General features: G+C 44.6%; 2 protein-coding genes across 5 annotated transcripts; both read left to right on the top strand.

Moving 5' to 3' along the window:
• The first annotated feature begins 42,347 nt into the window (after positions 1-42,347).
• Positions 42,348-62,267, top strand: LOC125537627 (P-loop containing nucleoside triphosphate hydrolases superfamily protein). Of its 4 annotated transcripts, XM_048700954.2 has the most exons (27): positions 42,359-42,595; positions 42,677-42,792; positions 42,920-43,055; positions 44,881-44,979; positions 45,067-45,135; positions 45,218-45,352; positions 45,452-45,520; positions 46,740-46,795; positions 46,944-47,103; positions 48,216-48,380; positions 49,808-49,892; positions 49,966-50,169; positions 50,333-50,424; positions 50,507-50,549; positions 51,712-51,869; positions 55,163-55,273; positions 55,609-55,677; positions 55,781-55,924; positions 56,022-56,096; positions 56,179-56,355; positions 56,447-56,532; positions 57,604-57,658; positions 60,031-60,156; positions 60,241-60,354; positions 61,577-61,696; positions 61,830-61,929; positions 62,008-62,267. In XM_048700954.2, exons 1-26 carry the CDS (start codon positions 42,440-42,442, stop codon positions 61,893-61,895), a joined length of 2,886 nt encoding a protein of 961 aa, XP_048556911.1. In that variant the 5' UTR covers positions 42,359-42,439; the 3' UTR covers positions 61,896-61,929; positions 62,008-62,267. The 4 variants fall into 4 exon arrangements, 3 of the variants coding, with proteins under 3 accessions (XP_048556910.1, XP_048556911.1, XP_087400164.1); XM_048700953.2 differs by lacking the exon at positions 62,008-62,267 and having other exon boundaries at positions 42,348-42,595; positions 61,577-61,713; positions 61,830-61,927; XM_087544038.1 differs by lacking the exons at positions 42,359-42,595; positions 42,677-42,792; positions 42,920-43,055 and adding an exon at positions 43,121-43,269.
• A 178-nt stretch (positions 62,268-62,445) lies between these two features.
• On the top strand, positions 62,446-64,014 carry LOC125537628 (fasciclin-like arabinogalactan protein 14). Its single transcript, XM_048700956.2, has one exon. The coding sequence runs from the start codon at positions 62,774-62,776 to the stop codon at positions 63,647-63,649; it is 876 nt and encodes a 291-aa protein (XP_048556913.2). The 5' UTR covers positions 62,446-62,773; the 3' UTR covers positions 63,650-64,014.
• Positions 64,015-72,089: the final 8,075 nt, after the last annotated feature.

Below are 72,089 nucleotides of genomic sequence, written 5' to 3'. Positions count from 1 at the left end.
TAACTGGGTGACTATAAAGGTATACTACGGGTATCTTTGAAAGTGTCTATTGGGTTGACACGGATCAAGACTGGGATTTGTCACTCCGTATAACGGAGAGGTATCTCTGGGCCCACTCGGTAATGCATCATCATAATGAGCTCAAAGTGACCAAGTGTCTGGTCACGGGATCATGCATTACGGTACGAGTAAAGTGACTTGCCGGTAACGAGATTGAACGAGGTATTGGGATACCGACGATCGAATCTCGGGCAAGTAACGTACCGATTGACAAAGGGAATTGTATACGGGGTTGCTTGAATCCTCGACATCGTGGTTCATTCGATGAGATCATCGAGGAGCATGTGGGAGCCAACATGGGTATCCAGATCCCGATGTTGGTTATTGACCGGAGAGCCATCTCGGTCATGTCTACATGTCTCCCGAACCCGTAGGGTCTATACACTTAAGGTTCGGTGACGCTAGGGTTGTAGAGATATGGATATGCAGTAACCCGAAAGTTGTTCGGAGTCCCGGATGAGATCCCGGACGTCACGAGGAGTTCTGGAATGGTCCGGAGGTGAAGAATTATATATAGGAAGTACTGTTTCGGCCATCGGGAGAGTTTCGGGGGTCACCGGTATTGTACCGGGACCACCGGAAGGGTCCCGGGGGTCCATCGGGTGGGGCCACCCATCCCGGAGGGCCCCATGGTCTGAAGTGGGGAGGGGAACCAGCCCATAGTGGGCTGGTGCGCCCCCCTTGGCCCACCCCCTGCGCCTAGGGTTGGAAACCCTAGGGTGGGGGGCGCCCCCACTTGCCTTGGGGGCTACTCCACCCTTGGCCGCCGCCCCCCTAGGAGATCCCATCTCCTAGGGCCGGCGCCCCCCCTAGGGGAGCCTATATAAAGGGGGAGGGAGGGGCAGCTGCACCCTTGAGTCTTGGCGCCTCCCTCTCCCCTGCTACACCTCTCCCTCTCGCAGTAGAACGGCGAAGCCCTGCTGCGGTGACCCCTGCATCCACCACCACGCCGTCATGCTGCTGGATCTTCATCAACCTCTCCTCCCCCCTTGCTGGATCAAGAAGGAGGAGACGTCACGCTGACCGTATGTGTGTTGAACGCGGAGGTGCCGTCCGTTCGGCGCTAGGATCTCCGGTGATTTGGATCACGTCGAGTACGACTTCCTCATCCCCGTTCTTTGAACGCTTCCGCAAAGGTATGTAGATGCAATTCGATCACTCGTTGCTGGATGAACTCATAGATGGATCTTGGTGAAAATGTAGGAAAATTTTTGTTTTCTGCAACGTTCCCCAACAGTGGCATCATGAGCTAGGTCTATGCGTAGTTCTCTTTGCACAAGTAGAACACAATTTGTTGTGGGCGTGGATGTTGTCAACTTTCTTGCCGCTACTAGTCTTATTTTGCTTCAGCAGTATTGTGGGATGAAGCGGCCCGGACCAACCTTACACGTATGCTTACATGAGACCGGTTCCACCGACTGACATGCACTAGTTGCATAAGGTGGCTGGCGGGTGTCTGTCTCTCCCACTTTAGTTGGAGCGGATTCGATGAAAAGGGTCCTTATGAAGGGTAAATAGAAGTTGACAAATCACGTTGTGGCTTTCACGTAGGTAAGAAAACGTTCTTGCTAGAACCCTATTGCAGCCACGTAAAACTTGCAACAACAATTAGAGGACGTCTAACTTGTTTTTGCAGCAAGTGTTTTGTGATGTGATATGGCCAAAGTTGTGATGAATGATGAATGATATATATGTGATGTATGAGATGTTCATGCTATTGTAATAGGAATCACGACTTGCATGTTGATGAGTATGACAACCGGCAGGAGCCATAGGAGTTGTCTTTATTTTTTTGTATGACATGTGTGTCATTGAGAAACGCCATGTAAATTACTTTACTTTATTGCTAAACGTCTTAGCCATAGTAGTAGAAGTAATAGTTGGCGAGCAACTTCATGGAGACACGATGATGGAGATCATGATGATGGAAATCATGGTGTCATGCCGGTGACGAGATGATCATGGAGCCCCAAGATGGATGATCAAAGGAGCTATGTGATATTAGCCATATCATGTCACTATTATTATTTGATTGCATGTGATGTTTATCATGTTTTTGCATCTTGTTTACTTAGAACGAGGGTAGTAAATAAGATAATCCCTCATAATAATTTCAAGAAAGTGTTTCCCCTAACTGTGCACCATTGCGACAGTTCGTTGTTTCGAAGCACCATGTGATGATCGGGTGTGTTAGATTCCAACGTTCACATACAACGGGTGTAAGACAGATTTACACATGCAAACACTTAGGTTGACTTGACGAGCCTAGCATGTACAGACATGGCCTCGGAACACAGAAGACCGAAAGGTCGAGCATGAGTCGTATAGAAGATACGATCAACATGAAGATGTTCACCGATGTTGGCTAGTCCGTCTCACGTGATGATCGGACACGGCCTAGTTAACTCGGATCATGTTATACTTAGATGACTGGAGGGATGTCTATCTGAGTGGGAGTTCATTGAATAATTTGATTTAGATGAACTTAATTATCATGAACTTAGTCTAAAATCTTTACAACATGTATTGTAGATCAAATGGCCAACGTTGTCCTCAACTTCAACGCGTTCCTAGAGAAAACCAAGCTGAAAGACGATGGCAGCAACTATACGAACTGGGTCCGGAACCTGAGGATCATCCTCATAGCTGCCAAGAAAGATTATGTCCTACAAGCACCGCTAGGTGACGCGCCTGTTCTCCCTGCAGAACAAGACGTTATGAACGCTTGGCAGACACGTACCGATGATTACTCCCTCGTTCAGTGCGGCATGCTTTACATCTTAGAACCGGGGCTCCAAAAGCGTTTTGAGAGACACGGAGCATATGAGATGTTCGAAGAGCTGAAAATGGTTTTTCAAGCTCATGCCCGGGTCGAGAGATATGAAGTCTCCGAGAAGTTCTTCAGCTGTAAGATGGAGGAAAACAGTTCTGTCAGTGAGCACATACTCACTATGTCTGGGTTACATAACCGCTTGACTCAGCTAGGAGTTAATCTCCCGGATGACACGGTCATTGACAGAATCCTTCAGTCGCTTCCACCGAGCTACAAGAGCTTTGTGATGAACTTCAATATGCAGGGGATGGAAAAGACCATTCCTGAAGTATTTGCAATGCTGAAATCAGCAGAGGTAGAAGTCAAAAAGGAACATCAAGTGTTGATGGTGAATAAAACCACTAAGTTCAAGAAAGGCAAGGGTAAGAAGAACTTCAAGAAGGACGACAAGGGAGTTGCCGCGCCCGGCAAGCAAGCTGCCGGGAAGAAGCCAAAGAATGGACCCAAGCCTGAGACTGAGTGTTTTTATTGCAAGGAAAGTGGTCACTGGAAGCGGAACTGCCCCAAATACTTAGCGGACAAGAAGGCCGGCAAAACGAAAGGTATATGTGATATACATGTAATTGATGTGTACCTTACCAGTACTCGTAGTAGCTCCTGGGTATTTGATACCGGTGCAGTTGCTCACATTTGTAACTCAAAGCAGGAGCTGCGGAATAAGCGGAGACTGGCGAAGGACGAGGTGACGATGCGCGTCGGGAATGGTTCCAAGGTCGATGTGATCGCTGTCGGCACGCTACCTCTACATTTACCTACGGGATTAGTTTTGAACCTCAATAATTGTTATTTAGTGCCAAGTTTGAGCATGAACATTGTATCAGGATCTCGTTTAATACGAGATGGCTACTCATTTAAATCCGAGAATAATGGTTGTTCTATTTATATGAGAGATATGTTTTATGGTCATGCTCCGATGGTGAATGGTTTATTCTTAATGAATCTCGAGCGTAATGCTACACATATTCATAGTGTGAGTACCAAAAGATGTAAGGTTGATAATGATAGTCCCACATACTTGTGGCACTGCCGCCTTGGTCACATAGGTGCCAAACGCATGAAGAAGCTCCATGCAGATGGACTTTTAGAGTCTCTTGATTACGAATCATTTGACACATGCGAACCATGCCTCATGGGTAAAATGACCAAGACTCCGTTCTCAGCAACAATGGAGCGAGCAACCAACTTATTGGAAATCATACATACTGATGTGTGCGGTCCAATGAGTGTTGAGGCTCGCGGTGGTTATCGTTATGTTCTCACCCTCACTGATGACTTGAGTAGATATGGGTATGTCTACTTAATGAAACACAAGTCTGAGACCTTTGAAAGGTTCAAGGAATTTCAGAGTGAGGTTGAAAATCAACGTGACAGGAAAATCAAGTTCCTGCGATCAGATCGTGGAGGAGAATACTTGAGTCACGAATTTGGCACACACTTAAGAAAATGTGGAATAGTTTCACAACTCACGCCGCCTGGAACACCTCAGCGTAATGGTGTGTCTGAACGTCGTAATCGCACTCTATTAGATATGGTGTGATCTATGATGTCTCTTACCGATTTACCACTATATTTTTGGGGCTATGCTTTAGAGACTGCCGCATTCACTTTAAATAGGGCTCCATCGAAATCCGTTGAGACGACACCGTATGAATTATGGTTTGGGAAGAAACCTAAGCTGTCGTTTCTAGAAGTTTGGGGATGCGATGCTTATGTCAAGAAACTTCAACCTGAAAAGCTCGAACCCAAGTCGGAAAAATGTGTCTTCATAGGATACCCTAAAGAAACTATTGGGTATACCTTCTACCTCAGATCCGAAGGCAAGATCTTTGTTGCCAAGAATGGATCCTTTCTAGAGAAGGAGTTTCTCTCGAAAGAAGTAAGTGGGAGGAAAGTAGAACTTGATGAAGTATTACCTCTTGAACCGGAAAGTGGCGCAACTCAGGAAAATGTTCCTGTGGTGCCTGCACCAATTAGAGAGGAAGTTAATGATGATGATCAAGATACTTCTGATCAAGCTCCTACTGAAATTCGAAGGTCCACAAGGACACGTTCCGCACCAGAATGGTATGGCAACCCTGTCTTGGAAATCATGTTGTTAGACAACGGTGAACCTTCGAACTATGAAGAAGCGATGGCGGGCCCGGATTCCTTCAAATGGCTGGAAGCCATGAAATCCGAGATAGGATCCATGTATGAAAACGAAGTATGGACTTTGACTGACTTGCCCGTTGAGCGGCGAGCCATAGAAAATAAATGGATCTTTAAGAAGAAGACAGACGCAGATGGTAATGTGACCATCTATAAAGCTCGGCTTGTCGCTAAGGGTTATCGACAAGTTCAAGGGGTTGACTACGATGAGACTTTCTCACCGGTAGCGAAGCTGAAGTCCGTCTAAATCATGTTAGCAATTGCCGCATTCTATGATTATGAGATATGGCAAATGGACTGTAACACCCCGGATGTAACTTTCCCAATTTGTACTCCAACTCTTGCCGTTTCCGGCGTTAAGTTATATTTATTTCTCGGGTTCGGGTCTTTGTCTCCGTGTGTTGTTTTCATTGTCATGCATCTCATATCATGTCATCATGTGCATTGCATTTGCATACATGTTCGTCTCATGCATTCGAGTATTTTTCCCGTTGTCCATTTTGCATTCCGGCACTTCGTTCTCCTCCAGTGGTCATTTCTAGCTTTCTTTCGTGTGTGGGGATTAAACATTTCCGGATTGGACCGAGACTTGCCAAGCGGCCTTGGTTTACTACCGGTAGACCGCCTGTCATGTTTCGTATCATTTGGACTTCGTTTGATACTCCAACGGTTAACCGAGGGACCGAAAAGGCCTCGTGTGTGTTGCAGCCCAACACCCCTCCCATTTGGCCGAAAACCCACCAAACTCTGCTCCATCATCTAGAGCGTTCAATCACGATCGCGTGGCCGAAAACCGCACCTCATTTGGACTCTCCTAGCTCCACTTATGCCTATAAATAGCTCCCCCGTTTTCGGATCTCGGATCTCTCCCCGTCCAACCCTAGTCTAAAAAAACAGATCCCCGCACCGACGGACGTGTCCGCGCCAGGCCGGACAACGTCCGCCACTCGCCTCCACCAACCCGCCGCCGCCACGTGGCGCCGCCGCCGCGGGCCGGGAGGCCCGGATCCGGCCCCCGCGGCCCGGAGTCGCCGCCGCCAGCCTCGCCTACCCCGCCGCCTTGCCGCCCGCCGCGCCGCCCCGCCGTCCGCCGGAGCTCCATGCCGGAGTCGGGTGCCGCGCCGCCTGCCACCTCGACGGCCGAGCCAGCCCCGACGCCCCTCGCCGCGGACGCCGCCGCCGCCGCCCTCCACCGGCCTACCTCGATGCCGGCCAAGCCCCGGCCTCCTCTTCTTCCTCTCCGGCAAGTCTCCGGCGGTGAACAGTAGAATCCGGCGAGCCTCGGGAACCGTGCAAATCTGGATCTGAAAATATCCCGGTTGACTTTCTCCTCCGAACCCTAATTTTTTTATGCCTACTTTGACCTGTCGTATCTCCGCATCCGTAGCTCTGTTTTGGGCATATAATATATCAAAATGTTCGTCTCGACGAGTACATCATTTCATTTCATTGTGTCATTTTCATTTGAGCTCATCTTGATGCCCAAAATGCTGTTAGAAGGAGGCTTCGTGAGTTGATTGTCAGATCTGCTAGTTCATCTTAGACTTTTGTCATTTTTGTCATGATTATTGTGTGCATGATATGCCTGTGAGTCCTTCATATGTTTTGTTAAGTATTTTGTCTTCTTTCCAGAGGTGCAACCCATGCATTTTTAGGATGTGTGTGGTGACTTGTGCAAGCTTGCAAAGTGAGGCACCCGGGAAATCTGTTTTCAGAGACTTAGTTGTTTTCACTAAGTCTGGGATTATTTAGTTCATGATGCCATATGTTCAGCTTGTTTCCTAGTGATCCGTGCCTCTTTTGAGGATGATCAGTAAAGGAGTTTTGTTAATCATGTTATGCTCTATCCATCCATATCTTTGTTTGCAATTATGGAGCACCCTAGCTTGAGTCAATCTAGCTCTACTTTTGCTTCGTGGTGAATCTGGGCAGATCGTCAACTCGTTTGCGATTTTGCCGATGTTATTGTAGTTGATCCGTGCATGCTATGCCTTTGTTCTTGCCATGTCTAGCTAGAATTTTGTGCCTTCTTAATGGATGTATGATTGCCTTGCCATTACTTGCACCGTAGTGAGTGCATCGAGCTCGTTTACATGCCTTCGTGAGCTAAATCTCAGCATGTCTCAGCATGTCTTGCCATGCCAATGCTACGATGCCTACCTTTTGCTTGTCAGCCTCCCAATTGCCATGTCAAACCTCTAACCCACCATGTCCTAGCAAACCGTTGATTGGCTGTGTTACCGCTTTGCTCAGCCCCCCTTATAGCGTTGCTAGTTGCAGGTGAAGATTGGAGGCCGTTCCTTGTTGGAACATCATTTATTTACTTGTTGGGATATCATTATATTGCTATGTTATCTTAATGCATCTATATACTTGGTAAAGGGTGGAAGGCTCGGCCTCTTGCCTAGTGTTTTGTTCCACTCTTGCCGCCCTAGTTTCCGTCATATCGGTGTTATGTTCCCGGATTTTGCGTTCCTTACGCGGTTGGGTTATAATGGGAACCCCTTGATATTTCGCCTTGATTAAAGCTTTTCCAGCAATGCCCAACATTGGTTTTACCATTCGCCACCTAGCCCCTTTTCTTTCCCTTGGGTTCTGCAGACTCAAGGGTCATCTTATTTTACCCCCCCCCCCCGGGCCAGTGCTCCTCTGAGTGTTGGTCCCACCGAGCGATGTCCGAGGCTACCAGGGGCAACTCTGGGCTGGCTTACCCGACGTCTGGCTCATCTGAGTGTGCCCTGAGAAAGAGATATGTGCAGCTCCTATCGGGATTTGTCGGCACATTCGGGCGGTGTTGCTGGTCTTGTTTTAACCTGTCAAATTGTCTTGTTGTACCGGGTTGCCGAGTCTGATCGGTGTGTCTCGGGTGGAGGTCTATTCCTTCGTTGACCGTGAGAGCTTGTCATGGGCTAAGTTGGGACTCCCCTGCAGGGATTGAACTTTCGAAAGCCGTGCCCGCGGTTATGGGCAGATGGGAATTTGTTAATGTCCGGTTGTAGATAACTTGAACCTTAATTAATTAAAATGAATCAACTGAGTGTGTTACCGTGATAGCCCCTTCTCGGCGGAGTCCGGGAAGTGGACACGGTGTTGGAGTAATGCTTGCGCAGGTTGTTCCTCTAGCTTCTCGCTCGTGCTTTGCTTCCTCTTCTCGCTCTCTTTTGCGTATAAGTTAGCCACCATAAATGCTAGTCGCTTGCTGCAGCTCCACATACATTTGCCTTATCCTTCCTATAAGCTTAAATAGTCTTGATCGCGAGGGTGTGAGATTGCTGAGTCCCTGTGGCTCACAGATACTATAACTCCAGATGCAGGTCCAGGTGATTCTGCTCCAGGTGACGAGTACGAGCTCAAGTGGGAGTTCGACGAGGACTCTCAGCGTTACTACGTGTCTTTTCCTGATGATCAGTAGTGGTGCCTAGTTGGGGTTCGATTCAGGGCCTTGTCGCATGTTGGGTTTTCTTCTATTTTGGCGCCGTAGTCGGGCCATGAGTGTTTGTATGATGGATGTTATTTATGTACTTTGATGTGACGTGGCGAGTGTAAGCCAACTGTGTATCTCCCCCTTTTATTATATATTACATGGGATGTTGTAATGATTGCCTGACTTGCGACATTGCTTTCAATGCGGTTATGTCTCTAAGTCGTGCCTCGACACGTGGGAGCTATAGCCGCATCGAGGGCGTGACAAGTTGGTTATCAGAGCCTTCCCCGACCTTAGGAGCCCCATTGCTTGATCGTTTTTAGCAGCCGAGTTGTGTCTAGAAAAAATGTTTTGAATCACTTAGGAATTATATATCGGAGAGCTTAGGAATTCTTTTTACTTCCCAGTCTCCTCATCGCTCTGGTAAGGCATCCTGACGTAGAGTTTTAACTCTTCTCTTCTCAAATTTCACTAAAAAAAATTTAGGATCACGCGAGTATCTTGGAATCGTTCTGATGGCTTATGATGAGAACATTGTCTTGGTGCCTCCTGTCAGGGGTTTAGTGGAAGTGTCCCGGGGAGTTGAGCTCTGAGGTGTTGTCATCATAATTTTATCGTTGCAATTCTGGAATACTTGAGATATGTTCACCGACATCGAAAATCTCTTTTATGTAGTTCGTTGGTGAGATAACCTCGACGCCACCCAGTACTGGGGCGGGAGTTCGGGAGTATCGCCATAACTTGTATAACGGATGCTTTTCGAAGGTTGAGGTAGATGGTTTCCGAAGTTTTCTTGGTTATGTGTTGAAGGATGGATACAGCTGGATGTAGGATTTGCTAGTTTGGGTGAGATATTATGCTTCCCCTGTATCCCCAACACCTGATTGCATAACCGGAAAGGTTCGGGAGTTTCATAGGTGGGAATTCTAGTAGCTCTGGTTCTTCTTCCACGGATATTGGTTTGAGATTGGGATTTCTTACCGATTTTTCGTTCTTGATCCGTACCTTGTTGATTTATTTCTCTACCTTAATTCTACGTGGCTTCTCAATTTATGGATATGTGACCATTTGAAGAGGAATGCATTCGTTCATTTTGTTCGGATGTGAAGACTATATGTTGCAATTTTCATTCCATTGGATTCAGCTTCAATATTTATCTGTCAATGTGCTAATGGTGGTCAACCTCTTCAGGATGGCTCCTCCAACGCGCACGACTCCGAATCCTGATCCGCCACCGCCTCCACCTCCTCCAGAGGCATGGCAAGCTGCGATGGCCGCAACCAATGCAAACACTCAGCTGATCATGCAAATTCTTCAAGAGCGCAATCAGGGCATTCAAAGGAATCAAGGCAGCAATCAGAGTCACTTTGCTACACTCAACCAGTTCCTTGCTAACGGGCCATAGACTTTTAGCAATTGTGTTGAGGCAACCGATGCTGACGATTGGCTTGTGGATCTGTGTAAGCATTTCGAGTGTAGTAACGTCAGGCCTGAGGACTTTGTCAAGTTCGCTTCCTTCCAACTCAAAGATCAAGCTGCAGAATGGTTCCAGCAGTACAAGGACTCCAGAGGTGGACGTGTTATCACTTGGGATGATTTCCGTCGAGATTTCCGAGCTCATCATATTCCGCAGAGTGTGGTTGAAAGCAAGCGTGAGGAATTCCGCAATCTGAAGCAAGGCTCTTTTTCTGTCTATGACTACAACAAGTTGTTCCAGAAGCTTGCCCGCTTTGCCAAGCAGGACGTGCCTGATGAGAAGAGCATGATATATCAGTTCAGGGGTGGTCTCAGAGAAGAAATTCAGCTCGCTCTTGTGCTCTTTGAGCCCTTGAGATACGTTGAGTTCTACAACATGGCACTGAAGCAAGAGGCTGCTCAGTTGAGGCGTGATGCTTCTAGGAAGCGAGTCAGAGATGTTACTCCTTCCTCTACTCAAGTGGCCAAGCAGTAGAAGTTTTGGCTTCCTCCTCCTCCGTTCCGTCAGCCGTATCAGCAGAAGAGCAAAGGTGGCAGTGGTTCTTCCCACCCACCCAACCCTGGCTTTCAAAACAAAACTTCGTCTCAACCTCCAAGATCGAGTGCTCCGTATCACCGTACGCTTTCAGAGGTCACGTGCAACAAGTGCCAACAGAAGGGTCACTATGCCAACAAGTGTTTCAACCAGAGGCGTCTTCCTCCTCCTCCTCCTGTCAGATCGGCAAGTACAGTTGTGGTCAAGCATAACCCCAAGTCCACCAAGGTCAATTTGATGAATGCAGCTCAGGCAGAGGACTCGTCAGATGTGATCATGGGTAACCTTCCTGTTAATGATATTCCTGCTAAAGTTCTTTTTGACACGGGTGCATCGCATTATTTCATCTCGAGGCCATTTGTTTCTAAGCATGAGTTGCCTTTGCAAGATTTGCCTAGACAGTTATCTGTTGTTTCTCCGGGTAAATTCATGAATGCAAGCGCTATTGCCCCAGATGTTTCTATCACATTGGGCGATTACAAGTTTCTCTCTTCTCCGGTGGTTCTTGGTAACTCGGATATTGATCTTATTCTCGGAATGGACTGGCTTTCTAAGCACAAGGCTCAGCTTGATTGTGCAGCCAGACGATTCAATTGACTCATTCGTCTGAGGATGTAATTGTCTTTGCCGCTCGAGATGATACTATCCGTCTGTTTTCTCTCAATGAGAAGGGTGAATTGGACGCTATTTCGCAAATTCCAGTCATTTGCGAATATCAAGACGTCTTTCTAGAAGAGCTCCCAGGAATGCCTCCGCACCGGCCAGTTGAATTCGTTATTGAACTTGAGCCTGGCACGGAACCTGTGTGCAAACGTCCTTACAAGCTCGGACCTGAAGAGTTGAAGGAGCTGAAGAAGCAACTTGATGAGCAAGAAAGAATGGGTCTCATCCGGCCTAGTTCTTCTCCGTGGGGTTGTGGTGTTCTTTTTGTGAAGAAGAAGGATGGAATGGACCGACTTTGTGTTGATTACCGTCCGGTGAACAAGAAGACCATCAAGAACAAATACCCACTTCCCAACATCAATGAGCTGTTCGAACAACTCAAAGGTGCCCAAGTATTCTCCAAGCTTGATCTCCGTATGGGTTATCACCAGATTCGCATTCATGAAGAAGATAGTCCCAGGACATCATTCAGAACAAGCTTTAGTTCATATGAATACACTGTCATGTCTTTTGGCCTCGCCAATGCTCCTCCGACGTTCTCTCGCATGATGAATTTCATCTTCAATGCCTACACCAATGACTTCGTTTTGGTCTATCTCGATGACATTCTGGTTTTCTCGAAGAACAAGGAAGATCATGCCAAGCATTTGCGTTTGGTTCTCGATAAGCTCAGGGAACATCAGTTCTACGCCAAGTTCTCCAAGTGTGAATTTTGGCTTGATGAGGTTCTTTATCTTGGTCATATCATCTCTGCCAAGGGCATTGCCGTGAATCCTGAGAAGGTGTCTGCAATTGTGAATTGGGAACCTCCTCAGAATGTGAAGCAACTCCGCAGTTTTCTCGGTCTCGCAAGCTATTGCCGAAGATTCGTTGAAAACTTTTCTAAGATCGCGAAGCCTCTCTCAAATCTTCTTCAGAAGCACGTCAAGTACATTTGGTCTCCGGAGTGTGATATTGCTTTCAACACTTTGAAAGAGAAATTGATCACTGCTCCAGTTCTGACTCCGCCTGATGAATCCAAGCCGTATGAGGTCTTTTGTGATGCCTCTCTCCAAGGTCTTGGCACAGTATTGATGCAAGAGAAGAAAGTTGTTGCTTATACATCTCGCCAGTTGAAGCCTAATGAGAAGAACTACCCCACTCATGATCTCGAGTTGGCGGCAGTTGTGCATGCTCTTTTGACTTGGAGACATCTTCTATTGGGAAGAAAATTGGACATTTTCACTGATCACAAGAGTCTCAAGTACATTTTCACTCAGCCTAATCTCAACCTCAGGCAAACTCGATGGGTCGAAATGATTCAAGAGTATAATCCGAGTATTGAGTATACTCCAGGCAAGGCCAATGTGATTGCTGACGCTTTGAGCAGAAAGGCCTACTGCAACAGTCTGATTCTCAAGCCTTATCAACCCGAGCTTTGTGAAGCTTTCCGCAAACTTAATCTGCAAGTTGTTCCTCAAGGTTTCCTCGCCAACCTTCAAGTCTCTCCTACCTTAGAAGACCAGATTCGCCAAGCCCAGCTTCTTGATGCTATGGTGAAAAAGGTGAAGATTGGGTTTGCCAAGAGTCAGTCCAAGTACAAGTGCTACCGCCTTGATGACAAGGACACTCTCTTCTTCGAGGATCGTATTGTTGTGCCCAAAGGTGACCTCCGTAAAGTGATCATGAACGGGGCTCACAATTCTCTCCTCTCCATCCACCCTGGGAGCACGAAGATGTATTAGGACCTTAAGCAAGCTTATTGGTGGACTCGAATGAAGCGCGAGATCGCTCAATTCGTGAATGAATGTGATGTCTGCAGAAGAGTGAAGGCAGAACACCAAAGGCCAGCTAGTCTCCTCCAACCTCTTGCCATTCCAGAATGGAAGTTTGACCACATTGAGATGGACTTCGTGACTGGGTTTCCAAAGTCCAAGCGTGGCAATGATGCTATATTTGTTGTCATTGATAAACTCACCAAAGTGGCTCACTTTCTGCCTATCAAAGAGTCGATCACTGCAGCTCAATTGGCGGAACTCTATACCTCTCGCATTGTCTCTCTGCACGGTATTCCTCAAGTGATATCTTCAGACCGTGGCAGCATCTTTACCTTGAAGTTTTGGGATTCTTTCCAGAAGGCCATGGGCACTAACATCCGCTTCAGCACAGCTTTCCATCCTCAAACAAGCGGTCAAGTCGAGCGTGTCAACCAGATTCTTGAAGATATGCTCAGGGCTTGTGTGATCTCCTTCGGCATGAAGTGGGAGGATTGTCTTCCTTATGCTGAATTCTCCTACAACAATAGTTTTCAAGCAAGTTTGGGCAAGGCCCCTTTTGAAATTCTGTATGGCAGGAAGTGCCGTACCCCTCTCAACTGGTCTGAAACCGGTGAATGTTAGCTTTTGGGTAATGACTTAATCACAGAAGCAGAAGAAATGTGCAAAGTCATTCGTGATAACCTCAAAGCAGCCCAATCCCGCCAGAAGAGCTACTATGATAGTAAGCACCGTGATTTGGCTTTCGAGATCGGAGATCATGTTTACCTCCGTGTCTCTCCTATGAAAGGTACTCGTCGCTTCGGTATCAAAGGGAAGCTTGCCCCTAGATACGTGGGACCTTTCAAGATTGTCAGCAAGAGAGGCGACCTCGCCTATCAACTCGAGCTTCCTTCAAACTTTGCAAATGTTCATGATGTGTTCCACGTCTCTCAGTTTCGAAAGTGCTTCAAGACTCCTGACCGCACCGTCAACTTCGAGGACATTGAGCTCCAAGAAGATCTCTCTTATCGTGAGCACCCAGTTGCTATTCTTGAAGAGACTGAACGCAAGACTCGCAGCAAGTCAATCAAATTTCTCAAAGTCAAGTGGTCACATCATTCCGACCGTGAAGCTACCTGGGAACGTGAGGATCACCTCCGTTCTGAGTACCCGGAGTTCTTTCAGTCCTAGATCTCGGGACGAGATCTTTTCGTAGTGGTGGAGTGTTGTAACACCCCGGATGTAACTTTCCCAATTTGTACTCCAACTCTTGCCGTTTCCGGCGTTAAGTTATATTTATTTCTCGGGTTCGGGTCTTTGTCTCCGTGTGTTGTTTTCGTTGTCATGCATCCCATATCATGTCATCATGTGCATTGCATTTGCATACATGTTCGTCTCATGCATTCGAGCATTTTTCCCGTTGTCCATTTTGCATTTCGGCACTTCGTTCTCCTCCGGTGGTCATTTCTACCTTTCTTTCATGTGTGGGGATTAAACATTTCCGGATTGGACCGAGACTTGCCAAGCGGCATTGGTTTACTACCGGTAGACCGCCTGTCAAGTTTCGTATCATTTGGACTTCGTTTGATACTCCAACGGTTAACCGAGGGACCGAAAAGGCCTCGTGTGTGTTGCAGCCCAACACCCCTCCAATTTGGCCCAAAACCCACCAAACTCTGCTCCATCATCTAGATCGTTCGATCACGATCGCGTGGCCGAAAACCGCACCTCATTTGGACTCTCCTAGCTCCACTTATGCCTATAAATAGCCCCCCCGTTTTCGGATCTCGGATCTCTCCCCGTCCAACCCTAGTCTAAAAAAAACAGATCCCCGCACCGATGGACGTGTCCGCGCCAGGCCGGACAACGTCCGCCGCTCGCCTCCACCAACCCGCCGCCGCGGGCCGGGAGGCCCGGATCCGGCCCCCGCGGCCCGGAGTCGCCGCCGCCAGCCTCGCCTACCCCGCCACCTTGCCGCCCGCCGCGCCGCCCCGCCGTCCGCCGGAGCTCCACGCCGGAGTCGGGCGCCGCGCCGCCTGCCACCTCGACGGCCGAGCCGGCCCCGCCGCCCCTCGTCGCGGACGCCGCCCTCCACCGGCCTACCTCGACGCCGGCCAAGCCCCGGCCTCCTCTTCTTCCTCTCTGGCAAGTCTCCGGCGGTGAACAGTAGAATCCGGCGAGCCTCGGGAACCGTGCAAATCTGGATCTGAAAATATCCCGGTTGACTTTCTCCTTCGAACCCTAATTTTTTTATGCCTACTTTGACCTGCCGTATCTCCGCATCCGTAGCTCTGTTTTGGGCATATAATATATCAAAATGTTCGTCTCGACGAGTACATCATTTCATTTCATTGCATCATTTTCATTTGAGCTCATCTTGATGCCCAAAATGCTGTTAGAAGGAGGCTTCGTGAGTTAATTGTCAGATCTGCTAGTTCATCTTAGACTTTTGTCATTTTTGTCATGATTATTGTGTGCATGATATGCCTGTGAGTCCTTCATATGTTTTGTTAAGGATTTTGTCTTCTTTTCAGAGGTGCAACCCATGCATTTTTAGGATGTGTGTGGTGACTTGTGCAAGCTTGCAAAGTGAGGCACCCGGGAAATCTGTTTTCAGAGACTTAGTTGTTTTCACAAAGTCTGGGATTATTTAGTTCATGATGCCATATGTTCAGCTTGTTTCCTAGTGATCCGTGCCTCTTTTGAGGATAATCAGTAAAGGAGTTTTGTTAATCATGTTATGATCTATCCATCCATATCTTTGTTTGCAATTATGGAGCACCCTAGCTTGAGTCAATCTAGCTCTACTTTTGCTTCGTGGTGAATCTAGGCAGATCGTCAACTCGTTTGCGATTTTGCCGATGTTATTGTAGTTGATCCGCGCATGCTATGCCTTTGTTCTTGCCATGTCTAGCTAGAATTTTGTGCCTTCTTAATGGATGTATGATTTCCTTTCCATTACTTGCATCGTAGTGAGTGCATCAAGCTCGTTTACATGCCTTCGTGAGCTAAATCTCAGCATGTCTCAGTTTTCACCAAGTCTGAAAACTGATTATGTTTTTGCTATGTTCGTGTGCCCGTTTGTATATTTTGTGATCCCTTTTGGCCCCAGGTCACTTTGGGTCTTTTGTTAAGCTTGTTGAGTAGCTCCATTCCGTGTTCTTCTTTGTCATAATCAGGTCATGTGTCATGTTGTTTTACTGCTCCGAAGAGGGCTTCGTGATCTGAAATTTCAGACAAGTGTTAATTTCACTAAGTCTGGAATCTGTTTTGCATTTGCGTTTTTGCCATGCTTGTTTGAACCTCATAATGGATGAATTGGCCATAGCTCAGTGCTAGTATTTTGTTAAGCATCTTGTGTGCATCCCTGCCATGCATTTTGTTGTCATGTTTGGTGGCTGTAGCATGTTCATTGCATTGCATTTAGATGCCTACTTGCTGTAAATCGCAGTCCGGTGTTATACCTTAAAACGCTTGCCATTTCCAAACCGTAACTCCGATTCCAATGATCTTTATATCGTTTTCAAGCGATTTCATCCCCTCTATCCAGTGGCACACTTGGTTTTCCAAGTTGGGGCCAGGTTCATGCATTTCCTGTCATATCTTGCATTTTGCATCCCGCATCGCATCCCGCATAGCATATCATCATTTCATCTTATTGCTTGGTCTTGCACGTGGTTGATTGTATCCTTGTTGCTTGTTTGTCTTGTTTGGGTAGAGCTGGGAGACGAGTTCGCTACCGAGGAGCCCGTTGAGTTTGCTTGTGAGGATTCAGTCAAATCTGACAACTGTGCAGGCAAGATGATCATACCCTCGAAATCACTACTATCTTTGCTATGCTAGTTTGCTCGCTCTTGCCATGCCAATGCTACGATGCCTACCTTTTGCTTGTCAGCCTCCCAATTGCCATGTCAAACCTCTAACCCACCATGTCCTATCAAACCGTTGATTGGCTATGTTACCGCTTTGCTCAGCCCCCCTTATAGCGTTGCTAGTTGCAGGTGAAGATTGGAGGTCGTTCCTTGTTGGAACATCATTTATTTACTTGTTGGGATATCATTATATTGCTATGTTATCTTAATGCATCTATATACTTGGTAAAGGGTGGAAGGCTCGGCCTCTTGCCTAGTGTTTTGTTCCACTCTTGCCGCCCTAGTTTCCGTCATATCGGTGTTATGTTCCCGGATTTTGCGTTCCTTACGCGGTTGGGTTATAATGGGAACCCCTTGATATTTCGCCTTGATTAAAGCTTTTCCAGCAATGAACAACATTGGTTTTACCATTCGCCACCTAGCCCCTTTTCTTTCCCTTGGGTTCTGCAGACTCAAGGGTCATCTTATTTTACCCCCCCCCCCCGGGCCAGTGCTCCTCTGAGTGTTGGTCCCACCGAGCGATGTCCGAGGCTACCAGGGGCAACTCTGGGCTGGCTTACCCGACGTCTGGCTCATCTGAGTGTGCCCTGAGAAAGAGATATGTGCAGCTCCTATCGGGATTTGTCGGCACATTCGGACGGTGTTGCTGGTCTTGTTTTAACCTGTCGAATTGTCTTGTTGTACCGGGTTGCCGAGTCTGATCGGTGTGTCTCGGGTGGAGGTCTATTCCTTCGTTGACCGTGAGAGCTTGTCATGGGCTAAGTTGGGACTCCCCTACAGGGATTGAACTTTCGAAAGCCGTGCCCGCGGTTATGGGCAGATGGGAATTTGTTAATGTCCGGTTGTAGATAACTTGAACCTTAATTAATTAAAATGAATCAACTGAGTGTGTTACCGTGATGGCCGCTTCTCGGCGGAGTCCGGGAAGTGGACACGGTGTTGGAGTAATGCTTGCGTAGGTTGTTCCTCTAGCTTCTCGCTCATGCTTTGCTTCCTCTTCTCGCTCTCTTTTGTGTATAAGTTAGCCACCATAAATGCTAGTCGCTTGTTGCAGCTCCACATACATTTGCCTTATCCTTCCTATAAGCTTAAATAGTCTTGATCGCGAGGGTGCGAGATTGCTGAGTCCCTGTGGCTCACAGATACTATAACTCCAGATGCAGGTCCAGGTGATTCCGCTCCAGGTGACGAGTACGAGCTCAAGTGGGAGTTCGACGAGGACTCTCAGCGTTACTACGTGTCTTTTCCTGATGATCAGTAGTGGTGCCTAGTTGGGGTTCGATTCAGGGCCTTGTCGCATGTTGGGTTTTCTTCTATTTTGGCGCCGTAGTCGGGCCATGAGTGTTTGTATGATGGATGTTATTTATGTACTTTGATGTGACGTGGCGAGTGTAAGCCAACTATGTTTCTCCCCCTTTTATTATATATTACATGGGATGTTGTAATGATTGCCTGACTTGCGACATTGCTTGCAATGCGGTTATGTCTCTAAGTCGTGCCTCGACACGTGGGAGCTATAGCCGCATCGAGGGCATGACATGGACGTCAAAACGGCATTCCTTAATGGTTTCCTTAAGGAAGAATTGTATATGATGCAGCCGGAAGGTTTTGTCGATCCTAAGAATGCTGACAAGGTGTGCAAGCTCCAACGCTCGATTTATGGGCTGGTGCAAGCATCTCGGAGTTGGAACATTCGCTTTGATGAGATGATCAAAGCATTTGGGTTTATGCAGACTTATGGAGAAGCCTGCGTTTACAAGAAAGTGAGTGGGAGCTCTGTAGCATTTCTCATATTATATGTAGATGACATACTTTTGATGGGAAATGATATAGAGCTTTTGGACAACATTAAGGCCTACTTGAATAAGAGTTTTTCAATGAAGGACCTTGGAGAAGCTGCTTATATATTAGGCATCAAGATCTATAGAGATAGATCAAGACACCTCATAGGTCTTTCACAAAGCACATACCTTGATAAGATATTGAAGAAGTTCAATATGGATCAGTCTAAGAAGGGGTTCTTGCCTGTGTTGCAAGGTGTGAAATTGAGCTCAGCTCAATGTCCGACCACGGCAGAAGATATAGAAGAGATGAGTGTCATCCCCTATGCCTCAGCCATAGGTTCTATTATGTATGCCATGCTGTGTACCAGACCTGATGTAAACCTTGCCGTAAGTTTGGTAGGTAGGTACCAAAGTAATCCCGGCAAGGAACACTGGACAGCGGTCAAGAATATCCTGAAGTACCTGAAAAGGACTAAGGAAATGTTTCTCCTTTATGGAGGTGACGAAGAGCTCGTCGTAAAGGGTTACGTCGACGCTAGCTTCGACACAGATCTGGATGACTCTAAGTCACAAACCGGATACGTGTATATTTTGAATGGTGGGGCAGTAAGCTAGTGCAGTTGCAAGCAGAGTGTCGTGGCGGGATCTACATGTGAAGCGGAGTACATGGCAGCCTCGGAGGCAGCGCATGAAGCAATTTGGGTGAAGGAGTTCATCACCGACCTAGGAGTCATACCCAATGCGTCGGGGCCGATCAAACTCTTCTGTGACAACACTGGAGCTATTGCACTTGCCAAGGAGCCCAGGTTTCACAAGAAGACAAGGCACATCAAGCGTCGCTTCAACTCCATTCGTGAAAATGTTCAAGATGGAGACATAGATATTTGTAAAGTACATACGGACCTGAAAGTAGCAGATCCGTTGACTAAACCTCTCCCTAGAGCAAAACATGATCAACACCAGAATTCCATGGGTGTTCGATTCATCACAATGTAACTAGATTATTGACTCTAGTGCAAGTGGGAGACTGTTGGAAATATGCCCTAGAGGCAATAATAAAAGGATTATTATTATATTTCCTTGTTCATGATAATTGTCTTTTATTCATGCTATAATTGTGTTATCCGAAAATCGTAATACATGTGTGAATACATAGACACCAACATGTCCCTAGTAAGCCTCTAGTTGACTAGCTCGTTGATCAATAGATAGTCATGGTTTCCTGACTATGGACATTGGATGTCATTGATAACGAGATCACATCATTAGGAGAATGAAGTGATGGACAAGACCCAATCCTAAACTTAGCACAAGATCGTATAGTTCGTTTGCTGGAGTTTTTCCAATGTCAAGTATCTTTTCCTTAGACCATGAGATCGTGTAACTCCCGGATGCCGTAGGAGTGCTTTGGGTGTACCAAACATCACAACGTAACTGGGTGACTATAAAGGTATACTACGGGTATCTCTGAAAGTGTCTTTTGGGTTGACACGGATCAAGACTGGGATTTGTCACTCCGTATAACGGAGAGGTATCTCTGGGCCCACTCGATAATGCATCATCATAATGAGCTCAAAGTGACCAAGTGTCTAGTCACGGGATCATGCATTACGGTACGAGTAAAGTGACTTGCCGGTAACGAGATTGAACGAGGTATTGGGATACCGACGATCGAATCTCGGGCAAGTAACGTACCGATTGACAAAGGGAATTGTATACGGGGTTGCTTGAATCCTCGACATCGTGGTTCATCCGATGAGATCATCGAGGAGCATGTGGGAGCCAACATGGGTATCCAGATCCCGCTGTTGGTTATTGACCGGAGAGCCATCTCGGTCATGTCTACATGTCTCCCGAACCCGTAGGGTCTACACACTTAAGGTTCGGTGACGCTAGGGTTGTAGAGATATGAATATGTAGTAACCCGAAAGTTGTTCGGAGTCCCGGATGAGATCCCGGACGTCACGAGGAGTTTCGGAATGGTCCGGAGGTGAAGAATTATATATAGGAAGTGCTGTTTCGGCCATCGGGAGAGTTTCGAGGGTCACCGGTATTGTACCTCGACCACCGGAAGGGTCCCGGGGGTCCACCGGGTGGGGAAACCCATCCCGGAGGGCCCCATGGGCTGAAGTCGGGAGGGGAACCAGCCCATAGTGGGCTGGTGCGCCCCCCTTGGCCCACCCCCTGCGCCTAGGGTTGGAAACCCTAGGGTGGGGGGGCGCCCCCACTTGCCTTGGGGGCTACTCCACCCTTGACCGCCGCCCCCCTAGGAGATCCCATCTCCTAGGGCCGGCGCCCCCCCTAGGGGAGCCTATATAAAGGGGGGAGGGAGGGGCAGCCGCACCCTTGAGTCTTGGCGCCTCCCTCTCCCCTGCTACACCTCTCCCTCTCGCAGTAGAACGGCGAAGCCCTGCTGCGGTGACCCCTGCATCCACCACCACATCGTCGTGCTGCTGGATCTTCATCAACCTCTTCTCCCCCCTTGCTGGATCAAGGAGGAGACGTCACGCTGACCGTACGTGTGTTGAACGCGGAGGTGCCGTCCGTTCAGCGCTAGGATCTCCGGTGATTTGGATCACGTCGAGTACGACTTCCTCATCCCCGTTCTTTGAACGCTTCCGCGCGTGATCTGCAAAGGTATGTAGATGCAATCCGATCACTCGTTGCTAGATGAACTCATAGATGGATCTTGGTGAAACCGTAGGAAATTTTTTGTTTTCTGCAACGTTCCCCAACACCTTCAAGTCTCTCCTACCTTGGAAGATCAGATTCGCCAAGCCCAGCTTCTTGATGCTATGGTGAAAAAGGTGAAGATTGGGATTGCCAAGAGTCAACCCAAGTACAAGTTTTACCGCCTTGATGACAAGGATACTCTCTTCTTCGAGGATCGTATTGTTGTGCCCAAAGGTGACCTTCGTAAAGTGATCATGAACGAGGCTCACAATTCTCTCCTCTCCATCCACCCCGAGAGCACGAAGATGTATCAGGACCTCAAGCAGGCTTATTGGTGGACTCGAATGAAGCGCGAGATTGCTCAGTTCGTGAATGAATGTGATGTCTGCAGAAGAGTGAAGGCAGAACACCAAAGGCCAGCGGGTCTCCTCCAACCTCTTGCCATTCCAGAATGGAAGTTTGACCACATTGAGATGGACTTCATGACTGGATTTCCAAAGTCCAAACGTGGCAATGATGCTATATTCGTTGTCATCGACAAACTCACTAAAGTGGCTCACTTTCTGCCTATCAAAGAGTCAATCACTGCAGCTCAATTGGTGGAACTCTATACCTATCGTATCGTCTCTCTGCACGGTATTCCACAAGTGATCTCTTTAGACCATGGCAGCATCTTTACCTCCAAGTTTTGGGATTCTTTTCAGAAGGCCATGGGAACCAACATCCGCTTCACCATAGCTTTCCATCCTCAAACTAGCGGTCAAGTCGAGCGTGTCAATCAGATTCTTGAAGATATGCTCAGGGCTTGTGTGATCTCCTTCAGCATGAAGTGGGAGGATTTTCTTTCTTATGCTGAATTCTCCTACAACAACAGTTTTCAAGCAAGTTCGGGCAAGGCCCCATTTGAAATTCTGTATGGCAGGAAGTGACGTACCCCTCTCAACTGGTCTAAAACCGGTGAACGTCAGCTTTTGGGTAATGACTTAATCACAAAGGCAGAGGAAATGTGCAAAGTCATTCGAGATAACCTCAAAGCAGCCCAATCACGCCAGAAGAGCTACTATGATAGTAAGCACCGTGATTTGGCTTTCGAGATCGTAGATCATGTTTACCTCCACGTCTCTCCAATGAAAGCTACTCGTCGCTTCGGTATCAAAGGGAAGCTTGCCCCTAGATACGTGGGACCTTTCAAGATCGTCAGCAAGAGAGGCGATCTCGCCTATCAACTCGAGCTTCCTTCAAACTTTGCATATGTTCATGACGTGTTCCATGTCTCTCAGCTCCGAAAGTGCTTCAAGACTCCTGACCGCACCATCAACTTCGAGGACATTGAGCTCCAAGAAGATCTCTCTTATCGTGAGCACCCCGTTGCTATTCTTGAAGAGACTGAACGCAAGACTCGCAACAAGTCAATCAAATTCCTCAAAGTCAAGTGGTCACACCATTTCGACCGTGAAGCTACCTGGGAACGCGAGGATCACCTCCCTTCTGAGTACCCGGCATTCTTTCAGTCCTAGATCTTGGGACGAGATCCTTTCGTAGTGGTGGAGTGTTGTAACACCCCGGATATGATTTACCCAATATGTAATCCAACTCTTGCCGTTTCCGGCGTTAAGTTATTTTATTTTCTCGGGTTTGGGTCTTTGCCTCCATGTGTTGTTATCGTTGTCATGCATCTCATATCATGTCATCATGTGCATTGCATTTGCATATGTGTTCGTCTCATGCATTCGAGCATTTTCCCCATTGTCCGTTTTGCATTCCGGCGCTTTGTTCTCCTCCGGTGGTCATTTCTACCTTTCTTTTGTGTGTGGGGATTGAACATTTCCGGATTGGACCGAGACTTGCCAAGCGGCCTTGGTTTACTACCGGTAGACCGCCTGTCAAGTTTCGTACCATTTGGACTTCGTTTGATGCTCCAACGGTTAACCGAGGGACCGAAAAGGCCTCGTGTGTGTTGCAGCCCAACACCCCTCCAAGTTGTCCCAAAACCCACCAAAACCCTCTCCATCATCTAGAGCATTCGATCACGATCGCGTGGCTGAAAACCGCACCTCATTTGGACTCTCCTAGCTCCCTCTACCTCTATATATAGACCACCCTCTCAAAATTCGCGGTTCCACTCTCTCCCTAACCCTAGATCCATCCTCTGTCGCTGCCGGACACGTCCGACCCCCTTCGGACAAACCGCCGCCGCCAACCGGGGCGCTCCACGTGGCGTGGGCGCCCCACATCGCCGCCGACTCCGCGCGGGCCCGCTCGGCCCGTGGCCGGCCCCAGCGGCCCGGGATCCGTCGCCGCCGCCCGGGGCTTCGTCTCCCTCGCCCCGCCGCCTGGAACACCGCGCCTTCGCCGCTCGGCCTCACCGCCGGGGAGCTCCACCGCGGCGGCTCCTCTCCGCCTCCGCCACCTCGCCGGCCACCGCGCGCCCGACCGCCGCTGACCTCGTCGCCGGCGCCTCCCCGTGGTCCCGAGGCCCCCTCCGGCGAGCCCCGCTCCGGATCCGGTCGCCTCCCTCCTCTTCGGCAGCAATTCCGGCGAGATCCGCCGCCTCGGTTCGCGTGCACCCGGCTGCTACGGTAAACCCTAGATCTGAGGGTTGACTTCTCTCCTAACTCCCGTAATTTTTAGCATTTTTCCACATGTCGTAACTTTGCATACGTGGCTCCGTTTTGGGCATATAGCATATCAAAATGTTCGTCTCAGAGAGCACATCATTTCATCTCATTGCATCATTTTCATTTGAGTTCATCTTAATGCCTGAAATGCTGTTAGAAGAATGCTATTTGAGATAAGTGTCAGATCTGCTGCTCCAATTAGATATTTGTCATTTTTGCCATGATTATTGTGTGCATGATATGCCCATGAGCTCTTCATGAGTTTTGTTATATGTTTTGCCATCTTTCCAGAGGTGCAACCCATGTATTTTTGTGATGTGTGTGGTGACTAGCACAAGCTTGTAAAGTGGAGCATTCGTTAATGCTGATTTCAGGAACTTGGCATTTCCACCAAGTCCTTGGACTGTTTATCTCATTATGCCATATGTTCATGTTGTTTCCTAGTGATCCGTGCCTTTTTTGAGGATGATCAGTAAGGATGTTTTGTTAATCTTGTAGTTCTCTATCCATCCATGTCTTTGTTTGCAACTATGGAGCACACTAGCTTGAGTCAATCGAGCTCTACTTTTACTATTTTGTGAATCTGGGCAGATTGTCTACATATTAGCAATTTTGCCGAGGATGTTGTAGTTGATCCGTGCATGCTATGTTATAGTTCTTGCCATGTCTAGCTTGCATAATATGTATTCTTGATGGTTGTATGCTTAGATTGTCATGACATGCTCTGTAGTGAGTGCATCGAGCTCGTAAACATGCCTACTTGATATCTGTTTCAGCATGCTCCAGTTTTCACTAAGTCTGTGATCTGATTATGTTTTTGCCATGTTCACATGCTTGCAAATGTATTTTCTGATCCCTTTTGGCTCAAGGTCACTAAGGGACTTTTGTTAAGCTCTTTGAGTAGCTCCATGCCATGCTTTATTTTGCCATGTTCAGGTCCTGTAGCATATTGTTTTCATGCTCCAAAGAGTGCTATCTGATCTGAAATTCCAGACTAGTGTTAATTTCACTAAGTCTGAGATCTGTTTGCCAAATGCATTTTTGCCATGCTTGTTTGAACCTGTTAATGGATGAATTGGCCGTAGCTCAGTGCTAGTCTTTTGTTAAGCATTATGAATGGATCCTTGCCATGTATTTTGTTGCCATGATTGGATGCTGTAGCATGTTCATCTTGTTGCATTTAGATGGCTACTTGCTGTAAATCGCAGAACGTGGCCATATTTGAATTGCTTGCCATTTCCAAACCGTAACTCCGATTCTGATGATCTTTATATCGTTTTCAAGTGATTTCATCTCATCTTTCCAGTGGCACACTTGTATTTCCAAGTTGAGGCCAGGTTCATTCATCCCTTGTCAAATCTTGCATATGCATCACATATTGCATCCCGCATAGCATACTATCCTTGCATCATGTTGTTTGAGTTTGCACGTGGTTGATTGTGTCCTTGTTGCTTGTTTGTCTTGTTTGGGTAGAGCCGGGAGACGAGTTCGCTAACGAGGAGCCCGTTGAGTTTGCTTTCGAGGATCCAGTCAACTCTGACAACTTTGCAGGCAAGATGATCATACCCTCGAAATCACTACTATCTTTGCTATGCTAGATGCTCGCTCTTTTGCTATGCCTATGCTACGATACCTACGACTTGCTTATCATGCCTCCCAAATTGCCATGTTAAGCCTCTAACCCACCATGTCCTAGCAAACCGTTGATTGGCTATGTTCCCGCTTTGCTCAGCCCCTCTTATAGCGTTGCTAGTTGCAGGTGAAGATTGGAGACCGTTCCTTGTTGGAACATTATTTACTTGTTGGGATATGATTATATTGCCATGTTATCGTAATGCATCTATATACTTGGTAAAGGGTGGAAGGCTCGGCCTCTCGCCTAGTGTTTTGTTCCACTCTTGCCGCCCTAGTTTCCGTCATATCGGTGTTATGTTCCCGGATTTTGCGTTCCTTACGCGGTTGGGTTATAATGGGAACCCCTTGATAGTTCGCCTTGATTAAAGCTTTTCCAGCAATGCCCAACTTTGGTTTTACCATTTGCCACCTAGCCTCTTTTTCCCTTGGGTTTCCGGAGCCCGAGTGTCATCTTATTTTAACCCCCCCCCCCCCCCCCCGGGCCAGTGCTCCTCTGAGTGTTGGTCCAACCTAGAGCCCCTTGCAGCGCCACCTCGGGGAAACTCGAGGGCTGGTTTTAGTTGTATGGATTGCTTATCCGATTGTGCCCTGAGAACGAGATATGTGCAGCTCCTATCGGGATTTGTCGGCACATTCGGGCGGTGTTGCTGGATTTGTTTTAACTGGTCGAAGTGTCTTGAAGAACCGGGATACCGAGTCTGATCGGAACGTCTCGGGAGGAGGTCTATTCCTTCGTTGACCGTGAGAGCTTTTCATGGGCTAAGTTGGGACTCCCCTGCAGGGATTTGAACTTTCGAAAGTTGTGCCCGCGGTTATGGGAAGATGGGAATTTGTTAATGTCCGGTTGTAGATAACTTGAACCTTAACTTAATTAAAATGAATCAACAGTGTGAGTTACCGTGATGGTTTCTTCTCGGCGGAGTCCGGGAAGTGAACACGGTGTTGGAGTAATGCTTGCCGCAGGATGCCCTCTAGTTACTCGCTCACGCTTTGCCTCCTCTTCTCGCTCTCTTTTGCGAACAGGATAGCCACCATATATGCTAGTCGCTTGCTGCAGCTCCACATATTTGCCTTGCCTTACCTATTAAGCTTAAATAGTCTTGATCGCGAGGGTGCGAGATTGCTGAGTCCCTGTGGCTCACAGATTACTTCCAAACCAGATGCAGGGCCTGATGATTCCGCTCCAGATGACGCGCTTGAGCTCAAGTGGGAGTTCGACGAGGACTCACATCGATACTACGTGTCTTTCCCTGATGATCAGTAGTGCTGCCCAGTTGGGGTGATCGGGACCGTGTCGCATGTTGGGTTGTTCTTTTATTTTGGCGCTGTAGTCGGGCCATGAGTGTTTGAATGTTGTAATGTTATTTATGTACTTTGAATGACGTGGCGAGTGTAAGCCAACTATGTATCTCCCCTTTTATTATCTATATTATAAGGGATGTTGTGAAGATTGCCTAACTTGCGACATTGCTTTCAATGCGGTTATGTCTCTAAGTCGTGCCTCGACACGTGGGAGCTATAGCCGCATCGAGGGCGTTACACCATGAGGGTGGGGGCGCGCCTACCCCCCTGGGCACGCCCTCCTGCCACGTGGCCGCCTCGTGGCGTTCCAGACTTCAACTCCATGTCTTCTGGTTTGCTTTCGGTCCAAGAAAGATCATCGTGAAGGTTTCATTCCGTTTGGATTCCGTTTGGTATTCCTTTTCTGCGAAACTCTAAAATAGGGGAAAATAGAAACTGGCACTGGGCCTCCGGTTATTAGGTTAGTCCCAAAAATAATATAAAAGAGCATATTAAAGCCCATTAAACATCCAAAACAGATAATATAATAGCATGGAACAATCAGAAATTATAGATACATTGGAGACGTATCATAATTTATTTTATTTGGCATTCGATCTATCAATATTTATAACTCTCTCACGTCCGTTTGTCAATTTCTGGCACCGTTACCCGAAAGGGATTGACACCCCTTTTACACTTCGGGTTGCGAGTATTTGTTATTTGTGTACAGGTGTCGTTTAAGTTGTGTTGTTTGGTTCTCCTACTAGTTCGATAACCTTGGTTTCATATCTGAGGGAAATACCTACCGCTATTGTGTTGCATGATCCCTTCCTCTTTGGGGAAATACCGACGTAGCTTCAAGCGACATCAGATGGCAATGCGAATAAAGGTATATTTGATATACATGTTATTGATGTGTACCATGCTAGTATTCGTACTAGCCCCTGGGTATTTGATACCGGTTCAGTTGCTAAGATTAGTAACTCAGAACAGGAGTTGCAGAATAAATAAAGACTAGTTAAGGGCGAGGTGATGATGTGTGTTGGAAATGATTCCAAGGTTGATACGGTCACCATCGCACACTCCCTCTATCTTCGGGATTACTGTTGAACCTAAATGAATGTTATTTGGTGTTTGCATTGAGCATGAATATGATTTGATCATGTTTATTGCAATACGGTTATTCATTTAAGTCAGAGAATAATTGTTGTTCTGTTTACATGAATAAAACCTTCTATGGTCATACACCCAATGTAAATGGTTTATTGAATCTTGATCGTAGTGATACACATATTCATAATATTGATGCCAAAAGATGCAAAGTTGATAATGATAGTGCAATATATTTGTGGCACTGTCGTTTAGGTCATATTGGTGTAAAGCGCATGAAGAAACTCCATGCAGATGGACTTTCGAAATCACTTGATTATGAATCATTTGATATTCGCGAGCCATGCCTCATGGGCAAGATGACTAAAACTCTGTTCTCTGGAACAATGGAGCGAGCTAATGACTTATTGGAAATAATACATACCAATGTATGCGGTCCGATGAGTGTTGAAGCACGCGGCGGGTATCGTTATCTTCTGCCCTTCATAGATGATTTGAGTAGGTATGGGTATATCTACTTAATGGAACACAAGTCTGAAACATTTGAAAAGTTCAAAGAATTCTAGAGTGAAGTGAAGAACCATCGTAACAAGAAAATAAAGTTTCTACGATCTGATCACGGAGGCGAATATTTGAGTTACGAGTTTGTCATTCATTTAGAACAATGTGGAATTATTTCACAACTCATGCCATCTGGAACAACACAACGTAATGCGGTGTCCGAACGTCGTAATCGTACTTTATTGGACATGGTGTGTTCTATGATGTCTCTTATCGATTTACCACTATCGTTTTGGGGTTATGCATTAGAGACAGTTGCATTCACGTTAAATAGGGCACCGTCTAAATCCGTTGAGACGACATCGTATGAACTATGGTTTGGCAAGAAACCTAAGCAGCCGTTTCTTAAATTTTGGGGTTGCGACACTTATGTGAAAAGGCTTCAGCCTGATAAGCTCGAAACCAAATCGGAGAAGTGCATCTTCATAGGATACCCTAAGGAAACAATTGGGTACACCTTCTACCACAGATCCTAAGGCAAGATCTTTGTTGCCAAGAATGGAACATTTCTAGAGAAGGAGTTTCTCTTGAAAGAAGTGAGTGGGAGGAAAGTAGAACTAGATGAGATAATTGTACCTTCTCTCAATTTGGAAAGTAGCACATCAGAGAAATCCGTTCCCGTGATACCTACACCAACTAGAGAGGAAGTTAATGATGATGATCATGAAACTTCGGATCAAGTTACTACTGGATCTCATAGGTCGAACAGAGCATGTTCCGCACCAGAGTGGTACGGTAATCCTGTCCTAGAAGTCATGTTACTAGACCATGACGAACCTACAAACTATGGAGAAGCTATGATGAGCCCAGATTCCGATAAATGGCTTGAGGCCATGAAATCTGAGATAGGATCCATGCATGAGACCAAAGTGTGGACTTTGGTGGACTTGCCCGATGATCGACGAGCCATTGAGAATAAATGGATCTTCAAGAAGAAGACAAACGCTAATGGTAATGTCACCATCTACAAAGCTAGACTTGTCGCGAAAGGTTTCTGACAAGTTCAAGGGGTTGACTACGATGAGACCTTCTCACCCGTAGCGATGCTTAAGTCAGTCCAAATCATGTTAGCAATTGCCGCATTTTATAATTATGAAATTTGGCAAATGGACGTCAAAACTACATTCCTTAATGGATTTCTTAAAGAAGAGTTGTATATGATGCAACTAGAAGGTTTTGTCGATGCTAAAGGTGCTAACAAAGTGTGCAAGCTCCAGTGATCCATCTATGGACTGGTGCAAGCATCTCGAAGTTGGAATATACGCTTTGATGAGGTGAATCAAAGCATATGGTTTTATACAGACTTACGGTGAAACCTGTATTTACAAGAAAGTGAGTGGGAGCTCTGTAGCATTTATGATATTATATGTGGATGACATATCGTTGATCGGAAATGATATAAAATTTCTGGATAGCATAAAAGGGTACTTGAATACAAATTTTTCAATGAAAGACCTCGGTAAAGCTGCTTATATATCGGGCATCAAGATCTATAGAGATAGATCAAGACACTTGATAGGACTTTCACAAAGCACATACCTTGATAAAGTTTTAAAGAAGTTCAAAATGGATCAGTCAAAGAAAGGGTTCTTGCCTATGTTACAAGGTGTGAAGTTGAGTAAGACTCAAAACCCGACCACGGGAGAATATATAGAGAGAATGAAAGTCATTCCCTATGCCTCAGTCATAGGTTCTATAAAGTATGCCATGCTGTGTACCAGACCTATTGTGTGCCTTGCCATGGTTTCGGCAAGGGGGTATAATAGTGATCTAAGATTAGATCACTCGACGCTGGTCAAAATTATCCTCAGGTACCTAAAGATGACTAAGGAAATGTTTCTCGGTTATGGAGGTGATAAAGAGTTCATCTTAAAGAGTTACGTCGATGCAAGCTTTGACACCGATTCGGATAACTCTGAGTCTCGATCTAGATACACATTGAAAGTGGGAGCAATTAGGTAGAGTAGCTCCATGCAGAGCATTGTAGACATGGAAATTTCCAAAATACATACGTATCTGAATGTGACAGACCTGTTGACTAAACCTCTCTCACAAGCAAAACATGATCACACCTTAGTACTCTTTGGGTGTTAATCACATGGCGATGTGAACTAGATTGTTGACTCTAGTAAAGTCTTTGGGTGTTGGTCACATGGCGATGTGAACTATGGGTGTTAAATCACATGGTGATGTGAACTAGATTATTGACTCTACTACAAGTGGGAGACTGAAGGAAATATGCTCTAGAGGCAATAATAAAGTTGTTATTTTATATTTATTCATGATAAAGGTTTATTACTCATGCTAGAATTGTATTGATTGGAAACCTTAATACATGTGTGAATACATAAACAAACACCGTGTCCCTAATGAGCCTCTACTAGACTAGCTCATTGATCAAAGATGGTTAAGGTTCCCTAACCATGTACATGAGTTGTCATTTGATAACGGGATCACATCATTAGGAGAATGATGTGATGGACAAGACCCATCCGTTAGCTTAGCATAATGATCATTCAGTTTTATTGTTATTGCTTTCTTCATGTCAAATACATATTCCTTCGACTATGAGATTATACAACTCCCAGATAACGGAGGAATGCCTTGTGTGCTATCAAATGTCACAACATAACTGGGTGATTATAAAGATGCTCTACAGGTATCTCTGAAGGTGTTTGTTGAGTTGGTATAGATCGAGATTAGGATTTGTCACTCCGAGTTTCGGAGAGGTATCTCTGGGCCCTCTCGGTGATACACATCATAATCTTGCAAGCAAACGACTAAGGAGTTGGTCACGAGGTGATTTATTATGGAACGAGTAAAGAGACTTGCCGATAATGAAATTGAACTAGGTATGAAGATATCGACGATCGAATCTCGAGCAAGTAACATACCGATGGACAAAGGGAATTACGTATGTTGTCATAACGGTTTGACCGATAAAGATCTTCATAGAATATGTAGGAGCCAATATGGGCATCCATGGTTTGCTATTGTTTATTGACCGGAGAGGTGTCTCGGTCACGTCTACATAATTCTTGAACCCTAAGGGTCTGCATGCTTAACGTTCGATGACGATATAGTATTATATGAGTTATGTGATTTGGTGACCTAATGTTGTTCGGAGTCTCCGATGGGATCACAGACATGATGAGGAGTCTCGAAATGGTCGATAGGTAAAGATTGATATATAGGACGATAGTATTCGGACACCGGAAGTGTTTTGGGGGGTACCGGATACTTATCGGGTCATCAGAAGGGGTTCCGGGCACCCCCGACAAAAGATATGGGTCTTATGGGCCAAGAGGGGAAACACACCAGCCACAAGGGGCTGGTGCGCCCCATATGAGCTGCGCTAAGAGGAGTAGGAAAGAGGGGAAGGGAAAGGAAAGAGAGGAATAGGATTCCCCTTCCTTCCCTCCCCCTTCTTTCCTTCCCCCTCCGACAAACATGGCAGGGGGCGCGGCCAAGGGCAGGAGCCCAAGTAGGATTTGGACCTACTTGGGTCTCCCCTTGGCCTCTTCCCTCTCCCTCCCACCTATATATATGAGGAGGGGGCGCCTAGCACACCCCAGATCAATTTTTAGCCATGTGCGGTGCCCCCCTCCACCGTTTACACCCCTGGTCATATTTTCATAGTGCTTAGGCAAAGCCCTGCGAAGATCACTTCACCATCACCGTCATCATGCCGTCGTGCCGACGGAACTCATCTACTACCTCGACGTCTTGCTGGATCAAGAAGGCGAGAAACGTCACCGAGCTGAACGTGTGCAGAATGCGGAGGTGTCGTGCGTTCGGTGCTTGATCGATTGAAGCACGAAGAAGTTTGACTACATCAACCGCATTGTGAAACGCTTCCACTTACGGTCTACGACGGTACATAGACACACTCTCCCCCTCGTTGCTATGCATCTTCATGGATAGATCATTGCGTGTGCGTAGATTTTTTTTGTTTTCCATGCAACGATTCTCAACACTTGGTGCTGAATCTAGGCAACTATAGAGTGTTTTGTAGCAACTTATAAGAACAAAAACAAATAATAAGTAACTCTTTCATCAAGAAACTTAAAGAAAAAAGAGTATGCTGTCAGAAAATCATAAGAAAACACATAGGCGGTTACATGGTGGCGCTGGCACAAAAACGTCTTCCAAAAAGTGCTACTGGATGTAGAAAAAAAAAAGCAATATTGCTTTATTTAATTACAACTCCCAGAGAAAAGAAGAGGTCTCATTACCCCCTTCATCTGGGTGATGCCGTCTACATGGGCAACTATTTGTTCTATTTCCTTGCAGATGCGTGAGAAAAATTTGAGCAACTACTGTCATATACCTATACAGCTGTTGGGGAACGTAGTAATTTCAAAAAAATTCCTACGCACACGCAAGATCATGGTGATGCATAGCAACGAGAGGGGAGAGTGTTGTCTACGTACCCTCGTAGACCGAAGCGGAAGCGTTGACACAACGTAGAGGAAGTAGTCGTACGTCTTCCCGATCCGACCGATCCAAGTATCGAACGGACGGCACCTCCGAGTTCTGCACACGTTCAGCTCGATGACGCACCCCGGGCTCCGATCCAGCAAAGCTTCGGGGGGAGTTCCGTCAGCACGACGGCGTGGTGACGATCTTGATGTTCAACCGTTGCAGGGCTTCGCCTAAGCACCGCTACAATATGATCGAGGTGTAATATCGTGGAGGGGGCACCGCACATGGCTAAGGAACGATCACGAGGATCAACTTGTGTGTCATGGGGTGCCCCCTGCTCCCGTATATAAAGGAGCAAGGGAGAGGGGGCGGCCGGCCTAGGAGGGGCGCGCCAAGGGGAGTCGTACTCCCACCGGGAGTAGGACTCCCTCCTTCCTTGTTGGAGTAGGAGAAGGGGAAAGAGGGGGAGAGAAAGAAGGAAAAGGGGGCTGCGCCCCTTGTCCAATTCAGACCAGAGGGGGGGCGCAGGCCTCCTTCCTTTTGGCCTCTCTCCTCTATTCCCGTATGGCCCAATAAGGCCCATATACTCCTCCCGGCGAATTCCCGTAACTCTCCGGTACTCCGAAAAATACCCGAATCACTCGGAACCTTTCCGAAGTCCGAATATAGTCGTCCAATATATCGATCTTTACGTGTCGACCATTTCGAGACTCCTCATCATGTCCCCGATCTCATCCGGGACTCCGAACTCCTTCGGTACATCAAAAGTCATAAACTCATAATATAACTGTCATCGAAACCTTAAGCGTGCGGACCCTACCGGTTCGAGAACAATGTAGACATGACCGAGACACGTCTCCGGTCAATAACCAATAGCGGAACCTGGATGCTCATATTGGCTCCCACATATTCTTCGAAGATCTTTATCGGTCAGACCGCATAACAACATACGTTGTTCCCTTTGTCATCGGTATGTTACTTGCCCGAGATTCGATCGTCGGTATCCAATACCTAGTTCAATCTCGTTACCGGCAAGTCTCTTTACTCATTCCGTAATACATCATCTCGCAACTAACTCATTAGCTGCAATGCTTGCAAGGCTTAAGTGATGTGCATTACCGAGAGGGCCCAGAGATACCTCTCCGACAATCGGAGTGACAAATCCTAATCTCGAAATACACCAACCCAACAAGTACCTTCGGAGACACCTGTAGAGCACCTTTATAATCACCCAGTTACGTTGTGACGTTTGGTAGCACACAAAGTGTTCCTCCGGTAAACGGGAGTTGCATAATCTCATAGTCATAGGAACATGTATAAGTCATGAAGAAACCAATAGCAACAAACTGAACGATCAAGTGCTAAGCTAACGGAATGGGTCAAGTCAATCAGATCATTCATCTAATGATGTGATCCCATTAATCAAATAACAACTCTTTGTCTATGGTTAGGAAACATAACCATCTTTGATTAATGAGCTAGTCAAGTAGAGGCATACTAGTGACACTCTGTTTGTCTATGTATTCACACATGTATTATGTTTCCGGTTAATACAATTCTAGCATGAATAATAAACATTTATCATGATATAAGGAAATAAATAATAACTTTATTATTGCCTCTAGGGCATATTTCCTTCAGTCTCCCACTTGCACTAGAGTCAATAATCTAGATCACATCGCCATGTGATTTAACATCAATAGTTCACATCTTTATGTGATTGGTTCACATCTCCATGTGACTAACACCCAAAGGGTTTACTAGATTCAATAATCTAGTTCACATCGCTATGTGATTAAGACCCAAAAAGTGATCATGTTTTGCTTGTGAGGGAAGTTTAGTCAACGGGTCTGCCACATTCATATCCGCATGTATTTTGCAAATTTCTATGTCAACAATGCTCTGCATGAAGCTACTCTAGCTAATTGCTCCCACTTTTAATATGTATCCAGATTGAGACTTAGAGTCATCTGGATCAGTGTCAAAACTTGCATCGACGTAACCCTTTACGACGAACCTTTTGTCACCTCCGTAATCGAGAAACATATCCTTATTCCAGTAAGGATAATTTTGACCGCTGTCCATTGATCTACTCCTAGATCACTATTGTACTCCTTCTCTTAACACAATGTATGGTATACAATAGATCTGGTACACAGCATGGCATACTTTATAGAACCTATGACTGATGCATAGGGAATGACTTTCATTCTCTTTCTATCTTCTGCCATGGTCAGGCTTTGAGTCTTACTCAATTTCACACCTTGTAACACAGGAGAGAACTCTTTCTTTGACTGTTCCATTTTGAACTACTTCAAAATCTTGTCAAGGTATGTACTCATTGAAAAAACTTATCAAGCATTTTGATCTATCTCTATAGATCTTGATACTCAATATGTAAGCAGCTTCACCGAGATCCTTCTTCAAAAAACTCCTTTCAAATACTCCTTTATGCTTTGCAGAATAATTCTACATTATTTCCGATCAACAATATGTCATTCACATATACTTATCAGAAATGCTATAGTGCTCCCACTCACTTTCTTGTAAATACAGGCTTCACCACAAGTCTGTATAAAACTATATGCTTTGATCAACTTATCAAAGCGTATATTCCAACTCCGAGATGCTTGCACCAGTCCATAGATGGATCGCTGGAGCTTGCACACTTTGTTAGCTCCCTTTGGATCGACAAAACCTTCTAGTTGCATCATATACAACTCTTCTTCCAGAAATCCATTCAGGAATGCAGTTTTGACATCGATTTGCCAAATTTCATAAAATGCGGCAATTGCTAACATGATTCGGACAGACTTAAGCATAGACACAAGTGAGAAACTCGCATCGTAGTCAACACCTTGAACTTTGTCAAAAACCTTGTTCAACAAGTCTAGCTTTGTAGATAGTAACACTACTATCAGCGTCCGTCTTCCTCTTAAAGATCCATTTATTCTCAATTGCTTGCCGATCATCAGGCAAGTCAACCAAAGTCTACACTTTGTTCTCATACATGGATCCCATCTCAGATTTCATGGTTTCAAGCCATTTTGCGGAATCTGGGCTCATCATCGCTTCCTCGTAGTTTGCAAGTTCGTCATGGTCAAGTAGCATGACCTCCAGAACAAGATTACCGTACCACTCTGGTGCGGATCTCACTCTGGTTAACCTACGAGATTCGGTAGTAACTTGATCTGAAGTTACATGATCATCATCATTAGCTTCCTCACTAATTGGTGTAGCAGTCACAGGAACAGATTTCTGTGATGAACTACTTTCCAATAAGGGAGAAGGTACAATTACCTTATCAAGTTTCTACTTTCCTCCCACTCACTTCTTTCGAGAGAAACTCCTTCTCTAGAAAGGATCCATTCTTAGCAACGAATGTCTTGCCTTCGGATCTGTGATAGAAGGTGTACCCGACAGTCTCCTTTGGGTATCCTATGAAGACATATTTCTCTGATTTGGGTTTGAGCTTATCAGGATGAAACTTTTTCATAGAAGCATCACAATCCCAAACTTTAAGAAACGACAACTTTGGTTTCTTGCCAAACCACAGTTCAGATTGTGTCGTCTCAACGGACTTAGATGGTGCCCTTTTTAACGTGAATGCAGCTGTCTTTTAATGCATAACCCCAAAACGATAGTGGTAGATCGGTAAGGGACATCATAGATTGCACTATATCCAATAAAGTACGGTTATGACGTTCGGACACCATTATGCTGTGGTGTTCCAGGTGGCATGAGTTTGTGAAACTATTCCACATTGTTTTAATTGAAGACCAAACTCGTAACTCAAATATTCTCCTCCACGATCAGATCGTAGAAACTTTATTTTCTTGTTACGATGATTTTCAACTTCACTCTGAAATTCCTTGAACTGTTCAAAATGTTTCAGACTTATGTTTCATCAAGTAGATATACCCATATCTGCTCAAATCATCTGTAAAGATTAGAAAATAATGATACCTGCTGCAAGCCTTAATATTCATCGGACCACATACATCAGTATGTATGATTTTCAACAAATTGTTGCTTGCTTCATTGTTCCGGAGAACGGCGTTTTAGTCATCTTGCCCATAAGGCATGGTTCGCAAGCATCAAGTGATTCATAATCAAGTGATTCCAAAAGCCCATCAGCATGGAGTTTCTTCATGCGCTTTACACCAATATAACCTAAACGGCAGTGCCACAAATAAGTTGCACTATCATTATTAACTTTGCATCTTTTGGTTTCAATATTATGAATATGTGTATCACTACGATCGAGATCCAACAAACCATTTTCGTTGGTGTGTATGACCATAGAAGGTTTTATTCATGTAAACGGAACAACAACTGTTCTCTAACTTAAATGAATAACCGTATTGCAATAAACATGATCAAATCATATTCATGCTCAATGCAAACACCAAATAACACTTATTTAGGTTCAACATTAATCTCGAAAGTATAGGGAGTGTGCGATGATGATCATATCAATCTTGGAACCACTTCCAACACACATCGTCACTTCACCCTTAACTAGTCTCTGTTTATTCTGCAACTCCCGTTTCGAGTTACTAATCTTAGCAACTGAACTAGTATCAAATACTGAGGGGTTGCTATAAACACTAGTAAAGTACACATCAATAACATGTATATCAAATATACTTATGTTCACTTTGCCATCCTTCTTATCCGCCAATCACTTGGGGTAGTTCCGCTTCCAGTGACCAGTCCCTTTGCAGTAGAAGCACTTAGTCTCAGGATTAGGACCAGACTTGGGCTTCTTCACTTGAGCAGCAACTTGCTTGCCATTCTTCTTGAAGTTCCCCTTCTTCCCTTTGCCCTTTTCTTGAAACTAGTGGTCTTGTCTACCATCAACACTTGATGTTTTTCTTGATTTCTACCTTCGTCGATTTTAGCATCACGAAGAGCTTGGGAATCGTTTCCGTTATCCCTTGCATATTATAGTTCATCACGAAGTTCTACTAACTTGGTGATGGTGACTAGAGATTTCTGTCAATCACTATTTTATCTGGAAGATTAACTCCCACTTGATTCAAGCGATTGTAGTACCCAGACAATCTAAGCACATGCTCACTAGTTGAGCAATTCTCCTCCATCTTTTAGCTATAGAACTTGTTGGAGACTTCATATCTCTCAACTCGGGTATTTGCTTGAAATATTAACTTCAACTCCTGGAACATCTCATATGGTCCATGACGTTCAAAACGTTTTTGAAGTCCCGATTCTAAGCCGTTAAGCATGGTGCACTAAACTATCAAGTAGTCATCATATTGAGCTAGCCAAACGTTCATAACGTCTACATCTGCTCCTGCAATAGGTCTGTCACCTAGCGGTGCATCAATGACATAATTCTTCTGTGCAGCAATGAGGATAAACCTCAGATCACGGATCCAATCCGCATCATTGCTACTAACATCTTTCAACTTAGTTTTCTCTAGGAACATATCAAAATAAACACAGGGAAGCAATAACGCGAGCTATTGATCTACAACATAGATATGCTAATACTACCAGGACTAAGTTCATGATAAATTAAAGTTCAATTAATCATATTACTAAAGAACTCCCACTTAGATAGACATCCCTCTAATCCTCTAAGTGATCACGTGATCCATATCAACTAAACCATGTTCGATCATCACGTGAGATGGAGTAGTTTCAATGGTGAACATCACTATGTTGATCATATCTACTATATGATTCACGCTCGACCTTTCGGTCTCCGTGTTTCGAGGCCATATCTGTTATATGCTAGGCTCGTCAAGTTAAACCTGAGTATTCCGCGTGTGCAACTGTTTTGCACCCATTGTATTTGAACGTAGAGCCTATCACACCCGATCATCACGTGGTGTCTCAGCACGAAGAACTTTCGCAACGGTGCATACTCAGGGAGAACACTTTTACTATGATAATTTAGTGAGAGATCATCTTATAATGCTACCATCAATCAAAGCAAGATAAGATGCATAAAAGATAAACATCACATGCAATCAATATAAGTGATATGATATGGCCATCATCATCTTGTGCTTGTGATCTCCATCTCCGAAGCATCGTCATGATTTCCATCGTCACCGGCATGACACCATGATCTCCATCATCTTGATCTATATCAATGTGTCGTCATATGGTCGTCTCGCCAACAATTGTTCTTGCAACTATTGCTATCGCATAGCGATAAAGTAAAGCAATTATTTGGCGCTTGCATCTTATGCAATAAAAAGACAATCATAAGGCTTCTGCCAGTTGCCGATAACTTTAACAAAACATGATCATCTTATACAACAACTTATATCTCATCACATCTTGACCATATCACATCACAACATGCCCTGCAAAAACAAGTTAGACGTCCTCTACTTTGTTGTTGCAAGTTTTACGTGGCTGCTACTGGGCTTTAGCAAGAACCGATCTTACCTACGCATCAAAACCACAACGATAGTTTGTCAAGTTGGTGCTGTTTTAACCTTCGCAAGGACCAGGCGTAGCCACACTCGGTTCAACTAAAATTGGAGAAACTGACACCCGCCAGCCACCTGTGCGCAAAGCACGGCGGTAGAACCAGTCTCGCGTAAGCGTACGCGTAATGTCGGTCCGGGCCGCTTCATCCAACAATACCACCGAACCAAAGTATGACATGCTGGTAAGCAGTATGACTTATATCCCCCACAACTCACTTGTGTTCTACTCGTGCATATAACATCAAACCATAAAACCTAGGCTCGGATGCCACTGTTGGGGAACGTAGTAATTTCAAAAAATTTCCTACGCACACGCAAGATCATGGTGATGCATAGCAACGAGAGGGGAGAGTGTTGTCTACGTACCCTCGTAGACCGAAGCGGAAGCATTGACACAACGTAGAGGAAGTAGTCGTACGTCTTCCCGATCCGACCGATCCAAGCACCGAACGGACGGCACCTCCGAGTTCTGCACATGTTCAGCTCGATGACGCACCCCGGGCTCCGATCCAGCAACGCTTCGGGGGGAGTTCCGTCAGCACGACGGCGTGGTGACGATCTTGATGTTCAACCGTTGCAGGGCTTCGCCTAAGCACCGCTACAATATGATCGAGGTGTAATATCGTGGAGGGGGCACCGCACATGGCTAAGGAACGATCACGAGGATCACCTTGTGTGTCATGGGGTGCCCCCTGCCCCCGTATATAAAGGAGCAAGGGGGAGGGGGCGGCCGGCCTAGGAGGGGCGCGCCAAGGGGAGTCGTACTCCCACCGGGAGTAGGACTCCCTCCTTCCTTGTTGGAGTAGGAGAAGGGGAAAGAGGGGGAGAGAAAGAAGGAAAAGGGGGCTGCGCCCCTTGTCCAATTCGGACCAGAGGGGGGGCGCAGGCCTCCTTCCTTTTGGCCTCTCTCCTCTATTCCCGTATGGCCCAATAATATACTCCTCCCGGCGAATTCCCGTAACTCCCCGGTACTCCGAAAAATACCCGAATCACTCGGAACCTTTCCGGAGTCCGAATATAGTCGTCCAATATATCGATCTTTACGTCTCGACCATTTCGAGACTCCTCGTCATGTCCCCGATCTCATCCGGGACTCCGAACTCCTTCGGTACATCAAAAGTCATAAACTCATAATATAACTGTCATCGAAACCTTAAGCGTGCGGACCCTACCGGTTCGAGAACAATGTAGACATAACCGAGACACGTCTTCGGTCAATAACCAATAGCGGAACCTAGATGCTCATATTGGCTCCCACATATTCTTCGAAGATCTTTATCGGTCAGACCGCATAACAACATACGTTGTTCCCTTTGTCATCGGTATGTTACTTGCCCGAGATTCGATCGTCGGTATCCAATACCTAGTTCAATCTCGTTACCGGCAAGTCTCTTTACTCGTTCCGTAATACATCATCTCGCAACTAACTCATTAGCTGCAATGCTTGCAAGGCTTAAGTGATGTGCATTACCGAGAGGGCCCAGAGATACCTCTCCGACAATCGGAGTGACAAATCCTAATCTCGAAATACACCAACCCAACAAGTACCTTCGGAGACACCTGTAGAGCACCTTTATAATCACCCAGTTACGTTGTGACGTTTGGTAGCACACAAAGTGTTCCTCCGGTAAACGGGAGTTGCATAATCTCATAGTCATAGGAACATGTATAAGTCATGAAGAAACCAATAGCAACAAACTAAACGATCAAGTGCTAAGCTAACAAAATGGGTCAAGTCAATCAGATCATTCATCTAATGATGTGATCCCATTAATCAAATAACAACTCTTTGTCTATGGTTAGGAAACATAACCATCTTTGATTAATGAGCTAGTCAAGTAGAGGCATACTAGTGACATTCTGTTTGTCTATGTATTCACACATGTATTATGTTTCCGGTTAATACAATTCTAGCATGAATAATAAACATTTATCATGATATAAGGAAATAAATAGTAACTTTATTATTGCCTCTAGGGCATATTTCCTTCAACAGCTACCCATGTAGATCCAAGCAACTCCACGACACCGAAACGAAACCTCACCTCTACCCTCCTCATGAACCCCAGCCCCTGCCATATCCCCACCCCCCGAATTGAGCAACTATTGTCGCATACATACATAACTGCCCCTGGACGTACAAGCAACTCCACGACACCCACACCGCCAGGGATTTCGTCAAGACAAATTGCCGTAAACCACACCTCTACCCATCTCCGAACCCCAACCCCCGCCGCACACCCAATCTCAACTGCCAACCTCAACCCCCCGACCCCAACCCCAGGCGACACGATTGCCATGGCAACGCCGTGCCCCGCGGATGCCATGGACAAGCCCCATGCTCGCTCCTCCTTGCGCGTGATGGAGACAACCCTATCGCACCGGCACATCACCTAAACCCTATGCCAAAAAGGAACAGGGACGGACCAGCACGAGGAGATGCCAGGATTACCTCCGCCAGTAGCCGCCGCCGCGCCGCACCCACGGACGGCCTCCAGCGCCGACGAATCCTCGCCGAACCCACGATCGCAGCCCCGCGCAGGTCGTCGTCGTGGAGAGGAGCAAAGAATGGGAGGACAGTTTCAAATCGAAAATGGAAGAGGAAGGAGTTCGAGTATGGAGGAGGCGAGTGGGGCGTGCGGGCAGTTTCACCTGGGAATTTAGGACGCGGGGCCCACCACTACACCGCGTATCCGACCTCTCTCCTACCGCCACCTGTGTCGGGACGCTGCAGATCGCTCCGTTGCAATCGCGTGTGATGGACGGCTGAGACGCGTGCGCTCGCGAACGCCGAATCGTGCAACTGCACGATTGTGAATTTGGGTTTTATTTTAGCCATCTATTGGAGCACTAATGCACTATTTTAGGGCATCTATTAGAGTTGGAAGTTTTTGATGTCATATAAAAAGTTTTGGGTGTTGTAAAATTTACTCCAACTACTTTTGGTGCCTTTTACTGGGCAGATGACTGTTTTTCTTTTAAAAGAAGCTCCAACACCCTTTCTCCCTCTCTCTCTCTCAACAAAAATAAAAAAGAAAACAAAAAACTCGAGCTCCTCTGAAAAAAGAACTCAAGGAGGGAGAAGCATTTTTCTCCCCCTTCTTTCCTTCGTCCGCACTCCACCTCGTCGCCATGGATGCAGACCTCCTGCAGCGCTGCCTCGAGGCCGGCGGCCGCGACTTCCTGCTCCACCATCCTTCGTCCCCTCCCTCCCCCACATCCGCCTCTGCCGCCGCCGCCGCCTCCTCCTCCTCTTCTTCCATCCTCCAGTCCCTCCCCCTCCATGTGGTAAACCCTCTCCCCCTTCGCCCCCCTCTCTGTTCTCCTCCATTACTCCCCCCTTAATCCCACCCGCTGCGTTTGATGCAGTCATTCGACCGCGGCTACTACCTCCTCGTGAAGGCGATCCAGGAGCTGCGGGAGCGCAAGGATGGCCTTGTCGTCACCGTCGGCATCGGCGGGCCTACCGGCTCCGGCAAGACCAGGTAGATTATAACCATATTCTCCCCCATCCCTGCGACCGTTTCGCGATGGCTGTTCGATACTATCTATTTCGTTTGGTAAGGAGCTGATTGGTTGTTCATTTGGGGCTGGTGGTGCCGTGCTGCGCAGCTTGGCGGAGAAGGTGGCATCGGTGCTGGGGTGCGTCGTGATTGTGTCCATGGAGAACTACCGCACGGGGGCAGGGGCTGACGAGGGGAGCGACATCGACTCCATCGACTTCGACGCCCTCGCGTGCAACCTCCAGGTCCGTGTCCGCTTCTCTCGGAGCCGTTCAACATGCGGATGGGATTGGATGCGTGCAGCTTGTTTGCTTTAATGACGGGTCAGAGTGCAGCCAGAATGGTGGGCGTGGATTCCCTGCTCGATCGTATTCTGAAGGCGCGTGTACTGGTTGTTGCTGTTGGAAGGAGAATACCAGCACTAGTACAATTTATGCCTTCATGGGTGGCTGCATACGGGTAAAGCGGAGTTGTTTCCAGAAAGAGGAGTGCCCAGTTTCTAGTGTTAGTGACACTTTCTGTTATAGTCCTCTATGCAAGAAAATAATAGAACAGAGTCCAAAGATGCATATGCTCCGTGAAATTTGGCCGAACCACCAACTTCCGTATTGTGATTATTATTTGAAATAGTAACCGTCCCATGCTAATGATCTTTTAGCCACCTCAGGAGTAAGGTCCAAGCCTAACTGTATGACTTATGATTCACATGTCCGACCTAACTGTATGACTTAGGATGCACATGCCCGAGAAGTCGACGGAAGATATGATCATGCCTAGTGGTTTTATACTATGTATGTAGTTGAATTAGAGAAGTTGCCATATAAATTTGGCAAGCAGAATATATGGGGGTAGCTAACATGGGAAAAGGGTTTATGCTTTAATTTGTATCTTTGTTGCACTATTGCTTTCCACCGCAACCCTCATACATCTGGATGCTGCAGAATATTTATACTCATACCAGCAGGGGTTATTAGTATGTTTGATTGTTTATGTATTTATTGTCTTGGCTCTGGAAGTAAGCACATGTTAGAAAAGAACCAAAATCTGTCTTAGGACTGTTTTCCGGCAAATGGTTCGGAGTGCTTCTTTCTGACTCTTGATTGTCTCTCAGAAGGGATCAGAATCATGTCAGCAGTGACCAAAATGCTACCAGAATATTAATAGAGGCAGAAAAAATATATTTGATGGAACTGGATAATGCTTGCTTTTATCAGATAAATATGTTAATAATCTATCTCATGAGAGCAAGCATGATCACCTGCATCAATTATTATTTCAATGTTGTGCCCCCTAGGTATGCGATTTGACAGATATTGTGAAATGGACTAGTAAAAGATATTAGCTTATGGCACGAAGACATGTATACATGAGCTACCTACCATCCTTAAGTTCCGTGCATATGTTCCTACTTGATTATGTAACTTGATCAACATGGCCACTGGCACAAAGCATATCTCACCTGTTGAGCATGCTCTTGGTATTGACTGGGCTTGGTCTTGTTCTTATGCATTTGTGCATGGGCTGCGTGATCTTGTTTTTCTTCTATACTTTTCATTTTGTGGTGTTTTACATACAAAATGTAGTGCATGATCTTTGTGGAGCACTCATTTGCATGATCAGAATATAGCTCAAATAATCCGGGGACCCAACAATCCAAATTTGCATTGGTTCTGATCTGCTTATTTGCAAATATATAATAAACCAAATTTCATTTCATCGGGTGAAATTTCAAAACATGCCTTTGTGAATGAGTTTGCAATTCTGATCTTAAAAGACCAATCTCTCTGGTGTACCATTACTTTTTAATTGAGCATCTAGCAGCCGATTGATTTGGTCTTGTTGGGCCGTGCTTAACCAGCTGGAATACACAAATTGGAATTTCTGCTTTGTCCATGTTTCCAAAAGTAATGATTGCTCTTTTTATCTACACTTGATGTTCTTATCAAATCAATATTCCGTTTGTAACCACTGTTAGGTAATGTTTAATATTCTTGCTTGCTTGCTATATTGACAATTTTCTGCTTATTTAGGTGTATGACAAGTATCCTTACAATCATGTTTGCTGAGCAGGAACTAGTGAAGGGCAAAGATACGTTGATGCCACTGGTTGATTTTCAAGAGAAGAAACGTACAGGATGGAGACAACTGAAGATTTCATCATCTGGAGTGGTGTGATATCTCAGACTACATGCTAGACATTATTGACAACCTTAGGATCAGATAATCTTGCTATATTGATACAAGTTATCCTTGTAGGTGATTGTTGATGGTGCTTATGCTCTGCATTCAACACTAAGGTCACTGCTCGATATTCGTGTTGCTGTGGTAAAACATTGGTTTGAAATCTTTTTGTTACATGACAATAGCAATGGCCCAAGTTAATGTTTAATCTTTTACACAATTTCAGGTTGGTGGTGTTCATTTTAGCCTGCTTTCTAAAGTTCAGCATGATATTGGAGATTCTTGTTCATTGGACTATCTGATTGATAGCATATTTCCGCTGTTCAGAAAGCACATTGAGCCAGACCTGCATCATGCTCAAGTATAAATATAATTTCTGTAATTCTCTGTTTTTCCTTTAGTTTGTAGCTACCATTTATACATTCAGTCTGGACATAACCTATTTGAGTTGCTGGTGCAGATTAGAATTGATAATAGCTTTGTCTGCTCATTCCGTGAGCCGTACTACAAACTGAAATGCAAAAATGAGGTCAGCAATGGTTTACAGTTGATTAATAACATTTTGTGTATGCAGTTTTTTGTAATATAATGCAGCAGCTTTTGTTTACGCTATAGTTATGTAAACTACCTTTGATTGGAAGGTCTTAGGCTGAAAACCCCAAGCTGTTGAGCAAAGCCTGTTCTTTGCTAGTGGGTGTCAGAGCACCGAAATTGAAACATGGTGTTGCGCTGTTTACCTTAACGGCCCACCAGCATAGCTTGTCATCTTTGTTTACATTGACAATATTCCGTTCCTCTTCAGTTTCAAATGACTACTATGTGACAGTGCAAATCTACTTCTCTGTGGAATAGTAGATTGAGGTGTATAACATCATTGCTAGGACTTTAGTTGCTTATCGCTAGGTTTTTATGCAGTCTAGACTGCATGCAGTCAAAGCACTTTAACTTTGGCCATTAATGTCTTTATGAATGTTCCGATCAGATGTATGAAATTGTGAGTATAAGCCTTAAAAAATGCATGTAATAGTAAATTTATTGGGTTCTATAGATATATTTTAGTGGAAATTGCTGGTTAAATTTGTACTTTGGAGACCGTATCAGTTTTTGAATTGTCATTTATTTGCATTTTGATGTAGGATAGTATTATTTAATTAAAATGCTCATTGCCTCATTGGTCAAACATTGATATATTGTCCGATGATGGATACAACCATATATTTTCATCCAGTCAGCATTAATTGCAACCATACTACTTCATCGTACTCTTACCTGATGTCCTAAAATGCATGGAATAAATAAACCTTTCAAAACTTTGACCACCAATATAACCATCTTGATTTGTCACATGAAAATGGTAATATTATATTTGTCATCAGAAGTAGTAGTTTCATATTATTAGAACTAGTAATAATCAAGGATGTGTGTGGAGACTGTCATTGGTCCAAAATTACAAGAAAAGGAAATGGAGGTGTACATATTGACACGGAACCTACAATCAGAATGTGCAGTTACTGTTGCTTAGGCCCCGCTTGGATTGTCGGTTGCTTCCCAAATACCTCCGTAATTGATACAGACCTCCGGCCGTCGTTTTTATTCCAGACAGAAAACGCACTGTGGCCTGTAATTTACACCTGTAAATTAAATCTGGGTGTATAAACTTACACCGAATCCAAGCGGGGCCTTAATTGTTGTTATGCCTACTGTTTTCTTGTATTTTGATTCTTTAACTTTGCCTATTGTCTTTGTAGTTACCAGATGGCCAGAAATTCTATTCTTTTGATAAAAGTAAATCAGAAACTGAGAAGTGCGTATCCTTTCTTCCTTCCTTTCTGAATTCATATTTACATTCATCCAGAGTTGTTCTGTTGATATCAAGTTCTCTGGTAGATTTATCATGCTTATGCCTATTCAACATTTCAGTTTGTGACAATTGTTTGCTTAAACTATTTCAGCTTTATTGAGATGTACCTTAGGCCACCTTTTGCTTCTGAAGAAATTAAAATTGATGATTGGATTAAAGTTACGCAATGTGGTATAAGATACTACCTGTCTCTCGGGGACCAGAGGATTGTTGACAAGTTCTTTATTATCCGTCCAAAAGCTGAGTTTGAGGTAATGATCTTATCATCCTAAACTTCTGAAATTGTTAAATCGTATAATAACAACATGATATCTTCATTGAATATTCAAATTAGCCCCAACTACCAGGAAGAAAATTGGCGTTGACTTAGTGAGACCATCCACACTGTGTGTGAGAGATAGAGGGCGTATGAGGGAGAGGCGCACGAAGGATTGTGGACGTAGGATTTTTTCCCCCCTTCGATCCGATCTGAAACATTGTGCAAAACAGGCTGATTCAAAGTAGGTCCCATTTTGTATGTTGACCAATTCACCGGAGATGGCCTAAGATCAAATACTATGTGTTTGGCTGTTTACCAATGTTTGGAAGAGGCCAGACGCAACTAGAGGTGTTTTGGCTATTGCATTATTGCATATTCACTTGCAGTTTCTTCTGCATGGCTTCCATAACTGATGAAAGCGGAAGAAAAAGAGAAGGATATTTGTTCTTCATTGATTTTATCCATTATAAATAACAAATACAACAGAGAAATGATATGTGTTAAAGTGGGTATTATTTGTTGCTGGTTTATACCATAAATGTTTTTGTGAACTGTTATGCTGTTGTGCATAAACAAAATCAAAGTTGACATGGCTATTGATTTGTAAGAATGTCTGGCATAAATCAATTGAATTATGTGCCACTTTGGTTCCATTTGTTTCTGATGGATGTCTTACCTCAGAACTTCAGATTTTTCCAGTGTATATGAAATATGTAGGATTAAATAATTTGTTTTCAGTATTATCTTGCAAGATTTTCTAGTAACAGGCAAATGGAATAGAACAATTTTTTCTTTAGAACACATTACCAGATATATAACTGGAAGCTCTAGCTTCAAGCCTTCAACTTCATTTATTTGGACAAAATTAAAAATAACCCAATAGTTAGGAATACTCCGTCTGTTCCTGAATAGATGCCGTTCCAGCATTCAAAAATTGTTCTTAGATACATGTCAGTGTATCATTTCGAGATAACTTCACACCAATTTTTGCTTGGCATACCCCTCCTTTTGGCTATCTCTAATGCTTAGTATGTACTAGAGTTACAGGAATTACAACTGGATTTGACTCTCTTATGTGTTTGCCAATTTTTGAATGTGTCTCAGGTTGGACGGACAACTCTTGGAGGATTGTTGGCCTTGGGATATAGTGTTGTTGTTAGCTTTAAACGTACGTCCAGAACTGTCAAGAGAGATCAGTTATTAATCGCAGCAGAGACTATTGATAGCCTGAACGAGTCCTTTTTGGTATTAAAAGGGCCAAGTAGGAAGGTATGAGCTCCTGCATACAGTTTTTTTTTACATTATACTTGTATGGAGCAACAATTACTTGGAAACCGTGATCACCCTTAACAACTAGTCTCTGTCATCTCTGGTACTTGCATGCCTATATCCTCATCCTGGTACTCTAAATAATTTTGAAAGTTCTTGTGCTAAAACTGGAACCTTGACTCCTGCAGTACATGCTTGTGGACACCCTAGAAAAGCCTGATGTTTGTTTGCTTCTGGCTTGTAACAATTTTGGTCCTTTAAATGATCAATGGATCCAATCTCCTCTTATCTGGAACATACTATATATTTATATGACTGAGTTGTATACTACATCCTCCTGCATCATCAATGATGCGGTGGATTCGTTCAGGGGAAACTATTACGACACCGCCCGATTTTCCTCCAGTGCAAGCCGAATTGAGTTCAGCTAAGGTGCACCCATCCTGAGTCCAGCTATACGTCCAGAGTAATCCTAGACCAAGTTGAATATGTCACTTGTATGTTTAGTAGTCGTATTAGGGCAGGGTTCGTATTAAGAATCCCTTCCTACGAATTTGAATCGCCATGGTTGGCTGATCTAAGCAAAAATGGCGGCAGCAGCAGTAGAGTCAAGGATGAGTGGTGATCCTAGCGACGGGTATGTGTCATGCATCAGCAAGAGCTAGGAATGCTAAGCGAGTCCTCCAGAAATGTGCAAGGCAGAGGAGGCGACGGTCTGTTGGTGGTAGTAGATGGGGTCACAGAAGAGATCGATCGTGAGAGCGGCTAAAAAAATGATCTAAGAGGCCGAGGCCTTAATTGGCTCTCGTTACCATGTTAGAAGGAATAGCAACTTGTACTACCATGAGGCCCTAGGTTACAAGTACAAGGTATTTGTACATCAAACCTTTTACAACAGGGTCATACATGTAACGTCACGAAACTGTAATTGTCCATGGAGCTGAAGTTCTACGATTCCCCCCCTTCTAGTTGAGCTATAAGGCTGTTTTGAACCTGTAGATGGCTGTAATTTCTAATTATGTTCTCAATTGATAAGCTTAGTGCTTTAACAGTGCTTTATTATTGCTTTTCTAGTGAAGGAAGGGTGCTTTTGAATTCTTAATTATTTGAATTTCCTTCAAGTCCTACATGTTAGAACCTTTAGGTGTCTTTCTAATTATGTTCTCAATTGATAAGATTAGCGCTTTAACAGTGCTTTATTATTGCTTTTCAAATGAAGGAAGGGTGCTTTTTAATTCTAAATTATTCAAATTTCCTTCAAGTTGCTTTATTATTGCTTTTAAAGTGAAGGTGGGGTGCTTTTGAATTCTAAATTATTCGAATTTCCTTCCAAGTCCTACATGTTAGAACCTTTAGGTGTCTTTTGATGTTCGTTATTATTGAACTTCAGATGCATTTGGAAAATGTTACTTACTTGCATAATTTAGATTGTTGCAGCAGAAGCTTCCAATCTAGGCATAAAGGGTCCGTGGATAACAAAGTCCTACCTGGAAATGATCCTGGAGAGCAAAGGTAGAAGTCTTGTTTAACTATTTTGTGTTTCCAGTCAAAGCTGTCTGCTAATATGTATCTTGTTTGTTTTTAGGAGTTCCACGAGTTAATACACCCCCACCAGTCTCCAGCACACTACTGACTGACAGTCAAGAAAAGAAAATTGCTGTGCCTAAACCAATTCGTGTTCTTACCGATAGAGTTGCAAATCTTGATGACTTTGTGCAACCATGGACTAGGTCTCCACCCAAAAAGTTTGACCAGGAACCTTCTCTGGGAAAATGGCAGTTTATTCCAGGTTTTCAACTTTTCACTTCAGACCAGAAATCTGTGATGCATTTTTCCACACGTTATCTATATGAAAAAGGAGAAGCCTGTTTTTCCGTTTCTTCTCGTTGGAGCACCAACTCCAGGGCTTTCCTCTGTACAATGTCTCATGATTATCTCTAACGCGTTCTCAGATTCTTCTTCAAGAGGTAACATCCAGCTAGCACCCCTGCCAGATTCTTATGACTTAGATAGGGGTCTTCTTCTATCAGTTCAAGCAATTCAGGTAAGGTACCACACATATTTTTTCGGGCAGTAGTTTATGCATACGCAGATCTAAGAATGTTCCATTAATCGTTGTCTTTCAGGCAGTGTTGGAGACCAAAGGATTTCCTGTCATTGTTGGGATTGGTAATGGATGTCCCTTTTGGCCTTACCTTATCTAGCGGACTGATGTAGTATTTTAAGTAAAATTTATAGGCCAAGTATCTCCTTTAGGATTGTTGACAAGTACTTTACCCATACCACTTTGCTGGCACAACTCAAAATGTTAAGCCCTTTGCCTCAGATATTCTTGGTAGCAATTTCACATTTCCGTGTTCACTTTATGGTGTCACCATCACTCAAGTGTTTTTGAAACCTAAGTTACCCCCAAGTTTCACCTAATTCTAATTGAATCGATATCTTTTACACGTACTGTACTGCATGACTACTGCAATACGGGAAATTCTACTTATAGTTTTTAAGAAAACAACATGTGATAGTTATGCCATTTGCTTACAAGTCATGTCAACTGTGCTGGATTCCCGGCGCATTACAGTCCATGCCTGTACAGTTTTTCTTTTAGGAATAACTGGTGTTCAAGTGTCTCTTCTTGCTTGTGTTTTAATACCAGTACTGGCTGCTTGTACCTTTCTGGTAATCGAATAAACATATATGTGTACTGGAAAAACTGTCTGCTAAACAGAGGCAGCCTTTCTATTTACTAAATCTAACTACTATACCTGTCAAAAGATGAGTTAAAAGGAATTAGATAACAGTTAGAAGGTCAGAATTCACATCACAATTTGTAAATCGTACCAGTCAAAATAAATTCAATATGTATTTATTTGGTAATAACCAAATCAATCAAGGTGGAAAACAAATGCAAATTAATACTCCCTCCGTCCGAAAATACTTGTCCTCGAAATGGATGTATCTAGACTTATTTTAGTTATAGATACATCCATTTCATCCATTTCTAGGACAAGTAAGTCTAGATACATCCATTTCGAGGACAAGTATTCTCGGACGGAGGGAGTAATAATCTTAGTTTAGTGTAATTGAAAATAATAGCCTTAAAGAAAGTTACTCTTTATTTTAGCCTGTGGGACTGCACCGGTTTATGACTAGTTTACCCTCCGTCCCATAATATAAGAGGGTTTTTGACAATACCCTAGTGTAAAAAACGCTCATATATTATGGGACGGAGGGAGTAGAACTTTATAGCAAAGATCTATGTTTCTCTCCCTCTCATTGAAAGTTTCTTCTCTAGGTGTTTAAGTTGTCAATATTTACCTGCCCTTATTTGTAGGTGGTCCTAGTGGATCGGGAAAAACAAGTTTAGCTCAGAAGATGGCCAATATAATTGGTTGTGAAGTTATAAGCTTGGAAAGCTATTACAAGCCTGAGCAAGTGAGGGACTATAAATATGACGAGTATAGCTCATTGGATATTGCCTTGCTGACTAAGGTGATGCCATTTTCATTAATTAAATCCACAGATTTTTTGGGTGCGAATTGACAAAATTGACCCTCTATTGAAAGTTCCAGCCAAAAATGACCCTAGTCTGAAACTTTAACCAAATCTGACTCTTTTGCTCAGCGCCAGCCACCCTGGCTCTCAACCTCGCTAGGTCAGCACCATGCTTCTCGGTGCTGAGAAAAACCTAGCAATTTTTGCGAGCCAAACGATGATACGCATGTCAGCGTCACGGTTGCCGGAGCTAAGCTTTGAGTGCTCAGCGCCATTCTCTTTGGCGCTGAACAGGTAATGAGAGCAAGCATGCAGAGCAAAGCAAGTGAGCAACACAAAAAGGCATTTCCTACTATTTATCACTAGGCTGTGACTATTGTTGACTTGTTCCTGTCCCCCTAGTACTAGTACTACCATGCAGGCAGCAGCTTTACATATTTTGATGTACCTGCTGAAACGTGGCTCCCTATTCTGCTACCCTGAGTTAGCATTACCTTCTTTATTCGCCATGCTTTGCCCCGCACGATTGTTTCTGCTCGGGAGCTGCACTCCTGCCTTGAGTCAGTATTCTTTTTTAATTCGCCATGCATTTCTGCTGCATGATTTGCTCACTACCTGCGCAGCTCCAGTGTGAATGGTGACAGTGCCTCTGGCCTACAAAACGACTTTTGGATCACAAAAAAGCCAAGTTTTTCTCAATGGCAAGATGTATAGTGCTGACCTAGCCAAGACCATCATCGGAATGGTTGGTGCTGAGCAAGAGGGTTGGATTTGGTTAAAAGTTTTGGACTACGGTCACTTTTTACCGATATTTCCACAAGAGTCAATTTTGTCAAAAACACCACTTTTTGTGTATTGTCAAGTGAATTTCGAGTTCCTGTGCCAGAAGATATACGATTGCTTAATCTGAAATTTCTTAACATGCTTCCAAATTTCCGGCCATGCAAACTTAGTTGAAGAGCTGGGATTCCGTTAATTTGTCGTAATCAGCAGATTTACCAGATTTGTTGCCTACAAAACTGAACAGAGCTCGTGCCCAGCCGCACCATGACTGCTGCCCCAAACACAGGTCTGACTGCCTCAACTGGTGGTTCAAGTGGTCGCTCCTTTGGAATCATCTCTAGCTCTATCCCAGCCTGTTGCCCCTAATATAGCCTATGCCGCCTTTACACAGGCTGCCGTAGTTGTGATATCAAATCTGGTCGCCGCTTCCTTGGAACTTGTTCGTGCTGCCACCATGGGGCATCCACCCAGGGGTGGGCATTCACCATTCGGTTTAAACTGAAATTTAGTCAGGTTAATTTGGACTATTCTAATATATTTTCAGCAAATTCCAACAGAAATAGCTGCCAAAATCAGAGACTCCGAAAACAGAAAGGCCGATCCTTTTCTTGGTTTGTTGGTTCAGTTTACTGGTCAACCGAACAATATCAGATCAGCCGTCCTCGCCACTAAGGTTGCAAAAAATATCACGTCCAAGACCATGCCTCCGTGGAGTGACCGCCTTCATCCTTGTTGATGTTATCTGTGATGCTCCCGACGGCACTACCATGCTCATTTACCCACCGAGGTGCAGCACTGGGTGGCTTTGTGACTAGTGTGGCTGCATGGGGAACAAGGGGGGGATGCCACCGCCAGCTGGAGCGTGGCCAACTAGAGTGGAGCGGTGTTGCTAAGGTGTGGGACTTTGGGGTATGTCAGGACTCAGAAGCTTGGTGGCGGCACGATGAGTGTCTCAGACTGATGGGCATACAACTTTAGGAGGGCAATGGGCTTAGGCTAGCAAAATGCTGATTGATGGCTATTGGGCTGCCCAGTAGTAGCCTTTTAGTAGGTTCGGCAGTAAAGCTGTTGCAGCTATGTTGGTTGGATCAGCGAAGTTCGTTTCCAAGACCCAAAAACCAAATTAAGTGAAATAAATTTGCTTCATCATAAATGCAAAACCGAAAACCGAATCAACAGCAAACTTGGTTTCGGTTTAATGGTTATTTTTCCCATCCCTGTATATCTACCAAGATCAGATGTCTTCCTCTACATTGTGCTGGTAATACCAATTGGCCACCGGGTCCTCTGCAAGTCATGCCACTGCCACTGGGGCTACTCTAACGTCAGCTCTGTCTCGGCTCTTCTCCTGCCTTGGGCAGCACTTAGCAGATTGGTGATCGCCACCAGTTGGTCTGGTTTAGGTGATGCTGGCATTGTTGTTGTGGGTCCATTTGAGGGTTGCTATGGCTTCACCTGCTTGAGGAATGCCGCCATTGCCTCTCTACAGGGCATACTTGGCAACTGTTATCAACTACCACAATGGCTCTTGCTGTAACACTACCGACGGTATTAGGTAATGTGTATTGTCTCCCGCTCCAGTACTTGCTCCACCATCTTTGCTCACTTGTCCTCATCGAGTCATAAGACTTACTGTATTTTGGATCATGGTGCCTCCTCCTGGATGGCACGAGACACTTCTCTGGGTCATAACGATCTTCTAGCTATTTACTTGTCTTTTCAGACATGTGATCGTACAATCGATGCCTGCACCTACCAGAACTCTTTTGCCTCATTTCTATACCTGTGATGTTTCCCATATTCCTCAGCTTGCTATGCAGCTTATCTCTATTGACCATCTTTCTGATCTTGGTTTGGCAGCTCCTGCTTTCTTCTGTCAAACAGCAGCACTAGTTGGTAGTGGTTGGTGGTCGCTGCTGTTGAGATCCGTGATAACACTACATCATTGACTGACTTCACATTCTTTTGCTTCCGGTACATCGCATACCATTGCTTCTTCCTTGCACACTGTCACTGCTTTTGATACCACCACCATGTGAAGCTTTGCTCACTGGCACAAACGTTTTGGTCACCTGTGTGGATCACGTCTTGTGTCTGGCTACGACCTGCAAACTTGGTGAGCAGGCACAACTCCCCTGCCTTTCCAGGCACAATGTTTCTACTCCCCTCTTTGTATATTCTTCACTCAGATGTCTGGGGTCTGCCCCCTTTCATTTCAAATTGGGCCATTGCTATGTGATCTTCATCAGATTTTTGTGCCTATTGTCAGGCTCCTTCGTACAAATACAATGAACTTCATTGTTTTGGCGGTGTTCGTAGCAAAAGGGAGAAAACAATGTTCTTTTAGTCAACATAGGTATCAAGGATCACATCATTCTGTTTGCTGCCGTTCCGGCATTTTGTTTTTTGACTTATGCAGTTTAGATTCTTTGTACACATGGTTTGAGTAAGTATGTAGTATGTTCTCCCTTCCTGCCTGTTAAATGAATCCTTTCTTTGCACTGCAGAATATTAAGGAGATTAGAAATACTCATAAAGCAAAAGTCCCTTGCTTTGACTTTGAGAAGTTCAAAAGAAATGGATTCAAGGAGTTCCAAGTGTCCGAGGAATGTGGAGTGGTAAACTAACTCATCTAACACTTCTGTAGTTCATTTGAGTACCTTTTGTTATGGTTCATTTTGCTCAGCAGGGAGCGCCTTGCCACCTTGGTGAATAATGAGTTCAGCAGGGAGCAATTTTTCCAGTCCTTATTTCTTAATAACTGTCTCTGTAGCTTGGTACTTGTTAAGATCCCAATGCTTTTCCACAGATAAAAATCACATTAGATGATAAAAAATCACTGTAGTGCTATGTTTCAGACTTCCAGCCCAACATTATTTGTTCATGCCCTTAGATTTGTACACATTACAGCTTAGCCTAAATTGTTTCTTGCCTTGCATTTTTCGACTACCAGGTAATCTTTGAAGGTGTCTATACTTTGCATCCTGCCATAAGGAAATCACTGGATTTGTGGATTGCAGTTGTAAGACTCCGTGTTTTAAATATTGAAGAATTGTTGGCCTAGTCGCATTATCTGCTACTTCATTATATTTATATCTGGAGATTAACTATATTCCCTGTACTAGGTTGGGGGAGTTCATTCTCATCTTATTGCAAGAATACAGAGAGACAAGAATCGTGCTGGCTTTTCTATTTCCCAGAATGAAATTATGACCACCGTGTTTCCGCTGTTTCAGCAATACATAGAACCACATCTTGTCGATGCTCATGTTGGTACAAGAGACATGAGTGTTAACTTATTTGATTTATGCCATATGTGAAGGTGGTCTGGACTCATGAAATATTTCTTCTTTATGTACTTTGCAGCTTAAGATTCAAAATGATTTTGATCCTGTGCTTTCTCCTGAAAGCTCGCCTTTTGTATTAAAAAGCACAAAACAGGTAAGTTATGTAGCTCTATTTGTCACTCTTCATGTTTCCATTGGTTTGAGTTTTTTTTCCCTTTTATTTATTTTAAAAATAGGTATCCTACCAAGACATACTAAAAGTGCTTGATGCCAGTAAGGTCTGCAGCTCTGTCCAGAATTTTACTGATGTGTACTTAAGGCTTCCTGGCATACCATCAAATGGACAGCTGACAGAAGGTGAGTGTATTAGGGTCAGAATATGTGAAGGAAGATTTGCAGTGTTAATACGAGAGGTTTGTGTACCTTCCACATTTCCATTTTTCGTTCTGTTTTATTGACTCAGTTCAATGGCATGTTACCATCTCATCTCTTCTATTTATCCAGCCTATAAGGGAAGGGAATTTTATTATCCAGCCAAAGGTTGATTTTGATATTAGTGCCAGTACTGTGGCAGGACTGCTTAAGCTTGGGTACGTTGTGTGTTGTATGGCATTTTCCTTCACCTGTCATACTTTCATAAGAAATTCGTGTAGTCCATGTGATACTTGAGCAGATTGTCTTGGAAAGTTCCTATACTTGTCTAGTGGGCCAGTGGGACCATTTCTAGTATAACTAATGTTACAGATGGATTAGTAATAAGATGCTATATCATATAACGACAATATGACCTCTTCCCTCTAAAATTCCACATCGACTTGCCATCACTAGACCCTTCAACCACATCATTCAAACATATAGCTAAATGCATGCAAATAACAAAAGCAGAACATTGTTCAAAAGTGGCCTGAGTTGTGACTTTTGATGCATCAAGATCTATGTGTGACCCTTCAACCACATCATTCAAACATATAGCTAAATGCATGCAAATAACAAAAGCAGAACATTGTTCAAAAGTGGCCTGAGTTGTGACTTTTGATGCATCAAGATCTATGTGTAGTTTAGGGACCCACTGTACAATTTTATCCTCATTAATTTTGTAACCAAGTGCATTTTCCTATCTTCTTGAAATATGCTCCAGTATCCAACATGAGGATGATCCGTCCAGTGGTCCTTATGCCGCCGGCTTGGTAGTTTGTAGATCTGCAATAGTTAGTGTTGTTTTTTGAGGAGGGATGTTAATAGTATTATGTTTTTTTTCTTGACTAGTGTCAAAAATGCCTAGTGTCGAAAACGCTCTTATATTATGGGACAGAGGGAGTAGGTAGTAGTCATGAGTCATTGTAGCATTGACTACATCTTTGTTCCTTTGTGCTGTGCAATACAACAAACTCCGTTCATAACAGTTCAGTAGTTGATCAGTCGGGAACTGATCTGTTGCATGGTTGCTGGAAATTTTAGGAGATATTAGTTGGTAAAAGAATGTTGTGGCAACATATCTAGAAATCTAAAACTTCTGCTGTGTGATCACTCACGAAAATGTGATTCTAGGCAGTTAAATTCTCAGTTGATACACCAAAAGCTTACTATCTGCATGCTAAATTATTTCCAGCTCTTTGGGAAGTGAAGTAGTATGATTTATTATTTTGCTTCCCACTTTGTAGCTACCAAGCTGTTGCATACATTGAAGCTTCTGCCGTGATTTACCAAGATGGAAAGGTTATTATTTTCCTTCAGAGTTATACTCATTTTCCTTTCTTGGAAAGAAATTTACTGGAATATGCATGCTCCATGATCTCTGGTTGATGGTTCTTCTATAAGCTTATGACTATTGCTGAGTTGTGGTTAAGGACCAAAGGGGATAGCAATTGTACCACATTGAAGGCGTATTTGCCTAGAACGCCATTAGCAAGTTGGCAGAAAGATGTCCACATTGACATTCTGAACCCTGGGGCTTTCTACAACATATTTCTCACGCGATGTCACTGCAGAGCCAACAGCCTTTTGGAATGCATCTCTCATATTATAACATTGTATACCTAGGAGTTTTCTTATAACTCAAAAGGTGTGCATTTCTTATGAACGGCTAGTGCTGTTCGTCAATGGGCAACCTGTGGTGCAATAATCACCATGTTTGAGCCGTTGATGTATAGTTAAGTGGTCTATAGTTAAGGACAGACACATTGAACACATTTTTAGCATTGAGTTAACACTTACACATGATTTGAAATATGCTGAATAGGGTATTTTTTTAATGTGGTAGTTTAGTATTGTGACCTGAAAAAGATTTCTCATAGATGTAACTGCAGTGTTCTCAGTCGGAACATCCTACTTGCTAAAAATGTCCCCATAAAGCTATGTATCCTCATATTAAACTAAGAATTGGAGTATAATGGGCTGTTTGGTTTGTGACTAACTTTGCCAAAGATTGCCACACCTAAGGTTAGGCAAGTTTGACCAACTTAGGTGAGTGTTTGGTTCAAGCCACACCTTAGGCAAGCCACACTTGAGCCCCACATGGCATACACACAAAAAGTGTGGCAAGATTCCCTTAGGCTTGCCAACTTGTGGCTCTCATTTTGGGACGAGACTTGCCTGCTCCCCCAGCGTGCTCCCATCCGTGCTCCCGCATACGTGGCATGATTTAATTGGAACAAAATAAGGCCCGGCCCCACCCCCTTAAAATCAGGGGGGGAGATGATTAGATTAGAAAAAAAAGGAGAAAAGGACAGCCGTAGGATGGAGTGGGAGCACGGATGGGAGCATGGCGAGGGAGCAGGCAAGCCGGATCCCTCATTTTGATGAACTAACCTTAGGCAAGTTTGGCCAAAATGTGTGGCAAAGTATGGCAATGCTAGTCCTAAAACCAAACAGCCCCTAAATTTCTGGGCCTGGTTCCCATTAAACTAAAAATGTCCCCATAAAGCTGTGTATCCTCATATCCACATCTATGCCAAATTACTGCGCCTGGTTCTCCGTCGACGAGCACCCTGGTGCTTGCCGAGAACAAGATGGCTAGCCAATCTAGGAACCTGGTGCCAAAGCCGTATCGGCGAAGGGCATCGAACAGGAATGGCCACCTGACCGAGTCAAAGGCGCGTGCCAGGTCCAGCTTCAGAAGTACGCGTGGGGCGCCAAGCTGATGTAGCAGACGGGCAGACTGGAACACGAGAATGAAATTGTTGTGTAGGCTGCATCCTGGGATGAAGGCGTTCTGGCTTGTGCGGACGAGGGAGTTGAGCTTGGGCGCAAGGCGCAGCGACAGTACTTTGGCGAAAATCTTGGCGACCAAGTGGATGTGGCTTATGGGCCTGAAGTCACCGAGGGCATGGGCGTCCGCGCGCTTGGGGAGCAGGGTGAGCAGCGCCTGGTTAAGGCAGCTGAAGCCGCGGCCTCGCAACGCGTAAAGCTGGCTGAAGACGTTGACGAAATCCTGCCGGACGATGGGCCAGCACGCGCGTAGGAATTCGGCCGTGAAGCCGTCGGGGCAAGGGACTTTGCGCGCGGGGAGCCGTTTAACCGCCTGCCAGATCTCCTCAGCGTCGAAGGGGGCGTCCAGGTCCTCCAGGCTGGTGGGAGTGATGAGCTCCGAGAGGTCGAGGGCGCAGTCTCGGGGCGCCTCTGAGCCCAGGAGCGCGTTGAAGTGAGCATAGGCCGCGGCAGCCATCTCCGAGGGGTCGGTGATCACGTCCTCGCCGACAAGGATGCTGTGGATCCTGTTCTTTTGGCGCCGATACGTGCATTGTCTATGAAAGAACGATGCGACAGTGCTTTTCTGAACTGGTAGTTATACTGATTCATATTTAAGGTCATATACCATGCTGGCACTCCCTGTGACAGTGCTTTTCTGAACATGACGATTCCAATTGCATACAATTTGGAAAAAAAGTATGATTTAGCTCGTTCCTCACATTTATCTGATTTAGGACTGATTTGCGCATTGTGTTACCATTTACCTTTTTCTCCACACCAATTTTGATTTCTGCAATTTTTATCAACAATGCCTGTGACAATAGATTCATTCTTTCTGCCTTAATCATCATTGGCTCTGCAAGAGCTATCTACTAACACATTATCTTATTCAAATGAAGATTCTTATAGAAGTTGACCATTTACAAGGCGTGACAAACCCATATATTCAAATTAAAGGAACAAATAAGGAGATAGTTTCATCTGCTGCCTCTTCTCTCAGCCTAGATGGTTCATATACAACAAAGGTCTTAAAAATCTTTAGCTAGTTCATCTTAATCGTATATGTACATTCTGCGTATATTTTTCATGGTTTTATTGGTGCTTTGCAGAGCTATCTTCAAATTATTCTGGAGAGTTTACCAGTGGATGATAATGTTACTGCTGGCATTCATAACCAACAAGCTGCTAGGCTACAGGAACTAGTTGAGTTCATCCAGTCACAAGTATGTTAACTTGGAAGACAACACTTTGCATCTTATTTGTACATTATATTCCTGTTACATCTTTTTGAGGAACCTGTCTTGATAGCTATTTTTCAAGGTAAACCAAAGCATCAGTACCTACTTGTATCTTTAATCTCCAATATTACATTATTAGTGTTCCATGGATGATTTGTTAACTTCTGTTTTCAAGTCACATGAGAATGACTTGTAGACTAATGAATATAAATTCTGGTTAAACTTGTTGGCACAGGAGATATGAAGATATGATTGTGAGCGACCTTTACCTTATGGCTGACAGTTAGATTGCTTAGCACGTGCACTTCGTGGTTTAAATCTATGTAGCATCATATCTGCCAGTTACTTTTGTCTGAAAACAGACAAGAAGAAAAGAGAAATACCTAACTCCCAATTGTCCACCCCCATTGGTAGGCTTGAATGCCAACAGGGTGCAGGCCAGCAGTGGAGCAGATTGCATTGCAACAAATCTTGTTTGCTTGTTTCATACTCTATCGTAGAAAAGCTTGGTACTTGAATTGTCTTCTGTGGAAGCGTAGGTATTTTTTGTGGTAATTTGGATCATATAGAGAAAGGACATTGTTCCAGTATCTGGTAGCCTGCAGTTTCTGCTTGAATTTACCAGCATGGCAGCATCACGTTTGCCCTCTTGAACATCAAATTCCTCAGGATGTTTTTATTTTCTGCATATGTGTTGGACTTTGCTCGGGTCCCAAGAATTCCTTGCTCTGCCACTTCCTGAACGTCATCAAATTGACAGTTCACTGCATCACCCTGATAATGCTTTTATAATCGAGAATTATAATGGTTTTAATAGTGGTGTTCATCACTGTTCCCAGTGGGTTGGCTAAACCGTTGTTGAAGCATGAGTAGTAATTTTGTATTTTCAGATGCATGTGTGATTTAGTTATATTTTGTCGGTTTGAACGGCTTGGGAAAATCGCGCTTGAACGCCCCTAATCATAGATCATGTAGCTCCTGGAATTCCCGCAAAGAAAGTGTTGGTTTGGCTGATCAGCTGGTATCATGAACAATTTCATCAGACTTGAAATAATTAATACTGTACATAGTAGATTAGTTGTAATTGGATTTAAAATCAAATGACGATTTAATATCAAAGTAATCAGGTTTTGTGGCTGCTGTTTTTTTTTCTCAATTTATGCTCAACTCTTTCTATTCTTATATATTAAAATACCCCCTAATGCAGGGAGGGAGCTTCAATTCTGATTTATCTTCACCTATAAGAGAAAATTCTTCAACAGATGGTGTGCTTGATGATTTGCAATCCAGAATAAAGAGGCTTGAGAGATGGAATACAATAAATATGGTGATTGTTATGCATCTGTTAGCTTTTAGATCCATTAACTTTGTTGACATCAGTTTAATTCAATTTACATTATAAGCATATTTGAATAATTGAATAGATAATCTATATTTAACTAATATTTGTTCTTCTGCAGGTTTTATGGACTATACTACTGTCTGCTCTTGTTGGGTATTCACTATACCAGAAAAGACGTCATTAACAAGTCACAAAATTGACTCAAGCAAACCACGCCAGTATGTAGTGCTGCTTTGAGAGTGCTCTCAGAAAAGTCACAACATTGACTCTGACATCATCTTTTATCCTTTTTGCAGGGATTTTTCTTTATTTCCAGATGTTTTGGCATGGTTGATGAACCGAATCATTTGACAGTTTATTGATAGGTTAGTGCATATAAAATCGTGGTGTTAGTTTCGGAGTTGACATGTAAAGTCATGCATACCACAGGTATACTGTAGCTTAGTTGCGAGCGCTAACTGAAAATAAAGAGGATGTATGTTATACAGGGTGCTGTCAGAGTTTATTCTTGACATGGCCTTTCTACAAATGGACAGATGAACTGTGATTGTTTTCATGAAGGAAAGGGGGGCACTATTTTGAAACGGAGCTCCATTTTTGAACTAGTAAAAATCAAAGGAACGAAAAAAGAAAGCAAGAAGAAAAAGATAAGCTGGACCCTTTGGACTCCTGTAAATAAAGATGATCATAGATGTGGCATGTCAACCTTGTTAGGTGTATCTGCTCGCTCGCATAAGGCCAGCCTGGGTCGAGCTTCTCTGCCAGAGCACCATGGGCACCGTCGAGAACACATGAATTCTGAATCGAAAATCAACACACAGTGATCGGATCTGAGCACCCGTTGCAATGGTTGAGCCTCGCAGACAGACTGTCACCACAAACCATGCAGATGCAGATGTCCAGGTTTAGCATCACCATGTCCAGCCATTGACGTCTAAGTTTAGGATCGCCGTGTCCAGCCATGGACGTCCAAGTTTAGCATCCTAACCACACCTGAATGACAATTGTCTTCCTTAACCAGCGACAAGCCGCTCAATCTCCGGCGAAGCAAATTGCACCACCATGGCTCCGATCGCCTCCTTTGCCGCAGCGGTGCTTCTACTCCTCGCACTGGCGTCACCGGCGGCAGCCTTCAACATCACCAGAATCCTTGGCGAGTTTCCCGACTTCTCCACGTTCAACGGCCTCCTCAGTCAGACGAAGCTCGCGGACGAGATCAACCGCCGGCAGACTATTACGGTGCTGGCAGTCAACAATGGAGGGATGGGCGCCATCACCTCGCTCCCCTCGGACATCCAGCGGAAGGTGCTCGCCGTGCACGTGGTCCTGGACTACTACGACGCGGAGAAGCTGGGCAGCATGAAGAACCGCTCGGCCGTGCTCACGACGCTCTTCCAGTCTACCGGCCAGGCCACCAACCGGATGGGCTTTATCAACTACACCAGGCGCGCCGCCGACGGCGTCATGATGTTCGGCTCCGCCGAGCCCGGCGCCCCATTGACGTCCCAGATGGTGAAGCCCGTCATGTCCCGCCCCTACAACATCTCCGTGCTGGAGGTCAGCTCTGCCATCGTGCCGCCCAGCATCGGCTCCGTCGACAACAGCAGAGCTCGCGCTCCGGCGCCTGCCCTTACTAAGATTCCTGCGCCAGCACCGGCGCCGTCCAAGAGCAAGAAGCCAAAGACGGAGGGAGCCCCCACCCCTGCTCCTGCCCCGTCCGACGACGATTCTAGCGCTAACGCACCTGCCGACGCGGATGGGCCCGACGCGGACGGCCCGGCGACGGATGGGCCCGATGCGGACGGCCCGGCGGCGGATGCGCCGGCAGATGATGATGATGACAAGAGCAGCGACGACACCGGGGACGCTGCGGGCAGGGTGGTTGCCCGTGCAAGTCTCGGTATCGTGGCGCTTCTGGTGATTCTTGTTTCGCTCTGACTTATGCCCCCTGCGTACAAGTAGGTTAGATATGGTTCAAAGCAGCACTACGATGGTGTGTAGGCAAAAAACGTGATCGGATTGGCTGTCAAATCGAAATTACTGTACCAAGAGAAGGCACACTGGCAGGATGTGCGAGATAGGAGGGACGCCGTAGGCGATTTACTGCTCAGTATCGTTCGGTGCGTAGTCGAGTGTGTGTGTCACCTATTTAGTTCTGTAGGACTAGCACAAATGCCCGTGCGTTGCAACGGGGAAAAATAGTTTATTTTAAAGTTCATTTAAAATAATATGTGCAAAAATACATTCGTTGTTCATGCAAATTTTAGTCAATTTTTTTAAGATCCAAAATTATTGAAATAGGACATGCTAATCTTATAGAATATTTCTTTATCTACATCAACATATTTTCTTCTATGATTTTTTTAGGAACTCATCCTTAAAAGAAATTAGAAACTTGATAAAGTTTAGCCAATACCGCTAACAAAATTCGGAGAGAGATAGCATACCTTCGCAGCAATTATTATATTTTTGGGCTTCTTCGTGTGGATGAACATTCACATTCAACGGAAGTGATCTATTTGGATATTTTTTATGTTAAAAATATTGTACTAAAATAGTGTTTTGGCTCCCCACGTTCCTTGTTTAAAACAAAATCTTTACCATTCTTAGCTTCATCGACAACTCAACATGGACATAGCAAAATCCCCTGCGCAGCAGGAAGCAGGCCTTGCATTAGAATTTCAACTACAATGGTTTTGTCGAGCGCCGAAAGCAGTATGTATTTCAATGTACCTCAGCATTTCAGGACACGACCTGCGGCCAATTGGACATGCTAAGGAGCAGAGCCTGATCGATCAGCGGCTTCCTCGAGAGCTGCACTTCATTTTTAGGATCAATAAGCCACTTCATTTCTTAAAAAAAGCATTAGGAAACTTGTCTGATACAATTTCAAGAATACAATCCGATGGGTCCTGAACACCTTATCGTGCTATGTTAGCCACATTATTTTCTGGATTTTCTAACCCTGCCAACCTTTGAGCATCATCGCCACAGCCTTGCTATCCACCTCTAAGTGAACATTGTATTATTAGTAAGTATACAATATAATAGATGTAGATAAAGTCAAGTATTTTGGCAAAAACAAGATATAGATTTTTTTAAGGGGTAAAAGAATATAGATAAAGTAGCATGGAGTAATAAACAGGCTCTTTTTCTACCTTATTGGGGCCGGTCGGCCTAGCCTCCCCTGCCAGCTCACGGTGCTGTAAGTGCATCTAGTGTCATCCCTAGTTGGTTTTGGAGTATTGACGATAAACCTAGTTGAGGGACTAATGTGTTTGTGAGAATTGCAGGATAACATAGGTAGAAGTCCCTCATTGATTCAGTTTTCCTACCAGAGATGATCCCTAAAAATGTATGAAGACATTGATGTCAAAGGTGGTATGTGAAGATATTCACATTGAAGACTATGACAAGAAAAAACATCGCATGAAGCCTATGGAGCTTGAAGACTCAGATCTTTCGTAGTTCTTTTTCTTCTTTATTGAGTCATAGGAACCACCGTACTGTTAAGTGGGGTCCAAGAGAAACAGTCAGAATGACTGAAGTGATGCTTAACCAAAACCTATGTCTTCGAGTGAAGACTATGAGAGCAAATCTTGTCCAGAGTCGGACAAGTCAGCTTTGCTTGTAGCCCAAGTAAAGTTGCCGTGTGTGTTTGAAATCTGACCGTTGGAACACGTGTCAGTTCCTTAGTGACACATGGTCATTTCGAACAAATCAGGTCGGGTTGCCTAGTGGCTATAAATAGCCCACCCCTACAACCATAAACGGTTGGCTGCTTAGAGTTAGAGTACGGCTTTTGTCGTTTGAGAGCAACCCACCTCGAAGCCTTTGAAAGAGAATTCCTTGCGAGGATAAAGCCCTACCCACCCAGAGCCAAAGAGTGTTAGGCATCACTTAAGTCTTCCTGTCTGTGTGATCTGAAGACTTATTACACTTGAGGACTGTGAATCCTCCAGCCGGTTAGGCGTCGCGTTCTGAGCATCCAAGAGTCATTGTGGATCGCCGGTGAATGAAGTCTGTGAAGGTTTGGGAGTCTACTTTGAAGACTTACCAGAGTGATTGGGCGAGGTCTGTGTGACCTTAGCTCAAGGGGAATACGGTGAGGACTGGGTGTCCTGAGCTGCGTGTCCGGGACTGTGTGTCCTCAGGTTTAAATACCTAGCGGCCCTAACCAGACGTACAGTTGTCACAGCAACTGGAACTGGTCCAACAAATCATTGTCTTCAACGAGTCACTGGCTTCATCCTTCCCTCCCCTTTACTTACTGTTGGTCCTTGTGAAGTCATTGTATGATTGCACTATCTTTTGTCTTCACTGAGTGTCTGCTTGTTCTGATTGGCTTCATAATATCTTCCTACCTGATCCTTACTACCTAGCTGCTATTAGTCATTGTGCTTTCACTTCATTGAATACTTGACTATGGTTTGCCTAGTGTAGTCTACCTTCTGCTGCATGGTAATAGGTTTATTTCTATCGTTTATCTTCGAAACTTCCACGTTTTGAAGACTTTCATAAAAATCGCCTATTCACCCCCCCTCTAGTCGATATAGCGCACTTTCAATTGGTATCAGAGCAAGGTACTCCCTTGTTCTGTGTAATTCGGTTTAACCACCTGGAGTTTTAACTATGTTGACTGCAGGGATAATTAAAGTCTCTGCCGCGTGCCCCGTCTTTGATGGAACTGAATATCCCTACTGGAAGAATAAGATGTGCATGCATCTTGAAGCCATTGACGTCGACCTATGGTATGTCATCAAGAACGACGTTCCCAAGGCTGGAGAAGGTGTCACTGCTGCTGACGTCAAGAAGTTCGTTCAACTGGACTTTACTGCCAAGAATATCATCTGTGGTCATCTGACCAAAGGACAGTATGGCCGTGTGAGTGCTTTGGAAACATCTAAGCTAGTCTAGGACTGGCTCTCCAAGGTCAATGAAGGCGTCTCAACCCAGAGAGATCAGAGAATCAGTGTCCTTCGCAACCTCTTCAACTGCTTCAAGAGAAATGACAATGAGAATGTCCAGCTCACGTTTGATTGACTCACTGACATCACAAATGAGCTTCAAGCCCTCGGTGCTACTGAGATCACCAAGCATGAAGTCGTCAAGACACTCCCGAGATCACTTGACAGTTCGTTTGACACCCTAGCCCTGATGATTCAAGAACGTCCTGATTTCAAGACACTCGATCCATCTGACATACTTGAGAGGCTCAACACACATGAGTTTCAGCTTTCTGAGAAAAGAGATATCTACGATCCCAACTATGGGCGAACTCGTGCCTTGAAGGCAAAAGCTGTCTCCTCATCTGAAGAAGAATCTGACAGCAGTTCTGATGATCCTGAAGACATTGGAAAGGAGCTTGTTATGCTTGTGAAGAAGTTTCAAAAATTCACCAAGAAGAAAGGCTTCAGAAAGTCTTCACGATCAAGCTCAAGGAATGATGAAGTTTCTGCTCATGACTACAAGAAGAAAACATGCCACAAGTGCAAGAAACCTGGCCACTACATCTCTGAGTGTCCGCAGTGGGATATTGAGAACAAGAAGAAAAAGAAGAGCAAGGAGTATGATTCTGATGACAAAAAGAAGAAGAAATACTCAAAGTCTTCTTCCAAGTCCTCCTTAAAGTCTTCATCACACAAGAAGAGCTCATCTGGCAAGGCACGTGCGTTTGTTAGCAAGGAAATGGATTCAGAGGAGGAGTCCGCTTCTGAGGAGGCGGAGGTGGAGTCCGAGGAGGAGTCCGACTCTGGCGTTGCGAGTCTGGCTACAACATACGTTGCCAAGTCCATCTTCAACACTGAAGACAATGACTCCATCACCGACACCGATGCAAATGACAAGGACTACTCCGCTCCTACCTACTGCTTCATGGCACGCGGTGCCAAGGTAAACACTCGCACTACTCACTATCAAACATCTAGTGACGATGACTCTGATTGTGGTTCCAAACCCAGCTACAAAACACTCGCTAAAATTGCAACTGAACAACAGAAAACCATGGAACACATTCAAAAACTGTTAGACAAAAGCGATGATCTGTTAGACGCTGAAATGACTCGATCTCAGTCCTTAATTAAAGACATAAAAAATCTTCATGTTAAGTATGAGGAACTTGAAAGTCGTCATGAAACGCTCTCAACAGCTCATGAAAGGCTTTCCTATGATTATCTTCAAAGGAAGCAAGATCTTGAGAAATTGAGAGCGGCTCATGAAGATCTTCAAAAAGAAAACGAGTCGCTTCGCGCCGAACATATCAGTTCAGCTCAGGAAGGATTTGAACCACCATGTCTTAAATGCATTGAGCGTGATAATTCTACTTCTGTTGCTGAATGTTCTACTGCTGCTACTGTTGCAATATCTTCAACTGTTGATGTGGGAACTAACCCCTCTGCTGAGGATACCACTGCTATTGCTGATGAGAATGCTAGGTTGAAGACATTGCTTGAAACAGGGATGTACAAAAGTCTCAAAGGGCATCAAACACTATGTGATGTCCTCAAAGGGCAGATCCTGAACCGAAACCCTAGGAAAGAGGGTGTTGGGTTCGTAAGGAAAATGAATGTTGATGGCTCTTACTGGAAACCTGAGCAGTACCCCAAAACCACATGGGTTGCTGCAAAGGAACCTTCAGCAGATCCATCCACTCTATCTGGCTTCACTTGTGCGAACCCCATTGTCATTGATGAATCCTTTGATGCAAACTATAAACTGTTTAAGAATCAGAATGGTAAAGTGTTTGCCAAGTATATTGGTACTAACTGCAGGAATGGACCGTCTATGAAGAAGATCTGGGTGCCCAAAAAGTGTTTGGAGAATCTTCCTGTGAATGTCATCATGACACCACAGGTGAAGAAGACAAACCCCAGACCACAGGCTTCATACGGTCCAAAGGCTTCATACAGACAGAGGACTCACCGGAGTCAAACTAACGCAAATGTTTTGCAGGGAAGCCATACTCAGGCCTATGAATATGAGCGTGGTTCATCAAACCGCCATGTTCATAAGACTAAGAACTATTCTGCTTATTCTTATGAATACTATTGTCCTCCTGCAAGACTTTTCGCTAGGGCTGCAAAGCCAAAGTTCTCAGATGCTGCACTTAGAATCATTGCTTCGAAGCCACCCTTGAAGATGTGGGTGGCTAAGAAAGCTTAACTCTCTTTTGCAGGGAAGGGTCTCCAGCAGAAAACCAAAATCGTCTGACGCTATTGCTGGGGACCTTAAACATCTTGTAGGGCGCAAGATCAAATGCCCAAATGGTCTTATTATGTACTTCGTTCCTGAATCGCTTGCTACTCGCCCTATTAGTCCAAATCTCGATCTAAGCTTTCATAACCCACTGGTTCGTCAAATGTTTTTACTTCACAATTCTCTTCGTGAAGCCTATCCCCTAACTGCACTGTAGGGTACGACACCAGCAGCTTCAGAATGGATTATTGATAGTGGGTGTACCAATCACATGACTGGCAAGAGAAGCCTTCTTATGGACTCAACCTTACGTCCATCCGACAAGAGTCACGTCACATTTGCTGACACTGGTAAAAGTAAGGTATTGGGTCTAGGTAGAGTTGCAATCTCAAAGGATCAACACATGGATAAAGTCATGCTTGTTGAATCCTTGGTTTCAATTTAATGTCTGTCTCAATGCTTTGCGATTTAAACATGATCGTGATGTTTGGAAAATATCATTGCCTTGTTCTAATGGAATCTGACAAGTCTCTAGTGTTTGAAGGGTATAGGAAAGATGATTTGTACGTGGTAGATTTCTCAGCAGGACCACAACTTGCCGTATGTCTTCTGGCAAAAGCTTCAGAATGCTGGCTCTGGCATCGGAGGCTAGGGCATGCTGGCATGAGGAACCTCCACACCCTTGCAAAGAAGAAGCATGTCATAGGCATCGAGGGCGTCAAGTTCAAGAAAGATCACTTATGCGGTGCCTGTGAAGCAGGAAAGATGACGAGGGCAAAGCATCCCTCGAAGACAATCATGACAATAACTCGACCCTTCGAATTGATCCACATGGATCTTTTTGGCCCCACTCATTACTCAACTCTTACTACTACTGCTTGTCTCTATGGCTTTGTCATTGTTGACGATTATTCTAGATATACTTGGGTGCACATGATCCTCTACAAGACTGAAGTGCAGGATGTCTTCAGACGCTTCGCCAATCGAGCAATGAACAACTATGGCGCCAAGATAAAGCACATCAGAAGTGACAATGGCACTGAATTCAAGAACACTGGCCTTGATACATATCTTGATACTGTGGGCATCACACATGAATTCTCAGCTCCGTACACGCCACAGCAGAATGGTGTCGTCGAACGCAAGAACAGAACACTCATTGAGATGGCCCGAATGATGCTTGATGAATACAAGACTCCAAGAAAATTCTGGCCTGAAGCCATTGATACTGCATGCCATACAATCAATCGTGTTTATCTTCACAAGCTTCTGAACAAGACATCTTATGAGCTCCTTACTGGCAAGAAGCCAAATGTCAGTTACTTCAGAGTATTTGGCGCCAGGTGCTGGATTAAGGATCCACATCACACTTCAAAATTTGCACCAAAAGCACATGAGGGTTTTATGCTTGGATATGGAAAGGATTCGCACTCCTACAGAGTCTTCAATCTCTTTCATTATAAAGTGGTTGAAACAGTGGATGTGTGGTTCGATGAGACTAACAGTTCACAGAGAGCAACTACCAAATGTGCTAGATGAAGTTCCATCCAGTGAATCAATCAAACTTATGGGAACTGGAGAAATCATACCCTCTGAAGCTCAACCTGAAGAGGAACTTATCATCTCCGCACCTGATCAACCTGAAGACAATGCTCAGCCTGAAGACAATCCCTCTAACAATGACAATGATCAGCAAGAACAAAATCTTCGCCCTGTACATCCTCGTGTTGCAAATGAAGTGCAGATTGAGAGAATAATTTATAGCATCAATGCACCCGGTCCGCTCACTCGTTCAAGGGCAACACAGCTAGCAAATTTCTATGGGCACTTCGCATTCGTCTCAATAACAAAACCCAAGAAAGTTGAAGAAGTCTTCATGGAACCTGAATGGATTCAAGCTATGCAAGAAGAGCTTCAACAGTTTGAGCTGAATAATGTATGGGAACTGGTTAAGCGTCCTGATCCTCGGAAGCACAATATAATAGGCACCAAATGGATATACCGCAACAAGCAAGATGAGCATGATCAAGTTGTCAGAAACAAAGCTCGTCTCGTTGCTCAAGGATATACTCAAGTGGAAGGGATTGACTTCGATGAAACATTTGCTCCCGTGGCTCGACTTGAAGCCATACGCATACTGCTGGCCTATGCAAATCATCATAACATACTTCTATATCAAATGGATGTGAAGAGCGCATTTCTCAATGGCAAGATTGAAGAAGAAGTGTATGTTGCACAACCGCCTGGCTTTGAAAATCCAAAACATCCTGACATGGTATCCAAGCTCAACAAGGCACTGTATGGCCTCAAACAAGCCCCTCGGGCTTGGTATGACACACTCAAATACTTCCTGAAGAGCAAAGGCTTCACACCTGGTTCCCTCGACCCCACTCTCTTCACGAAGACATATGATGGTGAACTATTTGTGTGCTAAATATATGTGGATGACATTATCTTCGGCTGCACCAATCAGAAATACAGTGAAGAATTTGGATATATGATGCAAGAGCAATACCAGATGTCCATGATGGGAGATCTGAAGTTCTTCCTTGGTCTTCAAATACGACAGCAACGCAACGACATCTTTATATCTCAAGAGAAGTATCTCAAAGATTGCCTGAAGAAGTTCGGTATGCAAGACTGCAAAGGCTTCACGACGCCAATGCCAGCCAAACATCATCTGGGTCCCGACGACAATGGTAAAGAGTTCGATCAAAAGGTATACCACTCCATGATTGGTTCTTTACTTTATCTATGTGCATCCAGGCCAGATATTATGCTTAGTGTTTGCATGTGTGCTCGATTCCAAGCGGCACCAAAGGAATCGCATCACTTAGCTGTGAAGCGAATTCTTCGATATTTGGCTTACACCCCAACTATAGGATTATGGTATCCAAAGGGCTCAGAGTTTGATCTAGTTGGATTCTCAGATGCTGATTATGCTGGTGACAAGGTGGATCGCAAGTCCACATTAGGCACATGTCATTTTCTGGGACGATCACTTGTATGTTGGTCTTCAAAGAAGCAGAACTGTGTATCTCTCTCCACTGCTGAATCTGAATACATTGCTGCTGGATCTTGCCGCGCTCAGCTTCTGTGGATGAAGCAAACACTCAAAGACTATGGCATTCATCTGAAGCAAGTGCCACTCTACTGCGACAACGAAAGCGCCATCAAGATTGCC

Source organism: Triticum urartu, chromosome 2A (assembly GCF_056163025.1).
Source record: "Triticum urartu cultivar PI428250 chromosome 2A, HENAU_Tu73, whole genome shotgun sequence".
NCBI classification, from domain to species: Eukaryota; Viridiplantae; Streptophyta; class Magnoliopsida; order Poales; family Poaceae; genus Triticum; species Triticum urartu.
This window is presented reverse-complemented; position numbering and strand designations above follow the sequence as displayed.

Coding starts and splice junctions, on each gene's coding strand:
- LOC125537628 (XM_048700956.2), top strand. CDS start 62,774: ATGGCTCCGATCGCCTCCTTTGCCGCAGCGGTGCTTCTACTCCTCGCA.
- LOC125537627 (XM_048700953.2), top strand. CDS start 42,440: ATGGATGCAGACCTCCTGCAGCGCTGCCTCGAGGCCGGCGGCCGCGAC. Junction 49,893..49,965: donor AATGATCCTGGAGAGCAAAG/GTAGAAGTCTTG, acceptor GTTTGTTTTTAG/GAGTTCCACGAGTTAATACA. Junction 56,533..57,603: donor GCAGGACTGCTTAAGCTTGG/GTACGTTGTGTG, acceptor CCCACTTTGTAG/CTACCAAGCTGTTGCATACA.